Here is a 71,810-nt window from a genome sequence, read left to right on the forward strand (position 1 = left end):
GCAGATAAGACTCATACCTCAAAAATTATAGGTTTCTGCACGGTTATGTTGTCGGTAAAAGGCACTGATTACAGGGATTTTAAACTGTTGATAATGCCAGATCTCTGTGTGAGCATGATCTTGGGTCTGGACTTCCAGTGCCACCACCAAAGTATCACGCTTACCTACGGTGGGTCCCAGCCGCCCCTCACAGTGTGCGGTCTGGCTACCCTGAAGGTCAAGCCGCCCTCTCTGTTCGCCAACCTCGCACCCAACTGTCGACCCATAGCGACCAAGAGTAGGCGGTACAGCTGGGAGGATAGACGGTTCATTGCGTCGGAAGTAGAAAGACTCAAGCGGGAGGGTATCATCGAATGCAGTACCAGCCCGTGGCGCGCCCAGGTAGTAGTAGTTGAGGGTAGCGAAAAGAAGCGGATGGTGATAGATTATAGCCAGACGGTTAATCTATACACCCAGCTAGACACCTACCCTCTGCCCCACATAGCGGATATGGTTAACCAAATTGCGCAATACCGGGTGCTTTCCACCATCGACCTAAAATCGGCATACCACCAGCTCCCCATTAGGCCGGAGGACCGTCCATACACCACCTCCGAGGCGAACGGACGCCTCTACCACTTCCTCAGAGTCCCCTTTGGGGTAACGAATGGGGTCTCGGTCTTCCAGCGGGAGATGGACCGCATGGTCGATGAGAACCAGTTAACAGCCACCTACCCATACCTAGACAACATCACCATCTGCGGCCACGACCAGCAAGACCACGACTCGAACCTCGCGAGATTTCTGAAAACCGCCCTCAGACTCAATCTCACCTACAACGAGGATAAGTGTGTCTTTAGCACCACGCGCCTCTGTATCCTGGGCTGCGTGGTGGAAAATGGGGAAATCGGTCCGGACCCCGACCGATTGCGCCCCCTATGGGAGCTACCCCTACCAAACACTCCCAAGGCCCTGAAAAGGTGCCTGGGGTTCTTCTCCTATTACGCCCAATGGGTCCCCAATTATTCCGACAAGGCCCGTCCCCTCCTGAAATCAACGTCCTTCCCGCTCACGGCCGAGGCCCACGCCGCCTTCAACAGCATTAAACACGACATTGAGAAGGCCGCGCTGCAGGCAGTGGACGAAAACATCCCTTTCCAGGTCGAAAGCGATGCGTCCGACTTCGCTTTAGCAGCCACCCTCAACCAGGATGGGCGGCCTGTAGCCTTTTTCTCAAGAACCCTCCAAGGGCCCGAGATCAGGCACTCCTCGGTAGAGAAGGAGGCCCAGGCCATAGTGGAGGCAGTGCGGCACTGGAGGCACAACCTAGCCGGCAAACGCTTCACCCTGCTTACCGACCAGCGGTCGGTAGCCTTCATGTTTAACAACAAACAGAGGGGGAAGATCAAGAACGACAAAATTCTCAGGTGGCGGATCGAACTCTCCACGTTTGAGTACGACATAATATATAGGCCAGGGGCCCTCAACGAATCCCCCGACGCCCTATCACGAGGGATGTGTGCCAGCATCCAGGGGGACAGGCTACAGGGCCTCCACAATGGCCTCTGCCACCCGGGGGTCACCCGACTATTTCACTTTATAAAATCCCGTAACCTGCCCTATTCCATCGAGGAGGTCCGGTCTATGACCAGGGACTGCCGCACCTGTGCGGAATGCAAGCCCCGTTTTTACAGGCCCGACCGAGCCCACCTGATCAAAGCTACACGGCCATTCGAGCGCCTGAGCTTAGATTTCAAGGGACCACTCCCCTCCACCGACCGCAATGTGTACTTTCTCAACATTGTGGACGAGTACTCCCGCTTCCCATTCGCCTACCCCTGCCCAGACATGACCAGTGCCACGGTCATCAAGTACCTCAGCAACCTGTTTTGCACGTTCGGCATGCCTAACTACATCCACACTGACAGGGGGGCGTCGTTCATGAGCGACGAACTGCGCCAAAACCTGCTGTCGAAGGGGATAGCCATGAGTCGGACCACTAGATATAACCTCCGGGGTAATGGGCAAGTGGAGAGGGAGAACGCGACAGTGTGGAAGGCAGTCACCTTAGCACTAAGGTCTAAAGGCCTCCCCACCTCCCGCTGGCAAGAGGTCCTCCCAGACGTACTCCACTCGATAAGGTCGCTACTGTGTACTGCTACTAACGCCACTCCTCACGAGAAGATGTTTGTTTTTCCCCGCAAATCAACCTCAGGAGTGTCCCTACCCTCGTGGCTCTCCACCCCAGGGACAGTCCTATTACGGAAGCATGTGAGGGGCCACAAAACGGATCCCCTCGTGGAGGCAGTACACCTACTCCACGCAAACCCACAGTACGCGTACGTCAAGCACGCCGACGGGCGAGAGGACACCGTGTCCATAAAGGACCTCGCCTCGGCAGGAAGCGATGACGACCCATCACCACCACCCCCAGAAGAACCGCCACCATCCCCAGAAGTACCTGCAACACCCCCAACACATGGGTATGCCCAGGAGGGCACCACGGACTCCCGGTCAGAACCCGAGGTACTGTTGCGACATTCAGGAAGGACTATCACACCCCCGGATAGGCTAAATCTGTAGAAGGGGTGAATGTGATGAAATATATGCCTTCATCAACCCCTGTGTTTTACCTGCTTTGTATTGTGTGTACCGCCCCCTTTTTCCTATTGTGTGTATTGGCTACGCCCATGTCTTTTGTCATATAAAGGTCTCAAGAGCTGTATGAGTCATTCTATCAGACGAACCCGATGTGGAAAGACCTGCAATGTTCTTAGTGATTAAAAGCCTTCAGTTGAATCCTTTAAACTCCTTGTCTTTGAGTTATTGATGGCACATCATGGGGCTATAAAAGTCCCAGAGACCAGGTAAGGCCTCAGTGCGTCGGCGGGAACTCGGCGGCAGCAGCGGAGCTATAAAAGGCCCCAGAGACCAGGTAAGGCCTCACAGCGTCGGCGGGAATCTCGAGCGGCAGAGCAGAGCTATAAAAGTCCCAGAGACCAGGTAAGGCCTCAGTGCGTTGGCGGGAACTCGGCGGCAGCAGCGGGGCTATAAAAGTCCCAGAGACCAGGTAAGGCCTCACAGCGTTGGCGGGAATCTCGAGCGGCAGAGCGGGACTATAAAAGGCCCCAGAGACCAGGTAAGGCCTCACAGCGTCGGCGGGAATCTCGAGCGGCAGCAGCGGGGCTATAAAAGGCTCCCGAGACCCAGGTAAGGCCTCACAGTGTCGGCGGGAATCTCGAGTGGCAGAGCGGGGCTATAAAAGTCCCAGAGACCAGGTAAGGCCTCACAGCGTCGGCGGGAATCTCGAGCGGCAGAGCGGGGCTATAAAAGTCCCAGAGACCAGGTAAGGCCTCACAGCGTTGGCGGTAATCTTGAGCGGCAGAGCGGGGCTATAAAAGTCCCAGAGACCAGGTAAGGCCTCACAGCATCGGCGGGAATCTCGAGCGGCAGAGCGGGGTATAAAAGTCCCAGAGACCCAGGTAAGGCCTCACAGCGTCGGTGGGAATCTCGAGCGGCAGAGCGGGGTATAAAAGTCCCAGAGACCAGGTAAGGTTCACCAATCTCCAGTCTGGGAACTCGGAGGGAAGGAGAGAGGTAAAAAGTAATCCAAGTGTGATGTCACCAGAAAGCGGGTAAGTGATTGGTTGGTGAGTATTTCTCCCTTTTTAAGCTTAAATCTCTTTGGTTTATAGTTTCTAAGGTGTGATATTCACCATCTAGAATCGGGGCAGAGGGTATTTAAGAATAATATTAATAAATTTAATTAATTACATAGAATGGGAGATCAGGTGATGTGTTGCTGCTGCAATATGTGGGAGCTGGTGGACACCATTGATGCTCACGGTGATCACATTTGCAGTAAGTGTTGGCTGCTCGAGGAACTCCGGCTCCATGTTGAAGAGCTGGAGTCTGAGCTTCAAACCCTGAGACACATCAGGGAGGGGGAGAGTTACCTGGACTCTGTGTATCAGGAGGTATTCACACCAATTAGATTAATTAATTCAGATGTCGTCCGTGGCCAGGGTCAGGATGGTGTGACTAGAAGTGAGGCAGGTACGGGGATCCAGGAGGTAGTGTTGGAGGAGCCGTAGCCCTTGCACTTGTCCAACAGGTTCGAGGCTCTTACTCCCTGTGAGGATGGGAACAGGGACTGCAGGGAGGATGAGCAACCTGGCCACAGCACCGTGGAGCAGGGGGCCATTCAAGTGGGGGGAGTTAAAAGAAATGTTGTAGTGGTAGGGGATAGTATCGTTAGGGGGATAGATAGAGTTCTTTGCAGCCGAGAGCGAGAGTCCCGAAGGCTGTGTTGCCTGCCCGGTGCCAGGGTTAAGGACATCTCCTCTGGGCTGGAGAGAAACTTGGAGTGGGAGGGGGAGGATCCAGTTGTCATGGTCCATGATGGTACCAACGACATAGATAGGACAAGGAAGGAGGTTCTGCTGAGGGAGTTTGAGCAGCTAGGGGCCAAATTAAAAAGCAGAACCACAAGGGTAATAATCTCTGGATTATTACCTGAGCCACGAGCGAATTTGGCTAGGACAAATAAAATTAGAGAGTTAAATGCGTGGCTCAAAGACTGGTGTGGGAGAAATGGGTTTTGCTTCCTGGGACACTGGCACCAGTACTGGAGCAGGAGGGAGCTGTTCCGTTGGGACGGGCTTCACTTGGCCAGTGCTGGGACTAGAGTCCTGGCAGATCATATAACTAGGGCTGTAGAGAGGGCTTTAAACTAACTAGTGGGGGGGAGGTTCCTAGAGAGCAAATAATAAAAATGACAACAGAGAAGGTCATAGACTAAGGTAGCAGTGGGGAAATTAAAAACCAGAGCGTGTCAGGAAGGGGCAGAAGGTATGGAGTAAAAGGTAAAGTAATAAAAAGGGCAAAAGCTGGAACTAAGTGTCACAAAACATATTTGAAAGTTCTCTATCTGAATGCACGTAGCATTCGTAACAAAATAGACGAGTTAATGGCACAAATAACTACATATGGGTATGATCTTGTGGCCATTACAGAAACATGGCTGCAGGGTGACAATGCCTGGGAATTAAACATACCAGGTTATTTAATGATCAGGAAGGAAGGGGAGGTGGGGTGGCTATGTTAATAAAGGAAGGAATCACTGTAATACAGAGAAATGATATTGGGTCAAAAGATCAGGATAATGAAACAGTTTGGGTGGAGGTAAGGAATAATAAGGGGAAAAAAACACTAGTGGGCATAGTCTATAGGCCTCTGAACAGTTGCAATTCTGTTGGACGGAGTATCAATCAGGAAATAGTTGAGGCTTGTAATAAGGGAACATCTATAATTATGGGGGATTTTAACTATCATATTAATTGGACAAGTCAAATTGGGCATGGCTGCCTTGAGGATGACTTCATTGAGTGTATTAGGGATGGGTTTCTTGAGCAGTATGTAACTGAGCCGTCCAGGGGGCAAGCAACCTTAGATCTGGTCCTGTGTAATGAGACAGGATTAATTAAAAATGTCCTAGGAAAGGATCCCCTTGGAATGAGTGACCATAACATGGTTGAATTCCATATTCAATTAAAGGGTGAGAAGGTTGGATCTCAAACAAGCGTGCTAAGCTTGAATAAAGGAGACTATGAAGGTATGAGAGCGGAATTGAGTAGAGTGGATTGGGAAAATAGATTAAAGGGTAAGACGATACATAATCAGTGGTGTACATTTAAGGAGTTATTTTACAACTTCCAAAAAATATATATTCCACTGAGAAGAAAAGGGTGTAAAAGAAAAGACAGCCTTCCGCGGCTAAGTAAAGAAATTAAGGATAGTATCCGACTAAAAACAAGGGCATATAAGGTAGCCAAATCTAGTGAGAGGATAGAGGATTGGGAAAACTTTAAAAGACAGCAAAAAATAACAAAAAGATTGATTAAGAAAGGGAAGATAGATTATGAAAGTAAATTAGCAAAAAATATAAAAACAGCTAGTAAGAGTTTTTATAGTTATATAAAAAGAAAAAGGGTGGCTAAAGTAAATGTTGGTCCCTTAGAGGATGAGACTGGGAAATTAATGGTGGGAAATATGGAGATGGCAAAATCACTGAATGAATATTTTATATCAGTCTTTACAGTAGAAGACACTAAGAATATCCCAACACTGGACAAACAGGGGGCTACAGGGGGGAAGGAGCTAAACACGATCAAAATCACTAAGGAAGTGGTGCTCGGTAAAATAATGGGACTCAAGGTGGATAAATCACCTGGACCAGATGGCTTACAACCTAGGGTCTTGAGGGAAGTGGCGGTAGGGATTGTGAATGCATTGGTAATAATTTTCCAAAACTCCCTGGACTTGGCAAAGGTCCCGGCAGACTGGAAAACTGCTAATGTAACACCCTTATTTAAAAAGGGCAGCAGACAGAAGGCTGGAAACTATAGACCGGTTAGCCTAACATCTGTGGTAGGTAAAATTTTGGAGTCCATTATTAAGGAGACAGTAACAGGACATTTGGATAATCATAATTTAATAGGACAAAGTCAGCATGGTTTTATGAAGGGGAAGTCATGTTTGACAAATTTGCTGGAGTTATTTGAGGAAATAACATATAGGGTGGATAAAGGGGAACCAGTGGATGTAATGTATTTAGACTTCCAAAAGGCATTTGACAAGGTGCCACACAAAAGATTATTGCTTAAGATAAAAAATCACGGGATTGGGGGTAATATTCTGGTAAGGATAGAGAGTTGACTATCTAACAGAAGGCAGAGAGTTGGGATAAATGGTTCATTCTCATACTGGCAATCAGTAACTAGTGGTGTTCCGCAGGGGTCAGTGCTGGGTCCCCAACTCTTTACAATCTATATTAACGATTTGGAGGAGGGGACCGAGTGTAACATATCAAAGTTTGCAGATGATACAAAGATGGGAGGGAAAGTAGTGAGTGAGGAGGACATAAAAAACCTGCAAGGGGACATAGACAGGCTAAGTAGGTGGGCAGAGATTTGGCAGATGGAATACAATACTGGAAAGTGTGAGGTTATGCACTTTGGCAGGAAAAATCGTAGAGCAAGTTATTATCTTAATGGCAAGAAACTGGAAAGTACTGAAGTACAAAGGGATCTGGGGGTCCTGGTGCACGAAACTCAAAAGGTTAGTATGCAGGTGCAGCAAGTGATTAAGAAGGCCAATGGAATGTTGGCTTTCATTGCTAGGGGGATAGAATATAAAAATAGGGAGGTATTGCTTCAGTTGTACAAGGTATTGGTGAGACCGCACCTGGAATACTGCATACAGTTTTGGTGTCCATACTTAAGAAAAGACATACTTGCTCTCGAGTCAGTACAAAGAAGGTTCACTCGGTTAATCCCGGGGATGAGGGGATGGACATATGACGAGAGGTTGAGTAGATTGGGACTCTACTCATTGGAGTTCAGAAGAATGAGAGGCGATCTTATTGAAACATATAAGATTGTGAAGGGGTTGGATCGGGTTGATGCGGGGAGGATGTTCCCAATGATGGGTGAAACTAGAACTAGGGGGCATAGTCTTAGAATAAGGGGCTGCTCTTTCAAAACGGAGATGAGGAGGAACTACTTCACTCAGAGGGTGGTAGGTCCATGGAATATGCTGCCCCAAAAAGCTGTAGAAGCTACATCATTACATAAATTTAAAACAGAAATAGACAGTTTCCTCGAAGTAAAGGGAATTAAGGGTTACGGGGAGCGGGCAGGAATTTGGACACGAGTCTAGGTTCGGATCAGTCATGGCTCTGTGGTTAGTGGAGCGGGCCCAGGGGCCGTGTAGCCTGATCCTGCTCCTATTTCGTGTGTCTAATTCTGTTAGATTCAGGAGATGGTTCTGTGATAGTGGATTGGCGGTTAGGATCAGATCAGCCATGATCTTATTGAATGGCGGAGCAGGCTCGAGGGGCCGATTGGCCTGCTCCTGCTCCTATTTCTTATGTTCTTATGTAGGGGAGGAAAGAACAAAAGGGAGGGTCTGTGATAGGGTGGACGGCAGGAGAGATTAAATGACAAAAAGGGACGATGGTGCAAGGCGAAAGGCGATGGTAATGGGACAGGTAAAGGAACAAGATATGGTTGTGGAGGAGATGTAAATGGGAATGGCAGAATCATCAACAGTTGCCGTCTGCAACAATAGGTGACTAATCCAGTAACAGAACCACTATGGTACAGTACCCGGTTAAAGGTGTGGTAGGTTCCCTTCTCTGAAGGATGTTGGCGATGACAATTGGGTTTCCGTAATAGTCGGGAAGATACAATGCAACATAGAAATATAGAAGATAGGAGCAGGAGTAGGCCATTCGGCCCCTCGAGCCTGCTCCGCCATTCATTGAGATCATGGCTGATCATCCAAATTCAGTACCCTGTCCCTGCCTTCTCCCCATATCCCTTGATCCCTTTAGCCTTAAGAAATATATCTAACTCTTTCTTGAATATATTTAATGAATTGGTCTCAACTGCCTTCTGTGGTAGAGAATTCCACAGGTTCACCACTCTCTGGGTGAAGAAATTCCTCCTCATCTTTGTCCTAAATGGCTCACCCCTTATCCTTAGACTGTGACCCCTGGTTCTGGACTCCCCGACCATCGGGAACATCCTTCCTGCATCTAGTCTGTCTAGTCCTGTTAGAATTTTATAAGTTTCAATGAGATCCCCTCTCATTCTTCTAAACTCCAGCGAGTACAAGCCCAATCGACCCAATCGAAGTGTGTGGTGATGCATTTTGGCAGAAGGAACAGGGAGAGGCAATATACACTTAATGGCACAGTTTTAAACAGGGTGCTGGGACAGAGGGACCTGGGAGTTAATGGGCATAGGTCACATACGAATTAGGAGCAGGAGTCGGCCACTCGGCCCCTCGAGCCTGCTCCGCCATTCAATAAGATCATGGCTGATCTGATTACTCCACATTCCCACCTACCCCCGATAACCTTTCACCCCCTTGCTTACCAAGAATCTATCTACCTCTGCCTTAAAAATATTCAAAGACTCTGCTTCCACGGCCCTCTGAGGAAGAGAGTTCCAAAAACTCACGACCCTCTGTGAGAAAAATTTCTCCTCATCTCGGTCTTAAATGGGCGACCCCTTATTTTTAAACAGTGACCCCTAGTTCTAGATTCTCCCACAAGAGGAAACATCCTCTCCACATCCACCCTGTCCAGACCCCTCAGGATCTTATATGTTTCAATCAAGTCACCTCTTACTCTTCTAAACTCCAGCGGATACAAGCCTAGCCTGTCCAACCTTTCCTCATAAGACAACCCGCCCATTCCAGGTATTAGTCTAGTAAACCTTCTCTGAACTGCTTCCAATGCATTTGCATCCTTCATTAAATAAGGAGACCAATACTGTACACAGTGCTCCAGATGTGGTCTCACCAATGCCCTGTATAACTGAAGCATAACCTCCCTACTTTTGTATTCAATTCCCCTCGCAATAAACAATAACATTCTATTAGCTTATATTAGATTAAATGTTGCCTGAGTGTTTCCATCATTTTCTGTTATTACAAGTTTATCATTGCCTCTTTGCTCTGTGCACTGGGCCCTATTTATAAATCCAAGCTTTACAATACAAGCTTCTTTCAAATGCAAAATTGTTTCCTACAGACAGCCTTGGTCACTCTGCAAAAAAAACTGTTTATCAATTCATCATAACTCCCTTGCTTTTGGAGATGCGTAGAGTGCAAAAGCAAGGAAGTTATATTGAAACTGTGTAAAAGACTGGAGTCAGCTGTGGCTCAGTGGATAGCAGAGTCAGAAGGTTGTGGGTTCAAATCCCCTCCAGGGACTTGAGCACATAAAGCGAGGCTGACACTCCATTGCGGTGCTGAGGGAGCGCTGCACTGTCGGAGGGGGGCAGTGCTGAGGGAGCGCCGCACTGTCGGAGGGGCAGTACTGAGGGAGCGCCACACTGTCGGAGGAGCAGTACTGAGGGAGCGCCGCACTGTTGGGGAAGCAATGCTGTGGGAGTGCCGCATTGTCGGAGGGGCAGTAATGAAGGAGCGCTGCAGTGTCGGAGGTGCTGTCTTATGGATGAGATGTTAAACCGAGGCCCCCGTCTGCCCCCTCAGGTGGACGTAAAAGATCCCATGGTGCTATTTCGAAGAAGTTATCCCCGGTGTTTTGAGCCCAATATTTATCCCTCAATCAACATGACGAAAAAGCAGAATACCTGGTCATTATCACATTGCTGTTTGTGGGAGCTTGCTGTGCGCAAATTGGCTGCCGCGTTTCCCACATTACAACAGTGACTACACTTCAAAAAGTACTTCATTGGCTGCAAAGTGCTTTGGGACGTCCGGTGGTCGTGAAAGGCGGTTAAGAAGGCAAATGGTATGCTGACCTTCATTACAAGAGGATTTGAGTATAGGAGTAAAGAAGTCTTACTCCAATTATATCTTCTTCTTAGGCAGTCCCTCGGAACCGAGGATGACTTGCTTACACATTAAAAATCAGTTCTGAGGTGACTGATGAGTCCAATGCGGGACCTACAGTCTCTGTCACAGGTGGGGCAGACGGTGGTTGAAGGGGCGGGTGGGTGGGGTGCTTGGGCTCCTTGCGTTTGGCTTCCGCTTGCTCCCGGCGAAGAGGCTCAAGGTGTTCGGTGCCTTCTCCTCCACTTTGTGCGGTCTTGGGCCAGGGATTCCCAGGTGTCAGTGGGGATGTTGCACCTTTTCAAGGAGGCTTTGAGGGTGTCCTTGAAGCCTTTCCTCTGCCCACCTGGGGCTCTCTTGCCATGTCGGAGCTCTGAGTAGAGCGCTTGTTTTGGGAGTCTTGTATCGGGCATGCGGACGATGTGACCTGTCCATCGGAGCTGATAGAGCGTGGTCAAAGCTTCGATGCTGGGGCTGTTGGCTTGAGCGAGAACACTGATGTTGGTGTGTCTATCCTGCCAATGGATTTGCAGGATCTTGCGGAGGCAGCGTTGGTGGTACCTCTCCAGTGCACCTCAAATCACTGGAGAGGTACCACCAACGCTGCCTCCAATTATATAGGGCCTTGGTGAGACCACACTTGGAGTACTGTGTACAATTTTGGTCTCCTTACCTAAGGAAGGATATACTTGCCATAGAGGGAGTGCAACAAAGGTTCACGAGATTGATTCCTGGGATAGCGGGTCTGTAGTATGAGAAGAGATTGAGTAAACTAGACCTGTATTCTCTTGAATTCAGAAGAATGAGAGGGGATCTCATTGAAGCATACACAATTATTATAGGGCTTGATAGGGTGGATGCTGGGAGAATGTTTCCCTTGGCTGGGGAGTCTAGAACCAGGGGCCAGAGCCTCAGGATAAAGGGTAGGCCATTCAGGACTGAGATGAGAAGAAATTTCTTCACACAGAGGGTGGTGAATCTTTGGAATTCTCTACCCCAGAGGGCTGTGGAGGCTCAGTCATTGGGTATATTCAAAACAGAAGTCGATAGATTTCTGACTAGTCAGGGCATCAAGGGATATGGCGATAGGGCCGGTGAATGGAGTTGAGGCAGAAGATCAGCCATGATCTCATTGAATGGCGGAGCAGGCTCGAGGGGCCGAATGGTCGACTCCTGCTCCTATTTCTTATATTCTTATAAATACAAGTCTTTCTTTCTTATTGTGTTCAATTCTGGGCACCGCACTTTAGGAAGGATGTGAAGGCCTTAGAGAGGCTGCAGAAAAGATTTACCAGAATGGTTCCAGGAATGAGGGACTTCAGTTATGTGGAGAGACTGGAGAAGCTGGGGTTGTTCTCCTTGGAGCAGAGAAGGTTAAGAGGAGATTTGTTGGAGGTGTTCAAAATCATGAGGGGGGTCTGGACAGAGTAGAGGGAAACTGTTTCCATTGGTGGAAGGCTCGAAAACCAGAGGACACAGATTTAAGGTGATTGTCAGAAGGTCCAAAGGCTCCTCACAGCTTACTGTCCCACCTAGCTTTGTATCATCAGCAAATTTGGATACATTACACTCGGTCCCTTCATCTAGGTCATTAATATAGATTGTAAATAGCTGAGGCCCCAACACTGATCCACGCGGCACCCCACTAGATACCGCCTGCCAACCTGAAAAAGATCTGTTTATCCCTGCTCTCTGTTTTCAGTCCGTTAACCAATCCTCTATCCATGCTACTATATTACCCCCAACCCCATGAGCCCTGATCTTGTGTAATAACCTTTTATGTGGCACCTTATCGAATGCCTTTTGGAAATCCAAATATACTACATCCACTGGTTCCCCTCTATCTACCCTGCTAGTTACATTCTCAAAAAACTCTAATAAATTTGTCAAACACGATTTCCTTTTCATAAAACCATGTTGACTCTGCCTAATCATGTTATGATTTTCTAAGTGACTTGATACCACTTCCTTAACAATGGATTCCAGCATTTTCCCGATGACTGATGTAGCTTTCAAAAGCTCTTATAATAATGTGTCCATGACTACACAAACCACTCTGGGTCCAGGTATATTGTGTATCAGTAAAACAGTCCGTGACTACACAAACCTCTCTGGGTACAGGTATATTGTGCATCAGTAAAACAGTCCGTGACTACACAAACCACTCTGGGTCCAGGTATATTGTGTATCAGTAAAACAGTCCATGACTACACAAACCACTCTGGGTACGGGTATATTGTGTATCAGTAAAACAGGTTTATTAAACATTAAAAATCCAGTACAAAGAAGTAATACTTAACAAGAAGATAGTCACAGTCTGTTCGTTCAAACCCCGGCATTCCTTCCGAGTGAGCGCGGCGCAAGTCTCCTGATGTATCTTGCTGTGCTCCGTTGACCCAAGCCACTTCCTTGGGGTCTTGCTGTGTTCTGTTGACCGAAGCTCCTATCAATCTCTGGTTACATGGTGCGCTGCTTTCGATGTTCAAAACCTGTATCTTTATACCCTTTTCCCTCTCGTTTTGCCGACGTGGCAGTAATGAACCCTCGAACACCTGGTAAAAAGTATTGCTCCCTCATTACCCATCTTATGACCTTGTTTGATCCTTCTGACTTTTTCTCCATGCATTACAAAGTACCCTTATCTCAGATGATCACTTTTCACAGAACACTTCCTAGAATGTTGACAAAACAGTCCGTCCATCCTATAGCTGGACCAATGAAGGATGTCTCCAACTCCAATAAATGGTTCATTCTCAGACTGGCAATCAGTAACTAGTGGTGTTCCGCAGGGGTCAGTGCTGGGTCCCCAACTCTTTACAATCTATATTAACGATTTGGAGGAGGGGACCGAGTGTAACATATCAAAGTTTGCAGATGATACTAAGATGGGAGGGAAAGTAGTGAGTGAGGAGGACATTAAAAACCTGCAAGGGGACATAGACAGGCTAAGTAAGTGGGCAGAGATTTGGCAGATGGAATACAATACTGGAAAGTGTGAGGTTATGCACTTTGGCAGGAAAAATCGTAGAGCAAGTTATTATCTTAATGGCAAGAAACTGGAAAGGACTGAAGTACAAAGGGATCTGTGGGTCCTGGTGCACGAAACTCAAAAGGTTAGTATGCAGGTGCAGCAAGTGATTAAGAAGGCCAATGGAATGTTGGCTTTCATTGCTAGGGGGATAGAATATAAAAATAGGGAGGTATTGCTTCAGTTGTACAAGGTATTGGTGAGACCGCACCTGGAATACTGCGTACAGTTTTGGTGTCCATACTTAAGAAAGGACATACTTGCTCTCGAGTCAGTACAAAGAAGGTTCACTCGGTTAATCCTGGGGATGAGGGGATGGACATATGAGGAGAGGTTGAGTAGATTGGGACTCTACTCATTGGAGTTCAGAAGAATGAGAGGCGATCTTATTGAAACATATAAGACTGTGAAGGGGTTGGATCGGGTGGATGCGGGGAGGATGTTCCCGATGATGGGTGAAACTAGAACTAGGGGGCATAGTCTTAGAATAAGTGGCTGTTCTTTCAAAACTGAGATGAGGAGGAACTACTTCACTCAGGGTGGTAGGTCCATGGAATATGCTGCCCCAAAAAGCTGTAGAAGCTACATCATTACATAAATTTAAAACAGAAATAGACAGTTTCCTAGAAGTAAAGGGAATTAAGGGTTACGGGGAGCGGGCAGGAATTTGGACATGAGTCTAAGTTCGGATCAGTCATGGCCCTGTGGGTAGCGGAGCGAGCCCAGGGGCCGTGTAGCCTGATCCTGCTCCTATTTCGTGTGTCTAATTCTGTTAGATTCAGGAGAGGGTTCTGTTATAGTGGATTGGCGGTTAGGATCAGATCAGCCATGATCTTATTGAATGGCGGAGCAGGATCGAGGGGCCGATTGGCCTACTCCTACTCCTATTTCTTATGTTCTTATCTATCTCTAGTTTTTATCTCTAAGCATAATATTGCTGAATTCCTCGTCTCCATAAACTTAGCACAACATTCCATTACTTCAGTAATTTTAAACAGAGGTTTTTAGTCAGGTTGGCATAATCCCATCCTGCTTTGCTCTCAGCCATTCTCCATTTTATACAGGCTTTTAGGATCTTAACATACAATTTCACATATTATAGTTATATTAGAATGGTTATCGAATCTTAATATTGTTTACTAAATCCTACAGGTACACCCTATCCTACATATCCCTACCTTGAGGGCGAGGCATTTGCCGACCCCTCAAAACTAAAATCTTACATATGGATTATTTTTCTTCCGTTTATGTAACTCTAACATGTTCTGGGCTGTGATCATATTTAAATGTGATTGGGCATTGGACTTTAGGTGTTTCAGGTAGCAGGTGTAGAATAGTAAGCACATCATTACTACAAGTTGGGATATGACCAGTACATGGGAAATTATCCTAATCCAATGAGGAATTTCCATGTTTGTCCCTATGTTGTCTTATTAGTCCTAACAATTTTTGACTCCCTACCTTGTGACATTTGTGTTTAACTGGGTAGATCTTAAACAAACTTCTGATCTTACATAGTTCAAAGTTTTACTACATGGGTTACATATCTCAAATACAAAATCATTACAAGTTGGAGAACAACCAGAGTGTGTGAAATAATATGAGCCTAAGGGCATGCTGATGTATTAAGCCCAATATCCCACCAGTGTGTGTTGTCCCATCTGCTTTCAATTTCAATATCTATTCTCCAGTTGTCTTGCTCCAAAACATAAAAAATGCTTTAGGGAGGAGTTCAGTTGTATCATGAGCTCACTGAAACCCTCAAACAATAGGGGAATGTCGGGTCTGAATTGTGCCACATAACTGTGCAGCTCGTACTTAAAAACGTGTTGGTTGATGGGACAGGTCCTGTTAGACCCGTAAAGCATGGTAGTTGTGGTGGTAGTGACATAGGAGGCGCCACGAAAATCACCTCATACTGGATTCGTACTGGTTTTTCCCACGCTCTGTTACCTACAAAACACGATTATTACAGTCACAGTTAAATTCAGTCTTACAATCATTTCAAGCGACATTACAGTTTCACATCTACTTCCTGATCTTCCAAGTCGAGATCCTTTCTCCCTTCTGTTTTTCAAAATAGCGACCACGGGATCTTTTACACCCACCTGAGAGGGCAGACGGGGCAGCGGTTTAATGTCGCATCTGAAAGGTGGCACCTCTGACAGAGCAGCTCACCCTCAGTACTGCCCTGGAGTGTCAGCCAAGATTACGTGCTCAAGTCTCCAGAGTGGGACTCAAACCCACGACCTTCAGACTCTAGAGGTGAGAGTGTCACCCACTGAGCCGAGGCTGACACCTCTGAAACTCCAGCCTAGTTACTGGGGTTATTATCAGCGTCTTCAAACTGCACCCCCCCGCCCCCGTAATTGCCATTATTAACACAGAACAGTCCTTCATGTGATTGACAGCAGAATGGGACCAGTGCCCTCAGGTGTGAACTCGCTGGTGTCGCAGCAGGTCAGATGAACTGGTGAATCCCTTTTCACACACTGAGCAGGGGAACGGCCTCTCCCCAGTGTGGGTGAACTGGTGTTTCAGCAGGTCAGATGAACTGATGAATCCCTTTTCACACACTGAGCAGGGGAACGGCCTCTCCCCAGTGTGGGCGAACTGGTGTTTCTGAAGATTGGATGACTGCGTAAACCTCTTCCCGCAGTGAGAGCAGCTGAACGGCCTCTCCCCAGTGTGAGTGCGCTGGTGTCGCAGCAGGTAAGATGGACTGGTGAATCCCTTTTCACACACCGAGCAAGGGAACGGCCTCTTCCCGGTGTGGGTGAACTGGTGTTTCCGAAGATTGGATGAGTGCGTAAACCTCTTCCCGCAGTGAGAGCAGCTGAACGGCCTCTCCCCGGTGTGGATGCGTCGATGCTTCTTCAGGCCCTTGGAGCATTTGAAACTCTTGTCGCAGTCGGAACATTTAAACGGCCTCTCGTCAGTGTGAACCAGCTGGTGTTCCCGCAGAGAGGAGGAATCAGTGAATCCTTTCCCGCACTCGGAGCAGGAGAACGGCCTCTCCCCAGTGTGAACCAGCTGGTGTATCAGTAGGGTGGAGGAGAGAGTGAATCCCTTCCCACACACGGAGCAGGTGAATGGCCTCTCCCCGGTGTGAACTCGCTCGTGTATCAACAGGTGGCAAGACTGGTTAAACCTCTTCTCACAGTGAGAACAGGCGAACGGCTTCTCGCCGGTGTGAACTCGCTGGTGCAGTATCAGTTCGCTGGATCTTCTGAAGCGCTTCTCGCAGTCGGAGCACTGAAAAGGCCTCTCCCCGGTGTGAATACGCTCGTGTATCAACAGGTGGCAAGATTCGTTAAACCTCTTCAAACAGTGAGAGCAGGCGAACGGCTTCTCCCCGGTGTGGATGCGTCGATGCTTCTTCAGGCCCTTGGAGCATTTGAAACTCTTGTCGCAGTCGGAACATTTAAACGGCCTCTCGTCAGTGTGAACCAGCTGGTGTTCCCGCAGCGAGGAGGGATGAGTGAATCCTTTCCCGCACTCGGAGCAGGTGAACGGCCATTTCACGGAGTGACTGCGTTGACGAGTCTCCAGCTCGGAGAGGCAACTGAATCCTATCCCGCATTCCCGACATTTGCACGGATTCTCCTCGCTTTGGTTACACTTGTGCCTCCCCAGGCTGCACCTTCGGTTGAATCCACGTCCACACACAAGACACGTGTGCAGTTTGCCCGCATTCTGATTGCTGCTTTCCGCTTCCATATGTCGATGATATTCAGGTCCTGATGAATCGAGTGACTCTGTCAGATCTTCGTGTGAAGTTTGCGTTAAGCTGCCCGTCTGCAATTCCTCCCCTTGCAAGAGACGGTAAAAGAGGTTTATATAAGTAATTAATGTAAATACAGGAGAGAAAATAAAGAAAGACTGGCCTTTACACAGCACCTTTCACGACCAACAGTTTTGCAGCCAATGAAGTACTTTTTGAAGTGTAGTCGCTGTTGTAATGTGGGAAACACTGCAGCCAATTTTCATGATAAATAATGGCCAGGACACCGGGGATAACTTTCCTCACCTTCTTCGAAATAATGGGATGTTTTATGTCCACCTGAACGTCTCTTCCGAAAGACGGCCCTCCGACAGTGCGGCGCACCCTCAGTACTGCCCCTACGACAGTGCGGTGCTCCCTCAGTACTGCCCCTCCGACAGTGGGGCGCGCCCTCAGTACTGCCCCTCCGACAGCGGGGCGCTCCCTCAGTACCGCCGCTCCGACAGTGCGGCGCTCCCTCAGTACTGCCCCTCCAACAGGGCACCGCCCCTCCGACAGTGCGGTGCTCCTTCGGCACTGCCCCGGAGCGTCAGCCTAGGTTTATGTGCTCGAGTCCCTGGAGTGGGGACTTTGAACCCACAACTTTCTGACTGAGAGACGAGAGTACTCCCAACTGAGCCACTGGCTGGCTCTCAAGGTCTTTCACATCCTTGCTAAAGTGCGGTGGCTGGGGGAATTGTCACAGTCCATTTAATCAGAAGAGCACACGAGAGGGGGGAGGGAGTCCCTTTAAATATGGAGGGGGTGGGTGTCCCTATAAATGTGGAGGGGCGGGTGTCCCTATAAATGTGGTGGGGGCGGGTGTCCCTATAAATGTGGTGGGGGCGGGTGTCCCTATAAGTGTGGTGGGGCAGGTGTCCCTTTAAATGTGGAGTGGGTGGGTATCCTTTTAAAGGTGGAGGGGTGGGTGTCCCTTTAAATGTGGAGGGGGTGGGTGTCTCTTTAAATGTGAAGAGGCAGGGCCTCGCATGCTCATTCGGCCCCTTACCACAACACCAGGCTGCCAGTGCGCCTGCGCGGGGCCTCCGGGGAGCAGACGGAAGGCCGGGCCCAGGGAAGGGGCGGAATTAGCGGCCGGGGTAAAGTAAAGTGTTAGGGGAGCGATTTAAATCGAGGGGAGGGGGGGGGGAGCGGAGAGCGAGATTATAAAAGTAAAATACGAGAAAAACCAAACCTGAGAGTCGGGCGGGCGGGACCTCCGCGGCCGCCGAATGGAGCAGATTGAGCTGCGCGGGGTGGCGGAGTGAGCCGGAGCAATGTGGTTCTGACTGACGGGACCGCTGACCAATAGGATGAGGGCTGAGGTGGGAGGACTGAACTGGGTGGCCTGGTCCTCCAACCAATCGCGGCGCAGCAAGGGGGCGGGCCCTGGGTCTCCAGCTCAGGTGCACTGGGGCCGATTGTGACGCGCTGTCCCCAGGTGAGAGCAGTTCAGTCAGCACAGAGCTGGGTCTGGAATCTGGGAGAGGGGCCGCAGGCAGCGGGCCTGGCAAAGGGGCACAAGCTTCACAATACAAGCTGCTTTCAAATGCACAATTGTTTCCTACACACAGCCTGGGTCACTCTGCAAAAAAAACTGTTTAACAATTCATCATAACTCCCCTGCTTTAGGAGAGGCGTAGAGTGCAAAAGCAAGAAAGTTATGATGAAACTGTGTAAAAGACTGGAGTCAGCTGTGGCTCAGTGGATAGCAGAGTCAGAAGGTTGTGGGTTCAAATCCCGCTCCAGGGACTTGAGCACATGAAGCGAGGCTGACACTCCAGTGCGGTGCTGAGGGAGCGCTGCACTGTCGGAGGGGCAGTGCTGAGGGAGCGCCGCACTGTCGGAGTGGCGGTACTGAGGGAGCGCCGCACTGTCGGAGGGTCAGTACTGAGGGAGCGCCGCATTGTCGGAGGGGCAGTGCTGAGGGAGCGCCGCACTGTCGGAGGGGGAATACTGAGGGAGCACCGCACTGTCGGGGCGGGGGGGGGGGGGCAGTACTGAGGGAGCGCCGCACTGTCGGAGGGGGAATACTGAGGGAGCGCCGCGCTGTCGGAGGGGGAATACTGAGGGAGCGCCGCACTGTCGGAGGGGGAATACTGAGGGAGCGCCGCACTGTCGGTGGGGGAATACTGAGGGAGCGCCGCACTGTCGGTGGGGGAATACTGAGGGAGCGCCGCACTGTCGGAGGGGGAATACTGAGGGAGTGCTGCACTGTTGGAGGGGCAGTGCTGAGGGAACGCCGCATTGTCGGAGGGGCAGTACTGAGGGAGTCCCGCACTGTCGGAGGGGCAGTAATGAAGGAGCGCTGCAGTGTCGGAGGTGCCGTCCTACTGATGAGACGTTAAACCGAGGCCCCCGTCTGCCCCCTCAGGTGGATGTAAAAGATCCTGTGGTGCTATTTCGAAGAAGTTATCCCCGGTGTTTTGAGCCCAATATTTATCCCTCAATCACCATGATGAAGAAACAGATTATCTGGTCATTATCACATTGCTGTTTGTGGGAGCTTGCTGTGCACAAATTGGCTGCCGCGTTTCCCACATTACAACAGTGACTACATTTCAAAAGTACTTCATTGGCTGTAAAGCGCTTTGGGACGTCCGGTGGTCGTGAAAGGCAGTTAAGAAGGCAAATGGTATGCTGGCCTTCATTACAAGAGGATTTGAGTACAGGAGTAAAGAAGTCTTACTCCAATTATATCTTCTTCTTCTTAGGCAGTCCCTCGGAACCGAGGATGACTTGCTTACACATTAAAAATTAGTTCTCAGGTGTAAGGGTAAACCGGGAGAGCTTCTTCTCCCCGAGGCGGACCCTCTGATATAAAGGGTCGACTGGATCCATGTTTATCTGTAATTTAAACAGAGGTCTGGTCGTCTTCCAAGCTCTTTCCCCTAGAGGAGAGGGTAGAATGGGGGCCTTTAGTGTTAAATGGTTTCACCTGGGTCCATTGCTTCCATCGCATACCCATCGGTTCCTGTAGACAAACACACATAAGAAATAGGAGCAGGAGTAGGCCAATCGGCCCCTCGAGCCTGCTCCGCCATTCAATAAGATCATGGCTGATCTGATCCTAACCGCCAATCCACTATCACAGAACCATCTCCTGAATCTAACAGAATTAGACACACGAAATAGGAGCAGGATCAGGCTACACAGCCCCTGGGCCTGCTCCACTACCCACAGGGCCATGACCGATCCGAACCTAGACTCATGTCCAAATTCCTGCCCGCTCCCTGTAACCCTTAATTCCCTTTACTTCTAGGAAACTGTCTATTTATGTTTTAAATTTATGTAATGATGTAGCTTCTACAGCTTTTTGGGGCAGCATATTCCATGGACCTACCACCCTCTGAATGAAGTAGTTCCTCCTCATCTCAGTTTTGAAAGAGCAGCCCCTTATTCTAAGACTATGCCCCCTAGTTCTAGTTTCACCCATCATTGGGAACATCCTCCCCGCATCCACCCGATCCAACCCCTTCACAATCTTATATGTTTCAATAAAATCGCCTCTCATTCTTCTGAACTCCAATGAGTAGAGTCCCAATCTACTCAAACTATCCTCATATGTCCATCCCCTCATCCCTGGGATTAACCGAGTGAACCTTCTTTGAACTGACTCGAGAGCAAGTATGTCCTTTCTTAAGTATGGACACCAAAACTGTACGCAGTATTCCAGGTGCGGTCTCACCAATACCTTGTACAACTGAAGCAATACCTCCCTATTTTTATATTCTATCCCCCTAGCAATGAAAGCCAACATTCCATTGGCCTTCTTAATCACTTGCTGCACCTGCATACTAGCCTTTTGAGTTTCGTGCACCAGGACCCCCAGATCCCTTTGTACTTCAGTCCTTTCCAGTTTCTTGCCATTAAGATAATAACTTGCTCTACGATTTTTCCTGCCAAAGTGCATAACCTCACACTTTCCAGTATTGTATTCCATCTGCCAAATCTCTGCCCACCTACTTAGCCTGTCTATGTCCCCTTGCAGGTTTTTTATGTCCTCCTCACTCACTACTTTCCCTCCCATCTTTGTATCATCTGCAAACTTTGATATGTTACACTCGGTCCCCTCCTCCAAATCGTTAATATAGATTGTAAAGAGTTGGGGACCCAGCACTGACCCCTGCGGAACACCACTAGTTACTGATTGCCAGTCTGAGAATGAACCATTTATCCCAACTCTCTGCCTTCTGTTAGATAGCCAATCCTCTATCCATGCCAGAATATTACCCCCAATCCTGTGATTTTTTATCTTAAGCAATAATCTTTTGTGTGGCACCTTGTCAAATGCCTTTTGGAAGTCTAAATACACTACGTCCACTGGTTCCCCTTTATCCACCCTATATGTTACTTCCTCAAAGAACTCCAGCAAATTTGTCAAACATGACTTCCCCTTCATAAAACCATGCTGACTTTGTCCTATTAAATTATGATTATCCAAATGTCCTGTTACTGTCTCCTTAATAATGGACTCTAAAATTTTACCTACCACAGATGTTAGGCTAACCAGTCTATAGTTTCCAGCCTTCTGTCTACTGCCCTTTTTAAATAAGGGTGTTACATTAGCAGTTTTCCAGTCTGCCAGGACCTTTGCCGAGTCCAGGGAGTTTTGGAAAATTATTACCAATGCATCCACAATCCCTACCGCCACTTCTCTCAAGACCCTAGGATGTAAGCCATCAGGTCCAGGTGATTTATCCGCCTTGAGTCCCATTATTTTACTGAGTACCACTTCCTTAGTGATTTTGATCGTGTTTAGCTCCTCCCCCCCTTTAGCCCCCTCTTTGTCCAGTGTTGGGATATTCTTAGTGTCTTCTACTGTAAAGACTGATATAAAATATTCATTCAGTGTTTTTGCCATCTCCATATTTCCCACCATTAATTTCCCGGTCTCATCCTCTAAGGGACCAACATTTACTTTAGCCACCCTTTTTCTTTTTATATAACTATAAAAACTCTTACTATCTGTTTTCATATTTTTTGCTAATTTACTTTCATAATCTATCTTCCCTTTCTTAATCAATCTTTTTGTTATTTTTTGCTGTCTTTTAAAGTTTTCCCAATCGTCTATCCTCCCACTCGATTTGGCTACCTTATATGCCCTTGTTTTTAGTCGAATACTATCCTTAATTTCTTTACTTAGCCACGGATGGCTGTCTTTTCTTTTACACCCTTTTCTTCTCAGTGGAATATATATTTTTTGGAAGTTGTAAAATAACTCCTTAAATGTACACCACTGATCATGTATCGTCTTGCCCTTTAATCTATTTTCCCAATCCACTCTACTCAATTCCGCTCTCATACCTTCATAGCCTCCTTTATTCAAGCTTAGCACGCTTGTCATTAATACAGTACATGGCTCCAGCCAACGGGCCCCATTCCCTTTCTTCCGATAACTTGTGTCATTACTTGTTGACCTATTCTGGGCAACTCGTCTGGTTTAAGTCCAGCATTCTGCCTTTCTAGATCTTTAATCTGTTGTTGGTTCCTTACTTCTTTATTTAGTGCTTGTACCTCCTGATTTAGTTGTACTAAGTATCGCCTTAATCTATCTTGTGCTGGTTCTGGTTCTCCCACCCCTCCAGCCAAATCCTCTGGTAGTCTCATAGCTCGTCCTGTCATTAATTCATAGGGGGTCAGTCCGGTCGTTCGTCCTGGGGTGGCTCGCAGCCTCATTAGTATGCTGGGTAATAATTACGACCATCCCTTCCCTGTTTCTTGGATGGCTTTTGTCAGCATGTTTTTCAGTGTCCTATTCATTCTTTCTACCATCCCCGAGCTCTGCGGGTGATATGGTATGTGATATTTTTGTGTCACATGTAGCAGCTTACAGATTTCTTTCATTATTTTGCCGGTGAAATGAGTGCCGTTGTCTGAGTCAATTTGCAGAGGCACTCCCCAACGGGGTATAACCTCGGTAGCCAATATTAGTGCAGCTGTTTTTGCAGAGCAGTCTCGGGTGGCAAAGACTTCCAACGACCTGGTAAATTGGTCAATTATTACCAGGCAATATTTCTTCCCCCGGTCCTGCGCTAAGGGGCCGGTAAAGTCAATTTGTAAGTTTTCCCAGGGTCCTTGGGGCCTGGGTTGGTTTGCTACTCTAACTCGACATCTCTGTCCTACATTATTCTTGCGCATATTATACAGCGGTGGCAATATTTCGCTACTTCCCGACCTATCTTTGGCCACCACCAGTACTGTGTCAGTAGGTGCAACATGTTACTTCTGCCAGTATGTGTTACACCATGGTATAGCGCCATCAGTTGTTGTCTACAACATTCCGGTGCCACCACCTGGTTACGTGGGCCCCATTTCCAAATTCCATCTTGTAATTGCGCGCCAGCTTGTCTCCATTTCTCCTTTTGCTCTTTACTGGTATTTTCTTGCAGCTCCATTATATTCACTTCCTGTACCCCACTGACCATCATGACCATATTTATTTCGTTTTTGAACGTGTCCTCTGGTTGCATTTCTTCCGCAGCTAGTTTTGCGGCTAGATCTGCATACCTATTCCCTACAGGGTCCTGGTCCTGGGGTTCATAGAAACATAGGAGCAGGAGTAGGCCATTCGGCCCCTCGAGCCTGCTCCGCCATTCAATGAGATCATGGCTGATCATCCAAATTCAGTACCCTGTCCCTGCCTTCTCCCCATATCCCTTGATCCCTTTAGCCTTAAGAAATATATCCAACTCCTTCTTGAATATATTTAATGTATTGGCCTCCACTGCCTTCTGTGGTAGAGAATTCCACAGGTTCATCACTCTCTGGGTCAAGAAATTCCTCCTCATTTCTGTCCTAAATAGCTTACCCCTTAGCCTTAGAATGTGACCCCTGGTTCTGGACTCCCCAACCATCAGGAACATCCTTCCTGCATCTAGTCTCTCCAGTCCTGTCAGAATTTTATAAGTTTCAATATTCAATACTCAAGGTGTGGTCTCACCAAGGCCCTGTACAACTGCAGCAAGACATCTTTGTTCTTGTACTCGAACCCTCTCGCTGTGAAGGCCAACATACCATTTGCCTTCTCAACCGCCTGCTGCACCTGCATGCTTACCTTCAGCGACTGGTGCACAAGGACACTCAGGTCTCGTTGCACTTCCCCCTTCTCCCAAACTATTGCCTTTCAGATAATAATCTGCCTTCTTGTTTTTGCCACCAAACTGGATAACCTCGCATTTATCCACATTATACTGCATCTGCCATGCTTCTGCCCAATCACCCAACCTGTCCAAATCATACTGGAGTTTCTCGGCATTCTCCTCACATCACACACGCCCACCCAGCTTTGTGTCATCTGCAAACTTGGAGCTATTACATCTAGTTCCCTCGTCTAGATCATTTATATATATTGTGAATAGCTGGGGTCCTCGGACCGATCCCTGCAGTACCCCACTAGTCACTGCCTGCCACTCAGAAAAAGACCTGTTTATTCCAACTCTTTGCTTCCTGTCTGCCAACCAGTTCTTTATCCAAGTCAGTACCTTGCCCCCAATCCCATGTGCTTTAACTTTACATGCTAATCTCTTATGCGGGACCTTATCAAAAGCCTTCTGAAAGTCCAGATACACCACATCCACTGGTTCTCCCTTATCTATTCTACCAGTTTCATCCTCAAAAAATTCCAGTAGATTAGTCAAGCACGATTTACCTTTTGTAAATCCATGTTGACTTTGTCCGATCCTGTCACTGTTTTCCAAGTGCTCTGCTATTACATCTTTTATAATGGACTCTAGCATTTTCCCCACTACCGATGTCAGACTTACCGGTCTATAATTTCCCGTTTTCTCTCTACCACCTTTTTTGAATAGTGGGGTAACATTAGCTACCCTCCAATCCATGGGAACTGTTCCAGAGTCTATCGAATTTTGGAAGATGACCAGCAATTATGTCCCTCTAGTGCTACTTGTCTCTCCCAGTCCTCTCTTCACCTTGTTTCTCCTCTCTAATGTTTCATCCTGGTGCCCATCCCCCTGTCTAATTAATTTAAACCCTCCCCCGCAGCACTAGTTAACCGTCCCATGAGGACATTGGTCCCAGCTCTGTTGAGGTGCAACCCGTCCACCTTAGACAGGTCCCTCCTGCCCCAGAACTGGTCCCTCCTGCCCCAGGAATCTGAAGTCCTGCAATATTTCTCTTTCAGGTACAGGAAAGTTTGTGCTATCCGGCACCCACGGGACCGAGCTGCTGCCGTTGCCTCAAAACTTCCGGATAGACCAGCGTCAATGTTATCAGATAGGAGCTTTTCATCTCCGTATCTGACAACAAAGACTGTTGCTTAGCAACAGCTTGTCAGCACTCGGCCCGTGGCTTGGAAGCGTCTCTGAAGCTGTTGCTAAGCTACAAAGACGCTTTCCAGAGCCTGCCTGTGAAAAGAATGCTAGGAGAAGGAAAAAAACCTAACCAAAACGGCTGCTGATTTCTGCCGTTAGATCAAAGCTGCCGGACATTCAACCTCCGGATAGCACAAAGTTTCCTGTACTTATCCAATTCCCTTTTGAAAGCGGTGATTGAATCTGCCTCCACCACCCTTTCAAGCAGTGCATTCCAGATCCTAACCACTCGCTGCGTAAAAAAGTTTTCCCTCATGTCACCTTTGGTTCTTTTGTCAATCACCTTAAATCTGTGTCCTCTGGTTCTCGACCCCTCTGCCAATTGGAAGAGTTTCTCTCTATCTACTCTGTCCAGACCCCTCTTGATTTTGAACACCTCTATCAAATCTCCTCTCAATCTTCTCTGCTCCAAGGAGAACCACCCCAGCTTCTCCAGTCTATCAATGTAACTGAAGTCCCTCATCCCTGGAATCATTCTCTTAGACTGGGAATTATGTAACGAGAAAGGATTAATTAGCAACCTTGTTGTACGAGGCCCTTTGGGTCGGAGCGATCATAATATGATCGAATTCTTCATTAAGATGGAGAATGAAGTAGTTGACTCAGAGATGAGGGTCCTGTATTTAAATAAAGGAAACTACGATGGTGGTCTGAGGCGCGAATTGGGTAGGATTGATTGGGGAATGTCACTGAAAGGGTTGACGGTGGATGGGCAATGGCAAACATTCAAAGACCGAATGGATGAGCTACAGAATTTGTTCATCCCAGTTTGGCATAAAAATAAAAACAAAAAAGGTGACTCAACCGTGGCTAACGAGGGAAATAAGGGATAGCATAAGATCCAAGGAGAGGCCATAGGCCCGGACGAGATGTATCCCAGGCTGCTATGTGAGGCAAAGGGGGAGATTGCAGGGGCTCTGACACAAATTTTCAGAACCTCTCTGGCCACAGGGGATGTGCCAGAATCAAATCAAATCAAATCAACTTTTATTGTCATTGTTAGTGCACAAGTGCAGTACAACGAAATGTAGGCTTGCGGCTCCCGAGAGTGTACATTTGGATTAAGACATTTAAACATTCAACATACATTTGGCTTGTAGTATATTAACATGAACATAACCATAATAAAGGGCATTGGCAGATGTGCAGGCTTTATAGTTTATTTGTGGAGTTCAGCAGGATGACAGCCCTGGGAAAGAAGCTGTTTCTAAAAGGACTGGAGAACAGCTAACGTAGTACCATTATTCAAGAAGGGTAGTAGGGTTAAACCAGGGAATTACAGGCCAGTGAGCCTAACATCAGTGGTAGGGAAATTATTGGAAAAAATTCTGAGGGACAGAATTAGTCTCCACTTGGAGAGGCAAGGATTAATTAGGGATAGCCAGCATGGCTTTGTCAAGGGAAGATCATGTCTGACCAATTTGATTGAATTTTTCGAGGGGGTGACTAGGTGTGTGGATGAGGGTAGTGCAGTGGATGTGGTTTACATGGATTTCAGTAAGGCTTTTGATAAAGTCCTGCATAGGAGACTGGTCAGGAAGGTAAGAGCCCATGGGATCCAGGGTGCCTTGGCACGTTGGATCCAAAACTGGCTTAGTGGCAGAAGGCAGGGTGTGATGGTTGAAGGTTGTTTTTGTGACTGGAAGCCTGTGTCCAGTGGGGTACCGCAGGGATCGGTGCTGGGTCCCTTGCTGTTTGTGGTCTACATTAATGATTTGGATGTGAATGTAAAAGGTATGATCAGTATGTTCGCAGATGCCACGAAAATTGCTGGGGTGGTAAATAGCGAGGAGGGAAGCCTCAGGCTACAGGACGATATAGATGGGCTGGTCAGATGGGCGGAACAGTGGCAAATGGAATTTAACCCTGAAAAGTGTGAGGTGATGCATTTTGGGAGGACTAACAAGGCAAGGGAATACACAATGAATGCTAGGACAGAGGATCAGAGGGACCTTGGTGTGCATGTACATAGATCCCTGAAGGCAGCAGAACAGGTGGATAAGGTGGTTAAAAAGGCATATGGGATACCTGCCTTCATTAGCCGAGGCATAGAATATAAGAGCAGGGAGGTTATGATAGAGCTGTACAAAACGCTGGTAAGGCCACAGCTGGAGTACTGTGTGCAGTTCTGGTCGCCACACTATAGGAAGGATGTGATTGCTTTGGAGAGGGTGCAGAGGAAATTTACCAGGATGTTACCTGGGCTGGAGCACTTCAGCTATGAAGAGAGACTGGACAGGTTGGGGTTGTTTTCCTTAGCAGAGAAGGCTGAGGGGGAACCTGATTGAGGTGTACAAAATTATGAGGGGCATAGATAGGGTAGATAGAAAGGAACTTTTCCCCTTAGTAGAGGGGTCAATAACAAGGGGGCATAGATTCAAGGTAAGGGGCAGGAGGTTTAGAGGGGATTTGAGGAAAAACTTTTTCACCCAGAGGGTGGTTGGAATCTGGAACTCACTGCCTGAAAGGGTGGTAGAGGCAGGAACCCTCAACATTCAAGAAGCATTTGGATGAGCACTTGAAACGCCATAGCATACAAGGATATGGACCAAATGCTGGAAAATGGGATTAGATTAGACAGGGCTTGATGGCCGGCGCGAACGCGATGGGCCAAAGGGCCTCTTTCTGTGCTGTATAACTCTATGACTCTATGACATATAAATTGGCCAGAAAAAGCAGTAATCCAGAGGATTGGGAGCAGTTTAGGATTTAACAAAGGAGGACAAAGGGATTAATTAAGAAAGGGAAAATAGAATATGAGTGTAAGCTTGCAGGGAACATAAAACCTGACTGTAAAAGCGTTTATAGATATGTGAAGAGAAAAAGATTGGTGAAGTCAAGCATAGGTCCCTTGCAGTCAGAATTAGGGGATTTATAATGGGGCACAAAGAAATGGAAGACCAATTAAATACATATTTTGGTTCTGTCTTCACAAAGGAGGACACAAATAACCTCCCAGAAATGTCAGGGAACATAGGGTCTGATGAAAGGGAGGAACTGAAAGAAATCAGTATTTGTAGGGAAATGGTGTAGGGAAATTGATGGGATTGAAGGCCGATAAATCCCCAGGGCCTGATAATCTACATCCTAGGGTACTTAAGGAAGTGGCCCTAGAAATAGTAGATGCATTGCTGATCATCTTCCAACATTCGATGGAAGCTGGAACAGTACCCATGGATCGGAGGGTAGCTAATGTTACCCCACTATTCAAAAAAGGTGGTAGAGAGAAAACGGGGAATTACAGACCAGTAAGCCTGACATCGGTAGTGGGGGAAATGCTAGAGTCCATTATAAAAGATGTAATAGCAGAGCACTTGGAAAACAGTGACAGGATCAGACAAAGTCAACATGGATTTACAAAAGGTAAATCATGCCTGACTAATCTACTGGAATTTTTTGAGGATGTAACTAGTATATAGATAAGGGAGAACCAGTGGATGTGGCGTATTTGGACTTTCAGAAGGCTTTCGATAAGGTCCCACATAAGAGATTAGCGTGTAAAGTTAAGGCACATGGGATTGGGGGCAAGGTATTGACTTGGATAGAGAACTGGTTGGCAGATAGAAAACAAAGAGTTGGAATAAACGGGTCTTTTTCCGAGTGGCAGGCAGTGAGTAGTGGGGTACTGCAGGGATCGGTCCTTGGACCCCAGCTATTCACAATATATATTAATGATCTAGACAAGGGAACTAGATGTAATATCTCCAAACTTGCAGACGACACAAAACTGGGTGGGCGTGTGAGCTGTGAGGAGGATGCCGAGAAACTCCAGGATGATTTGGACAAGTTGGGTGATTGGGCAGAAGCATGGCAGACGCAATATAATGTGGATAAATGTGAGGTTATCCACTTTGGTGTCAAAAACAGGAAGGCAAATTATTATCTGAATGGCAATAGATTAGGAGAAGGGGAAGTGCAACGAGACCTGGGTGTCCTTGTGCACCAGTCGCTGAAGGTAAGCATGCAGGTGCAGCAGGTGGTTAAGAAGGCAAATGGTATGTTGGCCTTCATAGCGAGAGGGTTTGAGTACAGGAGCAAGGATGTCTTGCTGCAGTTGTACAGGGCCTTGGTGAGACCACACTTTGAGTATTGTGTGCAGTTTTGGTCACCTTATCTGAGGAAGGATGTTCTTGCCATGGAAGGAGTTCAGCGAAGATTCACCAGGCTGATACCTGGGATGGCAGGAATGATGTATGAGGAGAGATTGGGTCGATTGGGCTTGTACTCGCTGGAGTTTAGAAGAATGAGATTGGATCTCATTGAAACTTATAAAATTCTGGCAGGACTGGACAGACTAGATGCAGGGAGGTTGTTCCCGATGGTCGGGGAGTCCAGATCCAGGGGTCACAGTCTAAGGATAAGGGGTAGGCCTTTTAGGACAGAAATGAGAAGGCAGGGACAGGGTACTGAACTTGGATGATCAGCACTGATCGCATTGAATGGCGGAGCAGGCTCGAGGGGCCAAATGGCCTACTCCTGCTCCTATCTTCTATGTTTCTATCTCTTATGCGGGACCTTATCGAAAGCCTTTTGAAAGTCCAAATACACCACATCCACTGGTTCTCCCTTATCTATTTTACCAGTTACATCCTCAAAAAATTCCAGTCGATTAGTCGAGCATGATTTACCTTTTGTAAATCCATGTTGACTTTGTCCGATCCGGTCACTGTTTTCCAAGTGCTCTGCTATTACATCTAGCATTTTCCCCACTACTGATGTCAGGCTTACCGGTGTATAATTTCCCGTTTTCTCTCTACCACCTTTTTTGAACAGTGGGGTAACATTAGCTGCCCGCCAATCCATGGGTACTGTTCCAGAGTCTATCAAATTTTGGAAGATGACCAGCAATGCATCTACTATTTCTAGGGCCACTTCCTTAAGTACCCTAGGATGTAGATTATCTTCTATGTTTCTATGTATTCAATCTTTCCTTGTAGCTGAAATTCTCTAGTCCTGGCAACATCACTGGCATCTACCCGGCAATGTGGAAAATTGCCCAAGTATGTCCTGTCTACAAAAAGCAGGACAAATCCGACCCGGCCAATTACCGTCCCATCAGTCTACTCTCAATCATCAGCAAAGTGATGGAAGGTGTCGTCGACAGTGCTATCAAGCCGCACTTACTCAGCAATAACCTGCTAACTGACGCCCAGTTTGGGTTCCGCCAGGGCCACTCAGCTCCTGACCTCATTACAGCCTTGGTCCAAACATTCAAGCATAACCTCCCTGCTCTTACATGATACAGAGAAAGAGAGAGGCACTGACGTATGAGGAGAGATTAGGTCGATTGGGCTTATACTCGCTGGAGTTTAGAAGAATGAGAGGGGATCTCATTGAAACTTATAAAATTCTAACAGGACTAGACAGACTAGATGCAGGAAGGATGTTCCCGATGGCGGGGGAGTCCAGAACCAGGGGTCACAGTCTAAGGATAAGGGGTAAGCCATTTAGGACAGAGATGAGGAGGAATTTCTTCCCCCAAGAGATTGGTGAACCTGTGGAATTCTCTACTACAGAAGGCAGTAGAGGCCAATTCATTAAATATATTCAAGAAGGAGTTAGATATATTTCTTAATGCTAAAGGGATCAAGGGATATGGGGAGAAAGCAGGGACCGATTTGGATGATCAGCCATGATCTCATTGAATGGTGGAGCAGGCTCGAGGGACCGAATGGCCTACTCCTGCTCCTAACTTCTATGTATTTAATCTTTCCTTGTAGCTGAAATTCTCTAGTCCTGGCAACATCCTCGTAAATCGCCCGTCTGGTGCACAGTCGCATCTTTCCTGCAATGGGGATAACCAGAACTGCACGCAGCACTCTAGCCAGTGGCCTAACTGGTGTTTTTGTACAGTTCAAGCAGAACCTCCCTGCTCTTACATGATACAGAGAAAGGCACTGCCCCTTTAAATACCTGGGGGGCACCCATTCCCCTTTAAATGGCCAAGCAATTGTTTTTGTTGAAAAGGGGCCGCAGTCCCCTTTGATTCACCCCCCACCCTCTCACCCACCACAAATACTCACAAGAGAGAGAGGAGGAAGAATGCTGGTCTTTGTCCCTTTAAAAGTGGCTGCCCACCAAAATGTTCACAGCACCAGGGCTCTTTGTTCTGGATCAAAGGCGAAAAGAGAAAAGGTTCACTTATTTTTAAATGAATGCAGTTGATAAATAGCCTTGCAATAAAGGTAATGCAAAGGAATAAACACTCACAAGCTGGGTTTTTTCCACCCCCTCCTCACCTTCCCTTTAACAACTCCTGCAGACAATGAAAGCAGGAAAGCGGCCTGCAGCCCACCGAGGTCCCACCCCCCTCCCTCCCGCGCCGCCATTGGTTGGAGGACCGTCAGCCCGCCCGGTCCTCCCAGCGTTTTCCGCGCTCCTGATTGGCCGGCGCCTCGCGTCAATCACACCCCGCCTCCGATTACGCGCTGACGCCAACACGCAACGCCCAGGGGTCGGTTGGATCGGCGCACGCCACCGTAAGGTAAAAAAAAGACACCCCACACAAATAAGGAAAAAACAAAAATAATAATAATCGCACTTTAGAGGGGAGGAGGTTGGGGAATTAATGAGTGTCTTCAATTTGTTTCGCAAAAAAAAATATTTGAAAAGCTTCCCAACGGTGCGAAGCGGGCTGCGCATGCGCTCCAGCCAGCCTTTGACTCCCCCACGTGGGCCGGGCCCGGACACGCCCACTTGCCTTCCCCTGCACCAATCACAGCGCGGGCAGGCGCTACACGAGGCTGGCAGTGCGGTGCCTCCGGGGAGCAGACGGAAGGCCGGGCCCGGGGAAGAGGCGGAATCAGCGGCCGGGGTAAAGTCAAGTGTTGGGGGATCGATTTAAATCGAGGTGAGAGGGGAGCGGAGAGCGAGATTATAAAGTAAATTACGAGAAAAACTAAACCTGATAGTCGGGCGGGCGGGACCTCAGCCGACGCCGAATGGAGCGGATTGAGCTGCGCGGGGTGCCGGAGTGAGCCTCAGCAATGTGATTCTGACTGACGGGAGCGCTGACCAATAGGAAGAGGGCTGAGCTGGGAGGACTGAACTGGGCGGCCTGGTCCTCCAAGCAATGGCGGCGCCGCTAGGGGGCGGGACCTTCCTCCCAGGCGCTGAGGCTGGTGCCCGATTATGACGTCACCAGAGGAAGAGGCCATTCAGGGATGGAGGCCCGGCACCGGGCCTGTGACTGACGGGACCTCTGACCAATAGGACGAGTGTAAGAAGTCACACAACACCAGGTTATAGTCCAACAGCTTTATTTGAAATCACAAGCTTTTGGAGCGCTGCTCCTTCTTCAGGTGAAGTGGAGAAATGCATAAAGACACAGCTTATATAGTCAGAGAATCATGTCAGATGTTTACAGGTAACCTTTCCAACTGCCATTTATCGCATTCTCCAAGGTGGCCTTCGAGACACACGACAACGCAAAATCGTCGAGCAGAAACTGATAGCCAAGTTCCGCACTCATGAGGACGGCCTCAACCGAGATCTTGGGCTCATGTCACGCTACATGTAACCCCCCACCTGATGCAGGGTCATCCAGACTCGAGTCGACATTGGCTTGTTCTCTCTACACAGATGCGGCCGGACCTGCTGTGATTTCCAGCCAAAAAAAGTGTTTTTTGTCTTTTTTTGTTTTTCATACAGACCCCAGCATCTGCAATATTTGACCCTTTGTGACCCCACCTCATTGTTCTTTGATGTAATGTTTCCCTGACTGACCTGTTTGGACACCATTCACACCTTTGACTGCTGTGATTATCTCTCTGCCGAGGTGCGATAAATGGCAGTTGGAAAGGTTACCTGTAAACATCTGACATGATTCTCTGACTATATAAGCTGTGTCTTTATGCATTTCTCCACTTCACCTGAAGAAGGAGCAGCGCTCCGAAAGCTTGTGATTTCAAATAAAGCTGTTGGACTATAACCTGGTGTTGTGTGACTTCTTACATTTGTCCACCCCAGTCCAACTCCGGCATCTCCACACAATAGGACGAGGGCTGAGCTGGGAGGACTGAACTGGGCGACCTGGTCCTCCAACCATTAGCGGCGCGGCAAGTGGGCGGGGCCTTCTCTCCAGCTCAGGTGCGCTGGGGCCGATTGTGACGCGCTGTCCCCAGGTGAGAGCAGCTCAGTCAGCACAGAGCTGGGGCTGGAATCTGGGAGAGGGGCCGCAGGCAGCGGGCCTGGCAAAGGGCCACAAGCTTCACAATACAAGCTTCTTTCAAAAGCACAATTGTTTACTACAGACAGCCTTGGTCACTCTGCAAAAAAAACTTTAACAATTCATCATAACTCCTCTGCTTTAGGAGAGGCGTAGAGTGCAAAAGCAAGGAAGTTATGATGAAATTGTGTAAAAGACTGGAGTCAGCTGTGGCTCAGTGGATAGCAGAGTCAGAAGGTTGTGGGTTCAAATCCCGCTTCAGGGACTTGAGCACATGAAGCGAGCTGATGGAGCGCCGCACTGTCTGGGGCAGTACTGATGGAGCGCCGCACTGTCTGGGGCAGTACTGAGGGAGCGCCGCACTGTCGGAGGGGCAGTACTGAGGGAGCGCCGCACTGTCGGAGGGGCAGTGCTGAGGGAGCGCCGCACTGTCGGAGGGGCAGTAATGAAGGAGCGCTGCAGTGTCGGAGGTGCCGTCCTACGGATGAGACGTTAAACCGAGGGCCCCGTCTGCCGCTTCAGGTGGATGTAAAAGATCCCGTGGTGCTATTTCGAAGAAGTTGTCCACGGTGTTTTGAGCCCAATATTTATCGGTCAATCAACATGACAAAAAAACAGATTATCTGGTCATTATCACATTGCTGTTTGTGGGAGCTTGCTGTGCGCAAATTGGCTGCTGCGTTTCCCACATTACAACAGTGACTACACTTCAAAAATACTTCATTGGCTGTAAAGCGCTTTGGGACGTCCGGTGGTCGTGAAAGGCAGTTAAGAAGGCAAATGGTATGCTGGCCTTCATTACAAGAGGATTTGAATACAGGAGTAAAGAAGTCTTACTCCAATTATATCTTCTTTATTCTTAGGCAGTCCCTCGGAACCGAGGATGACTTGCTTCCACATTAAAAATGAGTTCTCAGGTGTAAGGGTAAACCGGGAGAGCTTCTTCTCCCCGAGACGGACCCCCTGATATAAAGGGTCGACTGGATCCATGTTTATCTGTAATTTAAACAGAGGTCTGGTCGTCTTCCGAGCTCTTTCCCCTAGAGGAGAGGGTAGAATGGGGGTCTTTAGTGTTAAATGGTTTCACCTGGGTCCATTGCTTCCATCGCATACCCATCGGTTCCTGTAGACAAACACACGTATCACTTGTCATTAATACAGTGCATGGCCCCATCCAACGGGCCCCATTCCCTTCCGATAACTTGCGTCATTACTTGTTGACCTATTCTGGGCAACTCGTCTGGTTTAAGTCCAGCATTCTGCCTTTCTAGATCTTTAATCTGTTGTTGGATCCTTACTACTTTATTTAGTGCTTGTACCTCCTGATTTAGTTGTACTAAGTATCGCCTTAATCTATCTTGTACTGTTCCTGGTTCTCCCACCCCTCCAGCCAAATCCTCTGGTAGTCTCATAGCTTGTCCTGTCATTAATTCATAGGGGGTCAGTCTGGTCGTTCGTCCTGGGGTGGCTCGCAGCCTCATTGGTATGCTGGGTAATAATTCCGACCATCCCATCCCTGTTTCTTGGATGGCTTTTGTCGGCACGTTTTTCAGTGTCCTATTCATTCTTTCTACCATCCCCGAGCTCTGGGGGTGATATGGTATGTAATATTTTTGTGTCACATGTAGCAGCTTACAGATTTCTTTCATTATTTTGCTGGTGAAATGAGTGCCGTTGTCTGAGTCAATTTGCAGAGGCACTCCCCAACAGGGTATAACCTCGGTAGCCAATATTAGGGCAACTGTTTTTGCAGAGCAGTCTCGGGTGGCAAAGGCTTCCACCCACCTGGTAAATTGGTCAATTATTACCAGGCAATATTTCTTCCCCCGGTCCTGCGCTAAGGGGCCGGTAAAGTCAATTTGTAAGTTTTCCCAGGGTCCTTGGGGCCTGGGTTGGTTTGCTACTCTAACTCGACATCTCTGTCCTACATTATTCTTGCGCATATTATACAGCGGTGGCAATATTTCGCTACTTCCCGACCTATCTTTGGCCACCACCAGTACTGTGTCAGTAGGTGCAACATGTTACTTCTGCCAGTATGTGTTACACCATGGTATAGCGCCATCAGTTGTTGTCTACAACATTCCGGTGCCATCACCTGGTTACGTGGGCCCCATTTCCAAATTCCATCTTGTAATTGCGCGCCAGTTGTCTCCATTTCTCCTTTTGCTCTTTACTAGTATTTTCTTGTAGCTCCATTATATTCACTTCCTGTACCCCACTGACTATCATGACCATATTTATTTCGTTTTTGAACGTGTCCTCTGGTTGCATTTCTTCCGCAGCTAGTTTTGCGGCTAGATCTGCATACCTATTCCCTACAGGGGCCTGGTCCCGGGGTTCATAGAAACATAGAAGATAGGAGCAGGAGTGGGCCATTCGGCCCCTCGAGCCTGCTCCGCCATTCAATGAGATCATGGCTGATCATCCAAATTCAGTACCCTGTCCCTGCCTTCTCCCCATATCCCTTGATCCCTTTAGCCTTAAGAAATATATCCAACTCCTTCTTGAATATATTTAATGAATTGGCCTCCACTGCCTTCTGTGGTAGAGAATTCCACAGGTTCACCACTCTCTGGGTGAAGAAATTCCTCCTCATCTCTGTCCTAAATGGCTTACCCCTTATCCTTAGACTGTGACACCTGGTTCTGGACTCCCCGGCCATCGGGAACAGCCTTCCTGCATCTAGTCTGTCTAGTCCTGTTAAAATTTTATAAGTTTCAATGAGATCCACTCTCATTCTTCTAAACTCCAGTGAGTATAAGCCCAATCGACCCAATCTCTCCTCAAATGTCATTCCTGCCATCCCAGGTATCAGTCTGGTGAATCTTCGCTGCACTCCCTCCATGGCAAGAACATCCTTCCTCAGATAAGGCGACCAAAACTGCACACAATACTCAAGATGTGGTCTTATCAAGGCCCTGTACAACTACAGCAAGACATCCTTGTTCTTGTACTCGAACCCTCTCGCTACGAAGGCCAACATACCATTTGCCTTCTTAACCACCTGCTGCACCTGCATGCTTACCTGCAGTGACTGGTGCACAAGGACACCCAGGTCTCGTTGCACTTCCCCTTCTCCCAATCTATTGCCATTCAGATAATAATCTGCCTTCCTGTTTTTGACACCAAAGTGGATAACCTCGCATTTATCCACGTTATATTGCATCTGCCATGCTTCTGCCCAATCACTCAACCTGCCCAAATCATACTGGAGTTTCTCGGCATCCTCCTCACAGCACACACGCCCACCCAGCTTTGTGTCATCTGCAAACTTGGAGATATTACATCTAGTTCCCTCGTCCAGATCATTAATATATATTGTGAATAGCTGGGGTCCAAGGACCGATCCCTGCGGTACCCCACTAGTCACTGCCTGCCACTCGGAAAAAGAGCCGTTTATTCCAACTCTTTGCTTCCTGTCTGCCAACCAGTTCTCTATCCAAGTCAATACCTTGCTCCCAATCCCATGTGCCTTAACTTTACACGCTAATCTCTTATGCGGGACCTTATCGAAAGCCTTTTGAAAGTCCAAATACACCACATCCACTGGTTCTCCCTTATCTATTTTACCAGTTACATCCTCAAAAAATTCCAGTAGATTAGTCAAGCATGATTTACCTTTTGTAAATCCATGTTGACTTTGTCCGATCCTGTCACTTTTTTCCAAGTATTCTGCTATTACATCCTTTATAATGGACTCTAGCATTTTCCGCACTACCGATGTCAGGCTTACCGGTCTATAATTCACCGTTTTCTCTCTTCCACCTTTTATGAACAGTGGGGTAACATTAGCTACCCTCCGATCCATGGGTACTGTTCCAGCTTCCATCGAATTTTGGAAGATGATCAGCAATGCATCTACTATTTCTAGGGCCACTTCCTTAAGTACCCTAGGATGTAGATTATCAGGCCCTGGGGATTTATCGGCCTTCAATCCCATCAATTTCCCCAACACCATTTCCCTACAAATACTGATTTCTTTCAGTTCCTCCCTTTCATCAGACCCTATGTTCCCTGACATCTCTGGGAGGTTATTTGTGTCCTCCTTTGTGAAGACAGAACCAAAGTATGTATTTAAGACCAGGACCAGTGTAAGATAGATTAAGGCGATACTACAACTAAATCAGGAGGTACAAGCACTAAATAAAGAAGTGAGGAACCAACAACAGATTAAAGATCTAGAAAGGCAGAATGCTGGACTTAAACCAGACGAGTTGCCCAGAATAGGTCAACAAGTAATGACGCAAGTTATCGGAAGAAAGGGAATGGGGCCCGTTGGATGGGGCCATGTACTGTATTAATGACAAGTGATACGTGTGTTTGTCTACAGGAACCGATGGGTATGCGATGGATGCAATGGACCCAGGTGAAACCATTTAACATTAAAGACCCCCATTCTACCCTCTCCTCTAGGGGAAAGAGCTCGGAAGACGACCAGACCTCTGTTTAAATTACAGATAAACATGGATCCAGTCGACCCTTTATATCAGAGGGTCCGTCTCGGGGAGAAGAAGCTCTCCCGGTTTACCCTTACACCTGAGAACTCATTTTTAATGTGGAAGCAAGTCATCCTCAGTTCCGAGGGACTGCCTAAGAAGAAAGAAGATATAATTGGAGTAAGACTTCTTTACTCCTGTACTCAAATCCTCTTGTAATGAAGGCCAGCATACCATTTGCCTTCTTAACCGCCTTTCACGACCACCGGACGTCCCAAAGCGCTTTACAGCCAATGAAGTACTTTTGAAGTGTAGTTACTGTTGTAATGTGGGAAACGTGGCAGCCAATTTGCGCACAGCAAGCTCCCACAAACAGCAATGTGATAATGACCAGATAATCTCATTTTCGTCATGTTGATTGAGGGATAAATATTGGGCTCAAAACACCGGGGATAACTTCTTCAAAATAGCACCACGGGATCTTTTACATCCACCTGAGGGGGCAGACGGGGGCCTCGGTTTAACGTCTCATCCGTAGGACGGCACCTCCGACAGTGCGGCGCTCCTTCATTACTGCCCCTCCGACAATGCGGCTCTCCCTCAGTACTGCCCCCCCGACAGTGCGGCGCTCCCTCAGTACTGCCCCTCCGACAGTGCGGCGCTCCCTCAGTACTTCCCCTCCGACAGTGCGGCGCTCCCTCAGTACTGTCCCTCCGACAGTGCGGTGCTCCCTCAGTATTCCCCCTCCGACAGTGCGGCGCTCCCTCAGCACTGCCCCTCCGACAGTGCGGCGCTCCCTCAGTACTGCATCTGCGACAGTGCGGCACTCCCTCAGTATTCCCCCTCCGACAGTGCGGCGCTCCCTCAGCACTGCCCCTCTGTCAGTGCGGCACTCCCTCAGTGCTGCCCCTCCGACAGTGCGGCACTCCCTCAGTGCTGCCCCTCCGACAGTGCGGCGCTCCCTCAGTACTGCCCCTCCGACAGTGCGGCGCTCCCTCAGTAGTGCCCCTCCGACAGTGCGGCGCTCCCTCAGTAGTGCCCCTCCGACAGTGCGGCGCTCCCTCAGTACTGCCCCTCCGACAGTGCGGCGCTCCCTCAGCACCGCACTGGAGTGTCAGCCTCGCTTTATGTGCTCAAGTCCCTGGAGCGGGATTTGAACCCACAACCTTCTGACTCTGCTATCCACTGAGCCACAGCTGACTCCAGTCTTTTACACAGTTTCATCATAACTTCCTTGCTTTTGCACTCTACCCCTCTCCTAAAGCAGGGGAGTTATGATGAATTGTTAAACAGTTTTTTTTGCAGACTGACCCAGGCTGCCTGTAGGAAACAATTGTGCATTTGAAAGGAGCTTGTATTGTGAAGCTTGTGCCCCTTTGCCAGGCCCGCTGCCTGCGGCCCCTCTCCCAGATTCCAGCCCCAGCTCTGTGCTGACTGAGCTGCTCTCACCTGAGGACAGCGCGTCACAATCGGCCTAAGCGCACCTGAGCTGGAGAGGAGGCCCCGCCCCCTTGCTGCGCCGCCATTGGTTGGCGGACCCAGCCCGCCCTCGTCCTATTGGTCAGAGCTCTCCGCCTCCCCCTCACCTTGATTTAAATCGATTCCCCAACACGTTACTTTACCCCGGCCTTCCGTCTGCTCCCCGGAGGACCCACGCAGGCACTCTGGCAACCTCGTGTTGTGGTGAGGGGGCCGAATGAGTGCAAGGCCCCGCCTCTCCACATTTAAAGGGACACCCACCCCCCACATTTAAAGGGACACCCACCCCCTCCACATTTAAAGGGACACCCACCCTCTCCACATTTAAAGGGGCTACCTCCCCCCCCCTCTCACGTCCTCTACTGTGGAGGAGGAATTCCTGGAGTGTTTACGGGATGGTTTCCTGGACCAATATGTCGAGGAACCAACCAGAGATCAGGCCATCTTAGACTGGGTATTATTTAACGAGAAAGGATTAATTAGCAATCTTGTTGTACGAGGCCCCTTGGGTCGGAGTGATCATAATATGATGGAATTCTTCATTAAGATGGAGAATGAAGTTGTTGACTCAGAGACTAAGGTCCTAAATTTAAATAAAGGAAACTACGATGGTCTGAGGAGCGAGTTGGGTAGGATTGATTGGGGAATGTCACTCAAAGGGTTGACGGTGGATAGGCAATGGCAAACATTCAAAGACTGCATGGATGAACTGCAGAATTTGTTCATCCCAGTTTGGCATAAAAATAAAACAAAAAAGGTGACTCAACCGTGGCTAACAAGGGAAATTAGGGACAGTATCCAAGGAGAGGACATATAAATTGGCCAGAAAAAGCAGTAAACCTGAGGATTGGGAGCAGTTTACGATTCAACAAAGGAGGACAAAGGGATTAATTAAGAAGGGGAAAATAGAATATGAGAGTAAGCTATCAGGGAACATAAAAACTGACTGTAAAAGCTTTTATAGATATGTCAAGAGAAAAAGATTGGTGAAGTCAAGCGTAGGTCCCTTGCAGTCAGAATCAGGGGAATTTATAATGGGGAACAAAGAAATGGCAGACCAATTAAGTACATATTTTGGTTCTGTCTTCACAAAGGAGGACACAAATAACCTCCCAGAGATGTCGGGGAACATAGGGTCTGATGAAGGGGAGGAACTGAAAGAAATCAGTATTTGTAGGGAAATGGTGTTAGGGGGATTGAAGGCCGATAAATCCCCAGGGCCTGATAATCTACATCCTAGGGTACTTAAGGAAGTGGCCCTAGAGATAGTAGATGCACTGCTTATCATCTTCCAACATTCGATGGAATCTGGAACAGTACCCATTGATTGGAGGGTAGCTAATGTTACCCCACTAGTCAAAAAGGTGGTAGAGAGAAAATGGGGAATTACAGACATCGGTAGTGGGGAAAATGCTAGAGTCCATTATAAAAGATGTAATAGCAGAGCACTTGGAAAAAAGTGACCGGATCGGACAAAGTCAACATGGATTTACAAAAGGTAAATCGTGCTTGACTAATCTATTGGAATTTTTTGAGGATGTAACTGGTAGAATAGATAAGGGAGAACCAGTGGATGTGGTGTATTTGGACTTTCAAAAGGCTTTCGATAAGGTCCCGCATAAGAGATTAGCATGTAAAGTTAAGGCATATGGGATTGGGGCAAGGTATTGACTTGGATGGAGAACTGGTTGGGAGACAGAAAGCAAAGAGTTGGAATAACCGGGTCTTTTTCCGAGTGGCAGGCAGTGACTAGTGGGGTACCGCAGGGATCGGTCCTTGGACCCCAGCTATTCACAATATATATTAATGATCTAGACAAGGGAACTAGATGTAATATCTCCAAATTTGCAGACGACACAAAGCTGGGTGGGCGTGTGTACTGTGAGGAGGATGCCGAGAAACTCCAGGATGATTTGGACAGGTTGGGTGATTGGGCAGAAGCATGGCAGATGCAATATAACGTGGATAAATGCAAGGTTATCCACTTTGGTGGCAAAAACAGGAAGACAGATTATTATCTGAATGGCAATAGATTGGGAGAAGGTGAAGTGCAACGAGACCTGGGCGTCCTTGTGCACCAGTCGTTGAAGGTAAGCATGCAGGTGCAGCAGGCGGTTAAGAAGGCAAATGGTATGTTGGCCTTCGTAGCGAGCGGGTTTGAGTACAGGAACAAGGATGTCTTGCTGCAGTTGTACAGGGCCTTGGTGAGACCACACCTTGAGTATTGTGTGCAGTTTTGTTCGCCTTATCTGAGGAAGGATGTTCTTGCCATGGAGGGAGTGCAGCGAATATTCACCAGACTGATCCCTGGGATGGCAGGAATGACGTATGAGGAGAGATTGGGTCGATTGGGCTTGTACTCGCTGGAGTTTAGAAGAATGAGAGGGGATCTCATTGAAACTTATAAAATTCTGACAGGCCTGGACAGACTAGATGCAAGAAGGATGTTCCCGATGGTCAGGGAGTTCAGAACCGGGGGTCACAGTCTAAGGATAAGGGGTAGGCCATTTAGGACAGAAATGAGGAGGAATTTCTTGATGCTCAAGAGGGCAGAATTGAAGGAACGCAGATGTCTCGGGGGGGAGGGGGAGGAGGTTGTTTTCTTTGGAACTGAGGAGGCTGAGGGGAGACCTGATTGAGGTGTATAAAATTCTGAGGGGCCGAGATAGGAAGGACCTATTTCCCTTGGCAGAGGGGTCCACAACCAGGGGGCGTAGATTTAAAGAAATTGGTCGGAGCTTTAGAGGGGAGTTGAGGAGAAATGTTTTCACCCAGTGGGTGGTGGGGGTCTGGAACTCACTGCCTGACAGGGTGGTAGAGGCAGAAACTCTCATCACATTTTAAAAAGTACTTGGATATGCACTTGAAGTGCCGTAACCTACAAGGCCACGGACCAAGTGCTGGAAAGTGGGATTAGTGTGGATAGCACTTAATCGGCCGGCACGGACAAGATGGGCCGAATGGCCTCCTTCTGTGCCGTAATTTTTCTGTGATTCTATCGCGGGGGGCGGGTGGTTGTGAGGCTGAAGGGAATAACTAAGATAGGGAGGGGCGAGGCCATGGAGGGATTTGAAAACAAGGATGAGAATTTTGAAATCGAGGCGTTGCTTAACCGGGAGCCAATGTAGGTCAGTGAGCACAGGGGTGATGGGTGAACGGGACTTGGCATTGAGTTACGTCACGGGTAGTTTTGGATCACCTCAAGTTTACATAGGGTAGAATGTGGGAGGCCAGCCAGGAGTGCGTTGGAATAGTCAAGTCTAGAGGTAACAAAGGCCCGGGTGAGGGTTTCAGCAGCGGATGAGCTGAGGCAGGGGTGGAGACGGGCGATGTTACCGAGGTGGAAGTAGGCGGTCTTAGTTATGCTGCAGATATGTGTTCGGAAGCTCATTTCAGGGTCAAATATGACACCGAGGTTGTGAACAGTGTGGTTCAGCCTCAGAGAGATGTTAGGGAGAGGGATGGAGTCAATGGCTAGGGACCGAAAACAATTGCTTTAGTCTTCCCAATATTTAATCCATAACTGGATTAGAAGATCGTGGAGGGGTCGAGAGAAGTGGTGGTGAGGTAGAGCTGGGTGTCGTCAGCGTACATGTGGAAACTGACGCTGTGTTTTCGGATGATGTCGCCAAGGGGCCGCATTTAGATGAGCAGGTAAGAGCCCATGGGATCCAGGGCAATTTGGCACATTGGATCCAAAATTGGCTTCGTGGCAGGAGGCAGAGGGTGATGGTCGAAGGTTGTTTTTGTGACTGGAAGCCTGTGTTCAGTGGTGTACCGCAGGGATTGGTGCTGGGTCCTTTGCTGCTTGTAGTGTACATTAATGATTGCGATATGAATGTACGAGGTATGATCAGTAAGTTCGCAGATGACACAAAAATTGGTGGAGTGGTAAATAGCGAGGAGGGAAGCCTCAGGCTACAGGATGATATAGATGGATTGGTTAGATGGGCAGAACAGTGGCAAATGGAATTTAACCCTGAAAAGTGTGAGGTGATGCATTTTGGGAGGACAAACAAGGCAAGGGAATACACAATGAATGGTCGGACCCCAGGAAGGACAGAGGATCAGAGGGACATAATAATTCTTATATAAGAACATAAGAAGTAGGAGCAGGAGTAGGCCATACGGCCCCTCGAGCCTGCTCCGCCATTCAATAGGATCATGGCTGATCCGAACCTAGACTCAAGTCCACTTCCCTGCCCTCTCCCCGTAACCCCTAATTCCCTTATCAGCTAGGAAACTGTCTATCTCCATTTTAAATTTATTTAATGTCGCAGCTTCCACAGCTCTCTGAGGTAGCAAATTCCATAGATTTACCACCCTCTCAGTGAAGAAGTTTCTCCTCATCTCAGTTTTGAAAGGGCAGCCCCTTATTCTAAGATTATGCCCCCTAGTTCTAGTCTCACCCATCAGTGGAAACATCCTCACCGCATCCACCCGATCAAGCCCCCTCACAATCTTACATGTTTCGATAAGATCGCCTCTCATTCTTCTGAATTCCAATGAGTAGAGGCCCAACCTACTCAACCTTTCCTCATAAGTCAACCCCCTCATCTCCGGAATCAACCGAGTGAACCTTCCCTCGAGAGCAAGTATATCTTTTCTTAAATATGGAAACCAAAACTGTACGCAATATTCCAGGTGTGGCCTCACCAGTACCCTGTATAACTGAAGCAAGACTTCCCTGCTTTTATACTCCATCCCCCTTGCAATAAAAGCCAAGATTCCATTGGCCTTCCTGATCACCTGCTGTACCTGCATACTAACCTTCTGTGTTTCATGCACCAGGACCCCCAGATCCCTTTGCAGTTTCTTTCCATTTAGATAATAACTTGCTCTTTGATTTTTTCTGCCAAAGTGCATAACCTCACACTTTCCAACATTATATTGCATCTGCCAAATTTCTGCCCACTCACTTAGCCTGTCTATGTCCTTTTGCAGGTTTTTTATGTCCTCCTCACTCACTGCTTTCCCTCCCATCTTTGTATCGTCGGCAAACTTGGATATGTTACACTCGGTCCCTTCCTCCAAATTGTTAATACAGATTGTAAAGAGTTGGGGTCCCAGCACTGACCCCTGCGGAACAGCACTAGTCACTGATTGCCAACCCGAGAATGAACCATTTATCCCCACTCTCTGTTTTCTGTTAGATAGCCAATCTTCCACCCATGCCAGTATATCACCCCCAATCCTGTGATTTTTTATCTTGTGCAGTAATCTTTTGTGTGGCACCTTGTCAAATGCCTTTTGGAAGTCCAAATACACCACATCCACTGGGACCTTGGTGTGCATGTACATAGATCCCTGAAGGCAGCAGGACAGGTAGATAAGGTGGTTAAAAATGCATATGGGATACTTGCCTTCATTAGCCAAGGCATAGAATATAAGAGCAGGGAGGTTATGATGGAGCTGTACAAAACGCTAGTTAGGCCACAGCTGGAATACTGTGTGCAGTTCTGGTCGCCACACTATAGGAAGGATGTGATTGCTTTGGAGAGGGTGCAGAGGAGATTCACCAGGATGTTACCTGGGCTGGGGCGCTTCAGCTATGAAGAAAGACTGGACAGGCTCGGGTTGTTTTCCTTGGAGCAGAGAAGGCTGAGGGGGGACCTGATTGAGGTGTACAAAATTATGAGGGGCATAGATAGGGTAGATAGAAAGGAACTTTTCCCCTTAGTAGAGGGGTCAATAACCAGGGTGGGGGGGGGACATAGTTTCAAGGTAGGGGGCAGGAGGTTTAGAGGGGATTTGAGGAAAAACTTTTTCACCCAGAGGGTGGTTGGAATCTGGAACTCACTGCCTGAAAGGGTGGTAGAGGCAGGAACCCTCACAACATTCAAGAAGCATTTGGATGAGCACTTGAAACGCTATAGCATACAAGGCTACGGACCAAGTGCTGGAAAATGGGATTAGATTAGACAGGGCTTGATGGACACGATGGGCCGAAGGGCCTCTTTCTGTGCTGTACAACTCTATGGCCTAGAAATTAATTTGGTTGCGCCAGCCGGTAGCACCTTAGGAGGAGTAGATGTCGGGCGCTAGGCGGCTAGCGGCCGGGCGCAGCGCAATCTGCGCCTCTCCCCAACTTCACTCACGATTTAGCGGCGGCGCAAAGTCTTTGCGCGCGCTCAGCTGCGCGCGCAGATCCTGACGTAATTTCCTCGTGCAACGCCCTTTGTGCGCCCCCAACCGGAAATTCAGTCGCGACGCCCCATTGTGCGCCTGGCGCCCCTAGCAACTGGTAGAGTGGAACGATGCTCAGTCGATGCGGGGCGCGGGGGGCGCAAATTAAAGGGCACTCCTCCTGCACTATAAAAGGCTGCCATTTCGCAGCACTCCTTCTTGAGAGACGGATCTTTGCAGAGAGACCAAGGTAGAGAGCTTTCTGCTTTGGCTCAACACTCGGACAGGTACTTGTGGCTTCAGGCCACAGCTTTCCACTTGTCTTTGTCTTCATTGACATATTGTTTGCTAACATATTATGGGGGCTGCAATGGGTGCAAACACTGGCTTTCTGCATTGCATCCAAAGGGCTCACAGACGCCGTGAGAGAGTGGCAGCCCTGGCTAGACAGAGAGGGGGCAACAGGCGTCGGCAAAGGAGGCCTTACCCACCCAGGGTATACCGCCAGCAGTTCTCCTATCTCAACATGTCTGACGAGCAGTGTGTTCGGAGGCTGCGATTCCGAAGGGAGGTGGTCACAGAGATCTGCCACCTGCTTGGCGGTGATCTGCAGCCACAGCTGAGGAGCAGGACGTCTCTGTCGATGGCAGTGAAGGTGACGGTGGCTCTCAACTTCTATGCCACCGGCTCCTTCCAATCCGCTACTGTGGACATTTCCAACATCTCCCAGTTCGCCGTGCATTGCTGCATCCGCCAGGTGACCAATGCCCTTTTCAAAAGGAGACGTCAGTTCATCTCCTTCTCCATGGCCCTTGCCAAGCAGCAACAGCGTGCAATGGGCTTTGCAGCATTCGCGGGCTTCCCCATGGTGCAGGGCGCCATTGACTGCACGCATGTGGCTTTGCGGGCACTTCTGGAGAATGCCGAGGATTACCGCAACCGGAAGGGCTACCATTCGCTCAACGTCCAGCTGGTGTGTGACCACAGGCAGCTCATCCTAGCTGTCAATGCCCGCTTTCCAGGCAGCAGCCACGATGCCTTCATCCTGCGCCAGACTTCTGTGGCAGACATGTTCCAGGCACAGCCTCACCCACGAGGATGGCTTATCGGGGACAAAGGCTATCCTTTGTGTACCTGGCTGATGACCCCGCTCCGTGCGCCCAGCACCCCTGCTGAAGAGGGATACAACGATAGCCATCAAGCGACCAGGAACATCATAGAGCAAACAATCGGCGTCCTGAAGCAACGGTTCCGCTGTCTGGATCATTCCGGTGGAGCCCTACAGTATTCGCCGGAGCGAGTCTCGCATTTCGTGGTCGTTTGCTGCATGCTGCACAACCTGGCTATCCGCAGGACTTAGCCACCAGAGATTGGAGGACCACCTGAGGAGGAGGAGGAGGAGGACCAGCACAGGAGGGAGGCAGAAAGTGCAAGGGCCGCCCGTCGCCGGCTTATTGAACGTCGGTTCTAGGCCCCCTCTCAGGGAATGGCTTGTGCCAATGTCAGCAGATGAATGTAGCCGCTCCACAAGCCCTCAGCCGAGCAGGGCAACCAGGACTTGACAAAAAAACCATGCACAGTGCAATTTAAGAACATTAATTTATTGCAAACCTCTGCCCTTCCCACATTACAACCTCATGTGGAGAAGCCCCCTCCAAAAACACAAAACTAACAGTCTCGGCCTTACAAAAACAAAGAAAGACACCAGTCTCGGCCTTACAAAAACAAAGAAAGACACCAGTCTCGGCCTTACAAAAACAAAGAAAGACACCAGTCTCGGCCTTACAAAAACAAAGAAAGACACCAGTCTCGGCCTTACAAAAACACAACAAAGACACCAGTCTCGGCCTTACAAAAACACAACTACACCAGTCTCGGCGTTACAAAAAGCACCAGCCATTTGTGCAGACCTTCTACTTTTTGCCCTGCGAGGGCGATGCCTTTTGCATCCTTGCCTGGCCCCTGCCCGCCCTGCAGCTCCTCCTCAATGGGAGCCCAGTGGCTGCAGCAAGGCTGGGGGAAGGCTGCTGAGGGTCAGATGGCGAGACGGCAGATGCCCTTGGGGGTCAGCCTGCACCAGCTCTGGCCCTTGAGGGGCCGGCTGCTGACTGCTGCAACTCTGCTTGGGCGGCAGCAGTCTGTCCAGCGGCTCGTGGCAGCTGCAATGGTGGAGTGGCAGTGTCGGCTGCAGGAATGGTGCCAACCTGACAGATCGCAGGTGCTCGCTGGTCGCCTGATACAGTGGCACTCGCACGGGCCAGCACTGCAGCATGCGCAGCAAACAGCTGAAGAACAGACTGCTGGGCTGCTGCTGCGTGGCGAGTGCCCTGGCGATGCCTGGCTCATCCAGCGAGGGTGGCAGCAGTTAGTGCCCGTGTGGCCCTGGTCTGTGTCCGCATGACAACAGCCAGTGAATGGACGGCACGACTGAGCACTTGGCTCGAAGCCGCCTGTGCTGCCGCGAAGTCCTGTAGACTCCTGGCCTGTGCTGCTCCAAATTGCTGCACACTCCTTGACAAAGACTCAATGGAGTCAGGCATCCTTGCCACTGCAGCCATGAGCTCATTGTGCCTGCGCTCAGCCTGGATGGCCATTTCCTCCAGGAGCCGCACCTCCTCTGCGCTGACCGTCGCAGGACTGGAGGCCGCACTCACCCTCTGGGGAGAAGTCCGCCGAGCTTCGCCTCCCCTCCCGCGTTGCTGCAGGCCGCTGGGCCCCGGAGCTTCACTCTCCTCCGACCCTTCCCCCCGGCTCCCCTCCAGAGAAGACGTGTCCCCTTCATCGCCATGGGCTGGCGCGGCTGAGGGTGGCACTGATGGGCCGGCTTCCTCTTCCTCCTCCTCCAATTCGGAAGCGCTGACGCTGGCAGCTTGAGGGCCCGCCTCCTCACCTGCCGATTCACCATCTGAAAGCAGGAAGGCACAAGAGTAGCTTTAGAGTGAGGACAGGGCGGCAGCGAGGGAGGCATGAGTGCTGCCATTCACTGCATTGGTCGGACAGTGGCAAAGGATGCTGATCTGAGGCGCAAGTGGAACGAGAGAGGTCAAAAAGGTGATGCCCTTACCATTGGTGCCCAGAACAGGGTCGGCATCTCCACTGGCGATGGGGCCAATCAGCCGGCCTGCCATAATGCGCTGCACACGCTGGTCGAGGTCGGAGAGCTCTTTGACGTCAGGACGGCCTCCCCCGGTCTCAGTTCGGTTCCGCCGGTTGTGCGCCACCTTGGCCTGCAAGAGAAAGGACGGCCACTAAGTACAGTGTGAAGCCCTGATCTTGTCTGCACTGCCTCCCATGGTCGAAGAGCTTGTACAGTGTGTAGCCCTGATCTTGTCTGCAATGCCTCCTGATGCGCTATCAATTACTCAAAAGACTGAGGTTAAGTGAGTAACTAACAGGCTTTTATTAACAAGAGAATGAAGGTGTGCCTCGAGTGGTCGACCAGTCCAGAATACAGAGGGGCTGTGGAGCAGTCACCTTTATACCTGGACTCGTGGGAGGAGTCAGCCGAGGCATGTACAGACATGTACACAGTGGAATACAAACACCCACACAGGCAGGTATAACAGTGGTTTACCACATTCACCCCTTGTTTAAAAATGAGTCCGGCGGGGTGAAGTGTATTAAAAGTTTGTGTATTGGAGTCTCTCCGGAGGTCTTGTCTGCCGCTGTGATCGACGTGGCGACGGTGGGGGTCGTGAAGCTTCCGGCGTCGAGTCCCGCGTAGGCTGGGGCACTGGTGTGTAGTCCTCGTGGGTGTCGAGCGGGTCGCGGGGCCCAGGCGTGCCGTCTGCTGGGGTTGGATATTGGATCGTGGGGGGCGGTGGTAGTGGGTTACTGGGGCCCCCGAGGGTGCGAGGTCTCGTATGGAGACTGTGTCCTCCCGCCCGTCCGGGTACGCAATGTAAGCATGGGCCCTGGGGACGTCAGCCATGGCGGTAGCGATGTCTCCGATGTGGACTTCCTTGGGAAGACAAACATTTTCTCATGAGGGGTGGCGTTAGTGGCAGTGCAGAGCAGTGACCGAATAGAGTGGAGCGCATCGGGGAGCACATCCTGCCAGCGGGAGGTCGGAAGGCCCCTAGACTTTAAGGCTAGCAGGGCGGCCTTCCAAACTGTCGCATTCTCTCTTTCCACCTGTCCGTTCCCCCGGGGGTTGTAACTGGTGGTCCTGCTTGTGGCAATACCCCTAGCGAGCAGGTACTGGCGGAGTTCGTCGCTCATAAACGATGAGCCCCGGTCGCTATGGATATAGCTGGGGAAACCGAACAGGGTGAAGAGGTCGTTCAGACATTTAATGACCGTGGCACTGGTCATGTCCGGGCAGGGGATGGCGAACGGGAAACGGGAGTACTCATCAATAATGTTGAGGAAGTACACATTGCGGTCGGAGGAGGGGAGAGGCCCTTTAAAATCAACGCTCAGGCGCTCGAAGGGGCGAGTGGCTTTTATCAGGTGAGCCCTGTCTGGTCTATAAAAGTGCGGTTTGCACTCAGCGCAGACTTGGCAGTTCCTGGTCATGGTCCTGACCTCCTCAATGGAGTAAGGCAGGTTGCGGGCCTTGATGAAGTGGACGAACCTGGTGACCCCCGGGTGGCAGAGGTCATTGTGGAGGGCCCGCAGTCTATCGATCTGCACGCTGGTGCAGGTGCCACGCGATAGCGCATCCGGGGGTTCATTGAGCTTCCCGGGCCGGTACAAGATCTCGTAATTGTAGGTGGAAAGTTCGATTCTCCACCTCAAGAGCTTGTCGTTTTTGATTTTGCCCCTCTGCTTGTTGTTAAACATAAAAGCAACTGAACGCTGGTCAGTGAGCAGGGTAAATCGTTTTCCGGCCAGGTAGTGCCTCCAATGACGCACAGCCTCCACAATAGCCTGGGCCTCCTTCTCAACAGCGGAGTGTCTGGTCTCCGGGCCCTGGAGGGTTCGTGAAAAGAAGGCCACGGGTCTCCCCGCCTGATTAAGGGTAGCGGCCAGGGCAAAGTCGGATGCGTCGCTTTCCACCTGGAAGGGGATGGATTCGTCCACTGCGTGCATGGTGGCTTTGGCAATGTCTTCCTTGATACGGTGGAAGGCTAAGCGGGCCTCTGCCGTCAAGGGAAAAGAGGTGGACTTGATCAGCGGACGGGCCTTGTCCGCATAGTAGGGGACCCACTGGGCGTAATAGGAGAAAAACCCTAGGCACCTCTTCAGGGCCTTGAGGCACTGTGGCAGTGGGAGTTCCATGAGGGGACGCATCCGGTTGGGGTCGGGACCGATGACTCCGTGTTCCACAACACAGCCAAGGATGGCGAGGCGGGTTGTGCGGAATATGCACTTCTCCTTGTTATACGTCAGGTTCAGGAGTTGGGCGGTGCAGAGGAATTTTTCGAGGTTTGCGTCATGGTCCTGCAAGTCATGGCCGCAGATGGTCACATTGTCCAGATATGGGAAAGTGGCCTGCAACGCATTTTGATCGACCATCCGGTCCATCTCCCTTTGGAAGACGGAGACCCCGTTGGTGACGCCAAAGGGGACCCTAAGGAAGTGATAGAGGCGGCCGTTTGCCTCAAAGGCAGTACACTGGCAGTCCTCAGGGCGGATAGGGAGCTGGTGGTACGCTGATTTCAGGTCAATGGTCGAGAAGACGCGGTACTGCGTGATCTGGTTGACCATATCAGCTATGCGGGGGAGTGGGTAAGCGTCCAGCAGGGTGTAGCGATTTATTGTCTGGCTGTAGTTGATGACCAGGCGCTGCTTCTCGCCGGTCTTAACGACCACAACCTGGGCTCGCCAGGGGCTGGTGCTGCCCTCAATAATCCCCTCCTTCAGGAGCCGCTCCACTTCGGTTTTAATGAAAACCCTGTCCCTGGCACTGTATTGCCTGCTCTTTGTGGCGATGGGCTTAGTCGGGGGTGAGGTTAGCAAACATTAGGGGGGGGGTGACTCTGAGTGTGGAGAGGTTGCACCTGGTGCGCGGCGGGCAATTTGGAAGCTGCTGGCTGCGGACTGTGAGTGGGGGGAGGGGTCCACCGTACGCCATCGTAACACTTTTAAGGTGGCACTGAAAATCTAACCCCAGTAGAATGGCAGCGCAGAGGTGGGGCAGGACCAGAAGTTTAAAATTATCGTACACAGTCCCGTCTACTAAGAGTGTCACCACGCAGTAGCCGCCAATGTCCGCCGACTGGGACTCGGAGGCCATAGAAATCCGCTGGTGCGCAGGCAGGACTGGGAGAGAGCAACGCCGCACCGTGTCGGGGTGGATGAAGCTCTCCGTGCTCCCAGAGTCAAAAAGACAGGTTGTTTCGTGACCATTTACCTTAATGTCCATTGTGGACCGGGCCAGTTGGTGCGGTCTCGCTTGGTCCAGCGTAACGGAGGCCAGCGTAGGGGTCGGTGTGTCGCTGCGGGTATCAGATGAGGCGGTGTTGGGGGCCTGCTGCGTCCCGGCTGGCGTCCAAGATGGCGGTGTCCATGATCCCCATGTGGCTGGAGGCGTCCAAAATGGCTGCTGTTCCGGTGGTTCGCACATGGCTGGGGAGGCCCAAGATGGCGGCCCGCACGGCCCACACGCGGCGCTGCTGGGGTTCGGGGTGGCTTTGGCCCTGCAGACGCTGGCGTAGTGTCCCTTCTTCCCGCAGCCCAAGCAGATCGCATTTTTCGCCGGGCAGCGCGCTCTGGGGTGTTTGGCCTGGCCACAGAAGTAGCATTTCTGGCCTTGGGACACTGCTGCGGTAGTTGGGCCGTTGCTGGGATGTGGCTGGGGTGGCACGGCGCTATGAGACGGTCCTACCGTGTCCCAGGCTGTCGTTCCCCGCGGCGTCCACGGTGCAGAGGAGTAGGCATCCATGCCCCGGTAGGCTGCGTCCAATGATAGTGTGAGTTCAGAGGCCTTGTTGAGGTCGAGGTCACTCTGCTCCAACAGTTGCTGTCGGGTGTAATTGGACCTGTGGCCCGCTACAAAAGCGTCCCGGATAAGTTCCTCTGTGTACACGGCGGCCTTTACATCCTTACAACCACAGGCCCGGCCAAGCACCGACAGTGCCTGAAGGTATTCCTCGGTCGATTCCCCAGGTTGTTGTTTACGACTCCCCAGGAGGTGCCTGGCGTACACCTCGTTCACTGGGCGCGTGTACTGGTCCTTGAGGAGCTTGAGAGCAGCCGTGTACGAGGTCGCGTCCTGGATGACCGAGTACACTCGGTGGTTCACTTTGGAGGTCAGGACATCCAGTTTGTCCTCATCCGATTTGACCGCTGCAGCGGAGGCGATCAGGAATCTTTCAAAGCACCTAAGCCAGTGAGCAAACTTGGTGGATGCGTCCGCCTCCCGATGGTCTAAGTCCAGGCATGCTGGTGTGAGGATCTTCTCCATTATAAAAAAATCTTGTTAATAAAATTGATGCGCTATCAATTACTCAAAAGACTGAGGTTAAGCAAGTAACTAACAGGCTTTTATTAACAAGAGAATGAAGGTGTGCCTCGAGTGGTCGACCAGTCCAGAATACAGAGGGACTGTGGAGCAGTCACCTTTATACCTGGACTCGTGGGAGGAGTCAGCCGAGGCATGTACAGACATGTACACAGTGGAATACAAACACCCACACAGGCAGGTATAACAGTGGTTTACCACACCTCCCATGGTCGAAGAGCTTGTACAGTGTGTAAAGTGCTGAATGTGCAAGTGATTTTCATGCCAGTCCCATAGCTGCTGGATGAGGGCCATTAGGGCTTTCAGGTCCCTTTGCCCATAAAGTAAGGTGCACATGCAGGGATGAGGAGGACACTGGAAAGGGTACTCACCCTGACAACCCGAGTGAGGTCGTTGAACTTCTTCCGGCATTGCACAGGAGTCCTGGCAACCACGCTGTTGGAAGACACCCTGTTTGAGACCTCCCTCCAGGCTTTCCGGTAGGCGCTGGGCAGCGGCCTCTTGCCACCTTCTGGGAACAGAACATGGCGCCTGCGCTCCACTCCACCAACCAGCAGCCTCAGGTCACCGTTGCTGAAGCGCTGCGGTCTCTCCCTGGCCTTCTCCATAGCCCTGGGCGTTGTGCAGATGAAGCTGAAGTGGTCAGGCCTAGGTTGAGGGCTGCAGTGTGCAGGGCGTGGCAGGCAAACAAATCCACCCTCCCCCTTTAAGAGCTGACCGGCGCCAGAGTGTCTGCCGTCAATCAACAACTCGCCGCACCGGCGCTGCGCCCGGCCTCGGGGGTATCGCTCAGCACCGCCGGCTTAGCGCCTAAAGATAGTCGTGCATCGCCTGTTTCAGCGCAGCAGCAACCTCTTGGGGCGATGCGACTGAATATCGGCGAAGGTGGCGCGACTTTGTGCCGGGCGCAAACTTTAGCGGCCGCCCGACTTTAGCGCCCCAAAAGTGGCTATACTGAATTTCTAGGCCTATGACTCTAAATAGGAGAAGCCCAATGATAGATCATTGGGGGACACCAGAGGTAATGATGCAGGAGCGGGAAGAGAAGCCTTTGCAGGTGATTCTGTGGCTACGATTAGATAGATAAGAATGGAACCAGGCGAGTGCAATCCCACCCAGCTGGACAACGGTGGAGAGGAGTTGGGAGAAGGATGGAGTGGTCAACCGTGTCAAAGGCTGCAGACAAGTCAGGAAGGACGAGGAGAGATAGTTTACCTTTGTCACAGTCATAAAGGATGTCATTTGATGAGACTTGATTTGACTTCAGGGCCAAGTCAGTGAGATGGATTGGGCTGTTTCTGGCCCGCTGGTTGTTGTGGGCACGGGTGGACACCAGTGGGACCGGCACTACCCTGTTTGTTCTTTGAGGCAAAATAAGCCAAAAAAATTCCTGCTTCCCCACTTACCCTTTCTACACTCCTTTTACAGGGTTTTAGAAGTGGAGCATTTACAGACGGGAAACTCAAACCAAACATCACCTCAAATTCTGACAAGAGTTACGTGATTCCTCAGGACCTGATTCAGTCGCTCCTCCAATCTGCTGGCACACCCGTGAGTTCACACTGGGGAGAGACCTTTTTAAATGTTCTGAAAGAGCTTCAAAATCTACAAATACCTGAAGCGACACCAGTGGCCACACACTGGGGGAAACCCGGGCCCCATGTGTGGGAAGGAATTCACTCAGCCATCCGCTCCGATGATACACCAGCAAGTTCACACTAGGGAGAGACCTTTAACCCGCTCCGTGTGCTGCTGAGACACCAGCTTGTCCACACCGATGAGAGACCGTTGACCTGCTCCGTGTTATTGAAGTGATTCTCTCATTCTGCCACCCTCCTGAGACACCAGCTTGTTCACATTAAATATTCTGACTGTGGGAAGAGATTTAAAAGGTCCCAGGCTCTGAAGAGACACCAGCTGGAGAGAGCAGGAGAGATACTGTTCACCTGCTCGGTGTGTGGGAAGAGATTCACTCGGTCCTCGAACCTGCTGGCACACCAGCGAGTTCACACTGGGGAGAGGCCGTTAAACATTCCGACTGTGGGAAAAGCTTTCAAATGTCCCAGGAGCTGAAGGGACACCAGCTGGAGAGAGCAGGAAAGAGGCCATTCACCTGCTCCGTGTGTGGGAAGAGATTCACTCGGCCCTCCCACCTGTTGAGACACCAGCGAGTTCACACTGGGGAGACACCATTCACCTGCTCCATGTGTCAGGAGGGATTCACTCAGTCATCCAACCTGTTGAGACACCAACGAGTTCACACTGAAGAGAGACCATTTAAATGTTCTGACTGTGAGGTGAGCTTTAAAACCTCTGGGGATCTGAAGGAACACCAGCGAGTTCACTCCGATCAGAGACCATTTACATGTTCTGTCTGTGGGATGAGCTTTAAAAGCTCCAGGAATCTGAGCGGACACCAGCAAGTTCACACTGATGAGAGACCATTTAAATGTTCTGACTGTGGGAAGACATTTAAATGTTCAAAGGGCCTGAAGAGACACCAGCTGGAGAAAGAAGGAAAGAGACCGTTCACCTGCTCCGTGTGTGGCAAAGGATTCACTCGGTCATCCCACCTACAGAGACACCAGCGAGTTCACACTGTTCCATAGCGCAGGGCCCTGTCGACAGCTGGGGTGACGTGAACATGGAATGGATGAATGTTTTATAAATTCTTGAACTGCTGTTTAATCTTTAAGACTGTTGTGCTGATGATTCCCTTCTTTTGACAGTTCATGGTGTTACATAGAATGTACAGCACAGAAACAGGCCATTCGGCCCAACTGGTCCATGCCAGTGTTTATGCCCCACACCCACCCTACTTCAATTAACCCGATCAACATCTCCTCCCATCCCTATCTCCCTTGTGTGGCTTCCTCATAAATCCATCTGTGCTGTTCACCTCAACTACTCCCTGTGGTAACGAGTTCCCCATTCTCACCATTCTCTGGGTAAAGAAGTTTCTCCTGAATTCCCTCCTGGATTCATTATAGCCACATAAATAAGATGAGATTCTGTTAAGCTGACCAGTATGTTGTTGTACTTTCTTTTTCTGATGAATGAAACATTACTGAGCCCCTGTACCCGTGTTATGGGATGAAGTGCCAGACAAGTGAAGGCACAACGTCTGGGTGTAAATCTGATAATAACCTCATGGACCGTATAGGTGTGATAACCAGACGGGCTTGTGGTTTTAGTCTGGTCACAAATGGACTAAATTCCCTGAATTAGCAGGAGTTCAGGAGGCGGTCAACAGACGGGTCCAAACAATCCCATTTCCTGAGCGGTAACCAAGCTTGTGTATAAGAACAAGCCACTTAAACCGTTGTCAGTTGGAACAGACTCGAGAAGATCGCGCGCGAATCCACTGTACTTCCATTCTTCAGATTGAGGGAATTATCACCTGATCTGTGTTATGCAGCGCCCTTAATAAAGTCTGGAGAGACAATTTGTGTTCTTGTGAGCTTGATTATCTGGTATCCGAAACCCTGGGACTCCCGATCATTAGAGTCAACCTCAGTCTGTGGAAAGGGATTCCCTGGTGTATCCCACCCGCTGACACACCAGAGTGTCCACAGTGTGACTGCGGTGGGTCGATTCCACTGTTTCCGATGCCTTTAATCACATCCAGGACTGAACCATGTTAATTCAGGCAACTGGGGCTTGTTAATGTTAAGAGCTCCCAATAACTGGGCTGGATTTAAAGATTATTCCCTGTTCTCTCAGTACCCGTGTGCAGAGAGAAGCTGATGTTATAGAATCATAGAGCACAGTAGGATGCCTTTCGGCCCATCGTGCTGGTGCCGGCCCTCTGAAAGAGCGATGCAATTAGTCCCACTGCCCTGCTCTTTCCCCACAGCCCTGCAAATTTCTGCTTTTAGTATATATCCAATTCCCTTTTGAAAGTTACTATTGAATCTGCTTCCACCTCCCATTCAGGCAGTGCATTCCAGATCATCACAATTCGCTGTGTAAAAAAAGTCTCCTCATTCCCTCTCTCGATTCTTTTGCCAATGATCTGAAATCTGTGTCCTCTCGTTACTGACCCTCCTGCCAGTGACAACAGCTTCTCCTTGTTTGCTCGATCAAAACCCCTCCTAATTTGGAGCACCTCGATCACAGCTCCACTTAACCATCTCTGCTCCAAGTTATATTGCCGTTGTTTTGTGAATTGTTGCTGTGATCGAGGTGCTAGATGTCCGTGCCTGGGGAGTGGGACATTCTATCCTCGTGAGCACCGAGTGTCAGCATCCAGCAATCTCTGGTCAGGGACTGTCTTTTTAAACTGCCTCACCTCAGCTATTTGACTCCCTGATTTCATTATTAAACATTTCAGAGTTTTTGCAGAGTCACCAAGGCTGAACAGATAAATGTGAGGTATTACATGTTGGTCGGAAGAATGGGGAGGTCACTTATCACTGGGAGGGTGCGAGTCTAGGTGGGGTAGAGGAACAAAGGGATCTCGGAGTACAAATACACAAATCACTAAAAGTTGCGACACAGGTTAGCAAGGCCATAAAAAAAGCAAACCAAGCACTAGGGTTTATTTCTAGAAGGTTAGAATTGAAAAGTAGTGAAGTTATGCTAAACCTGTATCGAACCTTGGTTAGACCACACTTAGAGTACTGCGTACAGTTCTGGTCACCATATTATAAAAAGGATATAGAGGCACTGGAGAGGGTGCAGAGAAGATTTACAAGGATGATACCAGAAATGTGAGGGTATACATATCAGGAAAGGATGAACAGGCTGGGTCTCTTTTCTCTTGAAAACAGAAGGCTGAGGGGTGACCTAATAGAGGTCTTTAAAATTATGAAGAATGTTGATAGAGTGGATACAGAGAGAATGTTTCCACTTGTGGGGAAGAGCATAACTAGAGGCCATCAATATAAGATAGTCACCAAGAAATCCAATAGGGAATTCAGAAGAAACTTCTTTACCCAGAGAGTGGTGAGAATGTGGAACTCGCTGCCACAGGGAGTGGTTGAAGCGAATAGTATCGATGCATTTAAGGGGAGGCTAGACAAGCATATGAGGGAGAAGGGAATCGAGGGTTATGCTGATAGATTTAGATGAGGAAAGACGGGAGGAGGCTCGAGTGGAGCATAAACACCGGCATGGACTGGTTGGGCCGAATGGCCTGTTTCTGTGCCGTATATCCGATGTAATCCTATGTCAAGTATCCCAGCTGGCTTAGCTCCAGGCACTTTAGCTCAGTGGGCAGCACTCTCACCTCTGAGTCAGAAGGTCGTGGGTTCAAGTCCCAGTCCAGAGACTTGAGCATAAAAATCTAGGCTGACACTCCAGTACTGAGAGAGTGCTGCGCTGTCAGAGGTGCCGTCTTTCGGATGAGATGTTAAACCGAGGCCCCCGTCTGCTCTTTCAGGTGGATGTAAAAGATCCCATGGCACTACATTGAAGAAGAGCAGGGGAGTTCTCCCCGGTGTCCTGGGGCCAATATTTATCCCTCAATCAACATCACTGAAATAGATTATCTGGTCATTGTCACATTGCTGTTTGTGGGAGCTTGCTGTGCGCCAATTGGCTGCCGTGTTTCCTACATTACAACAGTGACTACACTTCAGAAGTTCTTCATTGGCTGTAAAGCGCTCTGGGACATCCTGAGGTTGTGAAAGGCGCTATATAAATGCAAGTCTTTCTTTCTCAGCAAGAGGGCGAGTGTCAGTGGTTGGAGGGAGGAGCTCAGTGTTGTCACTGGGTGGACACAGACAGATTGAAGCTAAAAGACAGAGAATGCTGAAGTTTGGAATGAAAACACCCAAAGTCAGGAGATGAACCCTTTGCCTAGATAAGGGAGGTGGTTGCTAAGAGACCCACAGACCTAATAACACAGCAAACTGCTCAGGCAGTAGACTTATTGCAACATGTGAGGTCACGAGTGAGTTGGTTCCCAGACAACAGAGCCTTGGGCATTCCTGAGAAAGACAAACTGGTTCTGTAACCGGGAGAACAGGTTGAGGGAGTCACATTACGTGGGACGGCTCGTCTGGGGTGTTAACACAGAGTCAGCTTGGGAATGGGATGATCAATGAATCATAGAATCATAGAAATGTACAGCACAGAAGGAGGCCATTCGGCCCATCTTGTCCGTGCCAGCCAACAAAGAGCTATCCACCCTAATCCCACTTTCCAGCACTTGGTCCGTAGCCTTGTAGGTTACGGCACTTCAAGTGCAAATCCAAGTACTTCTTAAATGTGATGAGGGTCTCTGCCTCTACCACCCTTTCAGGCAGTGAGTTCCAGACCCCCACCACCCTCTGGGTGAAAAACATTTCTCCTCAAATCCCCTCTAAATTCCGACCAATTACTTTAAATCTATGCCCCCTGGTTATTGACCCTTCTGCTAAGGGAAATAGGTCCTTCCTATCCACTCTATCTAGGCCCCTCATAATTTTATACACCTCAGTTAGGTCTCCCCTCCGCCTCCTCCGTTCCAAAGAAAACAACCCCAGCCATCTCTGCTTATAGCTAAAATTCCCCAGCCCAGGCAACATCCTCGTAAATCTCCTCTGCACCCCCTCTAGTGCAATCACATCCTTCCTGTAATGTGGTGACCAAAACTGCACGCAGTGTTCTAGCTGTGACCTAACTAGTGTTTTATACAGTTCAAGCATAACCTCCCTGCTCTTACATTCTATGCCTCGGCTAATAAAGGCAAGTATCCCGTGTGCCTTCTTAACCACCTTATCTACCTGTCCTGCTACCTTCAGGGATCTGTGGACATGCACTCCAAGGTCCCTCTGATCCTCTGCACTTCTCAGTGTCCTACCATTTATAGTGTATTCCCTTGCCTTGTTAGCCCTCTCCAAATGCATTACCTCACACTTCACCGGATTGAATTCCATTTGCCACTGTTCTGCCCACCTGACCAGTCCATTGATATCTTCCTGCAGTCTGCAGCTTTCTTCTTCATTATCAACCACAATCAATGACTAGTGGATAAGAACAGAGAGGCCTAGGTGCAGCCCCAGGCAGCTGAATAGTATCAAGGTGGAGCCTGTTCCCTGCAATAGTTGGAATTCTCGGGACGGCCGGAAGTCCACAGCCGAGCAGGCAGCCTCGAGAGTGGGAACTGCTGGCTCCGGGGTCGAGGAACCAGGTTGTGCTCCTTGTGTGTCATTCAATGTAATCTGAAGACAGTTGTATTGTGAGACTGTAGTGAGTCAATATCTAGTGAAGTATTACACGGTATTTACAGCACAGAAGCAGCCCATTGGGCCCAGCAGATCTCTGCCGGTGTTCATGCTCCACACGAGCCTCCTCCCAGCCTTCTTCATCTCACCCCATCAACATCTCCCTCAGGTGCTTATCCAGCTTCCCCTTGAATGCATCGAAACTATTCGCCTCAACCACTCCCTGTGGCAGCGAGTTCCACATTCTCACCACTCTCTCGGTAAAGAAGTTTCTCCTGAATTCCCTGTTGGGTTTATTAGTGACTGTCTTATATTTATGGCCCCTAGTTCTGGTCTGGCCACAAGTGGAAACATCTTCTCTGTATCTACTCTATCACAGCCTTTGATAAAGTTAAAGGCCTTCATCGGGTCACCCCTCGGTCTTCTCCTTTCTAGAGAAAAGAGCCCCAGCCAGTTCAATCTTTTCAATCGGTATAATCTCTCAGTTCTGGGATCATCTTTCTGCACCTTCTCCAGTGCCTCGATATCCTTTGTATAATATGGACACCAGAACTGTGCCCAGTGCTCCAACTGTGGGCTAACCAAGGCTCAATACAAGGTTCACCGAACCTCTCTGCTTTTCAATTCTGTCCCTCTCGTGCTACTTGTCTCTCCCAGTCCTCTCTTCACCTTGTTTCTCCTCTCTAATGTTTCATCCTGCTGCCCATCCCCCAGTCTAATTAATTTAAACCCTCCACCACAGCACTAGTTAACCTTCCCGCGAGGACATTGGTCCCAGCTCTGTTGAGGTGCAACCCATCCACCTTGGACAGGTCCCTCCTGCCCCAGAACTGGTCCCTCCTGCCCCAGGAATCTGAAGCCCTCCTTCCTGCACCATTTCACCAGCCATGCATTAACATGACTTATCCAACTATTCCTACACTCACTAGGGCGTGGCACTGGGAGTAATCCAGACATTGCTGCCTTTGTGGGCCTGCTCTTTAATTTCCTCCCGGGTTCCTGAAACTCTGCCTGCAGGACCTCAGCCCCTTTCCTTCCTATGTCATTGGTTCCCACATGGACCACGACTCCTGGCTGTTCAACTTCGCCCCTCAAAATGTTCTGCACCCTTTCAGTGACGTCCTTTACCCCGGCACCAGGGAGTCAACATACCAAGCGGGACTCACGTCGAGGGTTGCAGAAACGCCTGTCTATCCCCCCTGACTATCGAATCCCCTGGTTAAAGAAGGGATTAACACAATTGTAAGGAAGGATATTAGCTCTGATGATGTGGAATCTGTATGGGTAGAACTGAGAAATACCAAGGGGTAGAAAACGTTACTGGGAGTGGTATATAGACCTCCAAACAGTAATGCAGAGGTTGGGGATGGTATTAAATGGGAAATTAGAGAAGCGTGCAATAAGGGCACAGCAGTCATCATGGGTGACTTTAATTTACATATAGATTGGGCTAACCAAATTAGTAACAATACTGTGGAGGAGGAATTCCTGGAGTGCATACGGGATGGTTTCCTGGACCAATATGTCGAGGAACCAACCAGAGATCAGGCCATCTTAGCCTGGGTATCATGTAACGAGAAAGGATTAATTAGCAATCTTGTTGTACGAGGCCCCTTGGGTCGGAGTGATCATAATATGATCGAATTCTTCATTAAGATGGAAAATGAAGTAGTTGACTCAGAGACTAGGGTCCTGAATTTAAATAAAGGAAACTACAATTGTCTGAGGCGCGAGTTGGGTAGGATTGATTGGGGAATGTCACTCAAAGGGTTGAAAGTGGATAGGCAATGGCAAACATTCAAAGACCGCATGGATGAACTACAGAATTTGTTCATCCCAGTTTGGCATAAAAATAAAACAAAAAAGGTGACTCCACCGTGCCTAACAAGGGAAATTAGGGATAGCATAAGATCCAAGGAGAGGACATATAAATTGGCCAGCAAAAGCAGTAATTGGGAGCAGTTTAAGATTCAACAAAGGAGGACAAAGGGATTAATTAAGAAGGGGAAAATAGAATATGAGAGTAAGCTTGTAGGGAACATAAAAACAGATTGTAAAAGCTTTTATAGATATGTGAAGAGAAAAAGATTGGTGAAGTCAAGCGTAGGTCCCTTGCAGTCAGAATCAGGGGAATTTATAATGGGGAACAAAGAAATGGAAGACCAATTAAATACGTATTTTGGTTGTGTCTTCACAAAGGAGGACACAAATAACCTCCCAGAGATGTTGGGGAACATAGGGTCTGATGAAGGGGAGGAACTGAAAGAAATCAGTATTTGTAGGGAAATGGTGTTAAGGAAATTGATGGGATTGAAGGCCGATAAATCCCCAGGGCCTGATAATCTACATCCAAGGGTACTTAAGGAAGTGGCCCTAGAAATAGTAGATGCATTGCTGATCATCTTACAACATTTGATGGAATCTGGAACAGTACCCATGGATTGGAGGGTAGCTAATGTTACCCCACTATTCAAAAAAGGTGGTAGAGAGAAAACGGGGAATTGCACACTGGTAAGACTGACATTGGTAGTGGGGAAAATGCTAGAGTCCATTATAAAAGATGTAATAGCAGAGCACTTGGAAAAAAGTGACAGGATCGGACAAAGTCAACATGGGTTTACAAAAGGTAAATCGTGCTTGACTAATCCACTGGAATTTTTTGAGGATGTAACTGGTAAAATAGATAAGGGAGAACCAGTGGATGTGGTGTATTTGGACTTTCAGAAGGCTTTCGATAAGGTCCTGCATAAGAGATTAGCATGTAAAGTTAAGGCACATGGGATTGGGGGCAAGGTATTGACTTGGATAGAGAACTGGTTGGCAGACAGAAAGCAAAGAGTTGGAATAAACGGGTCTTTTTCCGAGTGGCAGGCAGTGTCGAGTGGGGTACCGCAGAGATCGGTCCTTGGACCCCAGCTATTCACAATATATATTAATGATCTAGACAAGGGAACTAGATGTAATATCTCCAAATTTGCAGATGACACAAAGCTGGGTGGGCGTGTGTGCTGTGAGGAGGATGCCGAGAAACTCCAGGATGATTTGGACAGGTTGGGTGATTGGGCAAAAGCATGGCAGATGCATTATAACGTGGATAAATGTGAGGTTATCCACTTTGGTGGCAAAAAGAGGAAGGCAGATTATTATCTGAATGGCAATAGATTGGGAGAAGGGGAAGTGCAACGAGACATAGAAACATAGAAGATAGGAGCAGGAGTAGGCCATTCGGCCCTTCAAGCCTGCTCCGCCATTCAATGAGATCATGGCTGATCATCCAAATTCAGTACCCTGTCCCTGCCTTCTCCCCGTATCCCTTGATCCCTTTAGCCTCAAGAAATATATCCAACTCTTTCTTGAATATATTTAATGAACTGGCCTCCACCGCCCTCTGTGGCAGAGAATTCCACAGGTTCACCACTCTCTGGGTGAAGAAATTCCTCCTCATTTCAGTCCTAAATGGCTTACCCCTTATCCTTAGACTATGACCCCTGGTTCTGGACTCCCCGGCCATCAGAAACATCCTTTCTGCATCTAGTCTGTCCAGACCTGACAGAATTTTATAGGTTTCGATGAGATCCCCTCTCAATCTTCTAAACTCCAGTGAGTATAAGCCCAATTGACACAATCTCTCCCCGTACGTCATTCCTGCCATCCCAGGTATCAGCCTGGTGAATCTTCGCTGCACTCCCTCCATGGCAAGAACGTCCTTCCTCAGGTAAGGTGACCAAAACTGCACACAATACTCAAGGTGCGGTCTCACCAAGGCCCTGTACAACTGTAGCAAGACATCCTTGTTCCTGTACTCGAACCCTCTTGCTACGAAGGCCAACATACCATTTGCCTCCTTAACCGCCTGCTGCACCTGAATGGTTACCTTCAGCGACTGGTGCACAATAACACCCTGGTCTCTTTGCACTTCCCCTTCTCCCAATCTATTGCCATTCAAATAATAATCTGCCTTCCTGTTTTTGCCACCAAAGTGGATAACCTCACATTTATCCACATTATAGTGCATTTGCCATGTTTCTGCCCAATCACCCAACCTGTCCAAATCGTACTGGAGTTTCACGACATCCTCCTCACAGCATACCCCCCCCCACCCAGCTTTGTGTCATCTGCAAATTTGGAGATATTACATCCAATTCCCTCGTCCAGATCATTAATATATATTGTGAACAGCTGGGGTCCTAGGACCGATCCTTGCGGTACCCCACTAGTCACTGCCTGCCACTCGGAAAATGACCCGTTTATTCCAACTCTTTGCTTTCTGTCCGCCAACCAGTTCTCTATCCAAGTCAATACCTTGCCCCCAATCCCATGTGCCTTAATTTTGCACGCTAACCTCTTATGCGGGACCTTATCAAAAGCCTTCTGGAACTCCAAATACACCACATCCACTGGTTCTCCCTTATCTATTTTACCAGTTACATCCTCAAAAAATTCCAGTAGATTAGTCAAGCATGATTTACCTTTTGTAAATCCATGTTGACTTTGTCCGATCCTGTCACTGCTTTCCAAGTGCTCTGCTATTACATGCGTCGGCGGGAATCCTGAGCGGCAGAGCGGGGCTATAAAAGTCCCAGAGACCAGGTAAGGCCTCAGTGCGTCGGCGGGAATCTCGAGCGGCAGAGCGGGGCTATAAAAGTCCCAGAGACCAGGTTAGGCCTCAGTGCGTCGGCGGGAATCTCGAGCGGCAGAGCGGGGCTATAAAAGTCCCAGAGACCAGGTAAGGCCTCAGTGCGTCGGCGGGAATCCTGAGTGGCAGAGCGGGGCTATAAAAGTCCCCAGAGACCAGGTAAGGCCTCAGTGCGTCAGCGGGAATCCTGAGCGGCAGAGCGGGGCTATAAAAGTCCCAGAGACCAGGTAAGGCCTCAGTGCATCGGCGGGAATCTCGAGCGGCAGAGCGGGGCTATAACAGTCCCAGAGACCAGGTAAGGCCTCAGTGCGTCGGCAGGAATCCTGAGCGGCAGAGCGGGGCTATAAAAGTCCCCAGAGACCAGGTAAGGCCTCAGTGCGTCAGCGGGAATCCTGAGCGGCAGAGCGGGGCTATAACAGTCCCAGAGACCAGGTAAGGCCTCAGTGCGTCGGCAGGAATCCTGAGCGGCAGAGCGGGGCTATAAAAGTCCCCAGAGACCAGGTAAGGCCTCAGTGCGTCGGTGGGAACTCAGCGGCAGCAGTGGGGCTATAAAACGCCCCAGAGACCAGGTAGGTTTACCAGTCTCCAGTCTGGTAACTCGGAGGGAAGGAGAGAGGTAAAAAGTAATCCAACTGTGACGTCACCAGAAAGCGGGTAAGTGATTGGTTGGTGAGTATTTCTCCCTTTTTAAGCTTAAATCTCTTTGGTCTATAGGCCTAGAAATTCAGTTAAGGCCCGCCAGCAGGCTAACGGCCAAAGGTTTAGCGTCCCAAGTCGGAACCGGGCGCTATTCCAGGGTGTGCCCGCCTCCGCTTGGGGCGCTGAAAGTGAATTTCAGCGCTCCAGCTGCCGCTGCGCCACCCGATGCGGTGCGGCAGGCTGGGGTACTGCAGGCCTCCTCCTTCTCTTAAGGAGGAGCTGCCTGCAGCCGTGAGATCGCCGCTGGATTCTGCCGGCAAATGAGCCCGGCACCACGGAGAAGTGCCGGGCTCACGGGAATCAGCCACCAATGCCGCGGGGGGGTGGTGGAGGAGGCCGGGGAGGGAGGTGCGGGCAGGCGGCCGCCGAAAAAGCGGCCGGCCTCACCTCCACCTTAAAGCGCCCCAGTAGCGCAGCAGTACGGCCCCGTTTCACGAACGTTGTTTGCGGCCGCTGCAGAAGAGGCGGCCGCAACTAAATATGGGGTTTGGGCCGAAAGCGGGGCGGTACCGGGGCACTGCGCACACCGATGATGTCATCGGTGTCGGCGCAGCGCTACCGGCTACCGCTGCCATTACCGCAGCGCTGAATATCAGTGCAACCTCTTATACTGGCGCAGAAACCCTCTTTAGGCGCCAACTGGGCGCAAAGCTTGCAGCGCCCAACTGAATTTCTAGGCCATAGTTTCTAAGGTGTGATATTCACCATCTAGAAATCGGGGCAGAGGGTATTTAAGAATAATATTAATAAATTTAATTAATTACATGGAATGGGAGATCAGGTGATGTGTTACTGCTGCAATATGTGGGAGCTGGTGGACACCATTGATGCTCACGGTGATCACATTTGCAGTAAGTGTTGGCTGCTCGAGGAACTCCGGCTCTGTGTTGAAGAGCTGGAGTCCGAGCTTCAAACACTGAGACACATCAGGGAGGGGGAGAGTTACCTGGACTCTGTGTATCAGGAGGTAGTCACACCAATTACATTAATTAATTCAGATGTAGTCCGTGGCCAGGGTCAGGATGGTGTGACTAGAAGTGAGGCAGGTACAGGGATCCAGGAGGTAGTGTTGGAGGAGCCACAGCCCTTGCTCTTGTCCAACAGGTTCGAAGTTCTTACTCCCTGTGAGGATGGGAACAGGGACTGCGGGGAGGATGAGCAACCTGGCCACAGCACCGTGGAGCGGGGGGCCATTCAAGTGGGGGGAGTTAAAAGAAATGTTGTAGTGTTAGGGGATAGTATCGTTAGGGGGATAGATAGAGTTCTTTGCAGCCGAGAGCGAGAGTCCCGAAGGCTGTGTTGCCTGCCCGGTGCCAGGGTTAAGGACATCTCCTCTGGACTGGAGAGAAACTTGGAGTGGGAGGGGGAGGATCCAGTTGTCGTGGTCCATGTTGGTACCAACGACATAGATAGGACAAGGAAGGAGGTTCTGCTGAGGGAGTTTGAGCAGCTAGGGGTCAAATTAAAAAGCAGACCCACAAGGGTAATAATCTCTGGATTATTACCTGAGCCACGAGCGAATTTGGCTAGGACAAATAAAATTAGAGAGTTAAATGCGTGGCTCAAAGACTGGTGTGGGAGAAATGGGTTTTGCTTCCTGGGACACTGGCACCAGTACTGGGGCAGGAGGGAGCTGTTCCGTTGGGACGGGCTTCACTTGGCCAGTGCTGGGACTAGAGTCCTGGCGGATCATATAACTAGGGCTGTAGAGAGGGCTTTAAACTAACTAGTTGGGGGGAGGTTATTAGAGAGCAAATAATAAAAATGACAACAGAGAAGGTCATAGACTTAGGTAGCAGTGGGGAAATTAAAAACCAGAGCATGTCAGGAAGGGGCAGAAGGTATGGAGTAAAAGGTAAAGTAATAAAAAGGGCAAAAGCAGGAACTAAGTGTCACAAAACATCTTTGAAAGTTCTCTATCTGAATGCACGTAGCATTCGTAACAAAATAGATGAGTTAATGGCGCAAATAACTACATATGGGTATGATCTTGTGACCATTACAGAAACATGGCTGCAGGGTGACAATGCCTGGGAATTAAACATACCATGTTATTTAACGATCAGGAAGGACAGGCAGGAAGGAAGGGGAGGTGGGGTGGCTATGTTAATAAAGGAAGGAATCACTGTAATACAGAGAAATGATATTGGGTCAAAAGATCAGGATAATGAAACAGTTTGGGTGGAGGTAAGGAATAATAAGGGGAAAAAAACACTAGTGGGCGTAGTCTATAGGCCTCCGAACAGTGGCAACTCTGTTGGACGGAGTATCAATCAGGAAATAGTTGAGGCTTGTAATAAGGGAACATCTATAATTATGGGGGATTTTAACTATCATATTAATTGGACAAATCAAATTGGGCAGGGCTGCCTTGAGGATGAGTTCATTGAGTGCATTAGGGATGGGTTTCTTGAGCAGTATGTAACTGAACCGACCAGGGGGCAAGCAACCTTGGATCTGGTCCTGTGTAACAAGACAAGATTAATTAAAAATGTCCTAGTAAAGGATCCCCTTGGAATGAGTGAACATAACATGGTTGAATTCCATATTCAATTAGAGGGTGAGAAGGTTGGATCTCAAACAAGCGTGCTAAGCTTGAATAAAGGAGACTATGAAGGTATGAGAGCGGAATTGAGTAGAGTGGATTGGGAAAATAGATTAAAGGGTAAGACGATACATGATCAGTGGTGTACATTTAAGGAGTTATTTTACAACTTCCAAAAAATATATATTCCACTGAGAAGAAAAGGGTGTAAAAGAAAAGTCAGCCAGCCGTGGCTAAGTAAAGAAATTAAGGATAGTATTCAACTAAAAACAAGGGCATGTAAGGTAGCCACATCTAGTGGGAGGATAGAGGATTGGGAAAACTTTAAAAGACAACAAAAAATAACAACAAGATTGATTAAGAAAGGGAAGATAGATTATGAAAGTAAATTAGCAAAAAATATAAAAACAGATAGTAAGAGTTTTTATAGTTATATAAAAAGAAAAAGGGTGGCTAAAGTAAATGTTGGTCCATTAGAGGATCAGACTGGGAAATTAATGGTGGGAAATATGGAGATGGCAAAAACACTGAATGAATATTTTATATCAGTTTTTACAGTAGCAGACACTAAGAATATCCCAACACTGGACAAACAGGGGGCTAAAGGGGGGGAGGAGCTAAACACGATCAAAATCACTAAGGAAGTGGTGCTCGGTAAAATAATGGGACTCAAGGCGGATAAATCACCTGGACCTGATGGCTTACATCCTAGGGTCTTGAGGGAAGTGGCAGTAGGGATTGTGGATGCATTGGTAATAATTTTCCAAAACTCCCTGGACTCGGCAAAGGTCCTGGCAGACTGGAAAACTGCTAATGTAACACCCTTATTTAAAAAGGGCAGTAGACAGAAGGCTGGAAACTATAGACCGGTTAGCCTAACGTCTGTGGTAGGTAAAATTTTGGAGTCCATTATTAAGGAGACAGTAACAGGACATTTGGATAATCATAATTTAATAGGACAAAGTCAGCATGGTTTTATGAAGGGGAAGTCATGTTTGACAAATTTGCTGGAGTTCTTTGAGGAAGTAACGTATAGGGTGGATAAAGGGGAACCAGTGGACGTAGTGTATTTAGACTTCCAAAAGGCATTTGACAAGGTGCCACACAAAAGATTATTGCTTAAGATAAAAAATCACGGGATTGGGGGTAATATTCTGGCATGGATAGAGGATTGGCTATCTAACAGAAGGCAGAGAGTTGGGATAAATGGTTCATTCTCAGACTGGCAATCAGTAACTAGTGGTGTTCCGCAGGGGTCAGTGCTGGGTCCCCAACTCTTTACAATCTATATTAACGATTTGGAGGAGGGGACTGAGTGTAACATATCAAAGTTTGCAGATGATACTAAGATGGGAGGGAAAGTAGTGAGTGAGGAGGACATAAAAAACCTGCAAGGGGACATAGACAGGCTAAGTAAGTGGGCCGAGATTTGGCAGATGGAATACAATACTGGAAAGTGTGAGGTTATGCACTTTGGCAGGAAAAATCGTAGAGCAAGTTATTATCTTAATGGCAAGAAACTGGAAAGTACTGAAGTACAAAGGGATCTGGGGGTCCTGGTGCACGAAACTCAAAAGGTTAGTATGCAGGTGCAGCAAGTGATTAAGAAGGCCAATGGAATGTTGGCGTTCATTGCTAGGGGGATAGAATATAAAAATAGGGAGGTATTGCATCAGTTGTACAAGGTATTGGTGAGACTGCACCTGGAATACTGTGTACAGTTTTGGTGTCCATACTTAAGAAAGGACATACTTGCTCTCGAGTCAGTACAAAGAAGGTTCACTCGGTTAATCCCGGGGATGAGGGGATGGACATATGAGGAGAGGTTGAGTAGATTGGGACTCTACTCATTGGAGTTCAGAAGAATGAGAGGCGATCTTATTGAAACATATAAGATTGTGAAGGGGTTGGATCAGGTGGATGCGGGGAGGATGTTCCCGATGATGGGTGAAACTAGAACTAGGGGGCATAGTCTTAGAATAAGGGGCTGCTCTTTCAAAACTGAGATGAGGAGGAATTACTTCACTCAGAGGGTGGTAGGTCCATGGAATATGCTGCCCCAAAAAGCTGTAGAAGCTACATCATTATATAAATTTAAAACAGAAATAGACAGTTTCTTAGAAGTAAAGGGAATTAAGGGTTACGGGGAGTGGGCAGGAATTTGGACATGAGTCTAGGTTCAGATCGGTCATGGCCCTGTGGGTAGCGGAGCGGGCCCAGGGGCCATGTAGCCTGATCCTGCTCCTATTTCGTGTGTCTAATTCTGTTAGATTCAGGAGATGGTTCGGTGATAGTGGATTGGCGGTTAGGATCAGATCAGCCATGATCTTATTGAATGGCGGAGCAGGCTTGAGGGGCCGATTGGCCTACTCCTGCTCCTATTTCTTATGTACTTATGTTCTTATGTTTATAATGGACTCTAGCATTTTCCCCACTACCGATGTCAGGCTTACCGGTCTATAATTCCCCGCTTTTTCTCTGCCACCTTTTTTGAATAGTGGGGTAACATTAGCTACCCTCCAATCCATGGGTACTGTTCCAGAGTCTATTGAGTTCTCGAAGATGACCAGCAATGCATCTACTATTTCTAGGGCCACTTCCTTAAGTACCCTGGGATGTAGATTATCAGGCCCTGGGGATTTATCGACCTTCAGTCCCATCAATTTTCCTAACACCATTTCCCTACAAATACTGATTTCTTTCAGTTCCACCCTTTCATCAGACCCTATGTTCCGCGGTATTTCTGGGAGGTTATTTGTGTCCTCCTTTGTGAAGACAGAACCAAAATCTGTATTTAGTTGGTCTGCCATTTCTTTGCTTCCCATTATAAATTCCCCCGATTCTGACTGCAAGGGACCTACGCTTGACTTCACCAATCTTTTCCTCTTTACATATCTATAAAAGCTTTTACAGTCAGTTTTTATGTTCCCTGCCAGCTTACTCTCATATTCTATTTTCCCTTTCTTAATTAATCCCTTTGTCCTCCTTTGTTGAATCCTAAACTGCTCCCAATCCTCAGGATTATTGCTTTTTCTGGCCAATTTGTATGTCCTCTCCTTGGATCTTATGCTATCCCTAATTTCCCTTGTTAGCCACGGTTGAGTCACCTTTTTTGTTTTATTTTTATGCCAAACTGGGTGTCCTTGTGCACCAGTCGCTGAAGGTAAGCATGCAGGTGCAGCAGGTGGTTAAGAAGGCAAATGGTATGTTGGCCTTCGTAGCAAGAGGGTTTGAGTACAGGTACAAGGATGTCTTGCTGCAGTTGGGCAGGGCCTTGGTGAGACCACACCTTGAGTATTGTGTGCAGTTTTGGTCACCTTATCTGAGGAAGGATGTTCTTGCCATGGAAGGAGTTCAGCGAAGATTCACCAGGCTGATACCTGGGATGGCAGGAATGACGTACGAGGAGAGATTGGGTCGATTGGGCTTATACTCGCTGGAGTTTAGAAGAATGAGGGGGATCTTATTGAAACTTATAAAATTCTAACAGGACTAGACAGACTAGATGCAGGAAGGGTGTTCCCGATGGTCGGGGAGTCCAGAACCAGGGGACACAGTCTAAGGATAAGGGGTAAGCCATTTAGGACAGAAATGAGGAATTTCTTCACCCAGAGAGTGGTGAACCTGTGGAATTCTCTACCACAGAAGGCAGTGGAGGCCAGTTCATTAAATATATTCAAGAAGGAGTT

General features: G+C 48.9%; 1 protein-coding gene and 1 long non-coding RNA gene across 3 annotated transcripts; both read right to left on the bottom strand.

Annotated features, from left to right (window-relative positions):
- Positions 1-12,581: 12,581 nt before the first annotated feature.
- LOC147118241 (uncharacterized) lies at positions 12,582-17,205 on the bottom strand. Its single transcript, XM_085984326.1, has one exon. The coding sequence runs from the start codon at positions 17,093-17,095 to the stop codon at positions 15,806-15,808; it is 1,290 nt and encodes a 429-aa protein (XP_085840452.1). The 5' UTR covers positions 17,096-17,205; the 3' UTR covers positions 12,582-15,805.
- LOC147118242 (uncharacterized) lies at positions 12,582-31,769 on the bottom strand. Of its 2 annotated transcripts, XR_015077894.1 has the most exons (4): positions 31,682-31,769; positions 31,495-31,580; positions 19,828-20,029; positions 12,582-12,899 (listed from the first exon to the last, which is right to left on the bottom strand). It is a non-coding gene; the product is annotated as an uncharacterized LOC147118242 (long non-coding RNA). The 2 variants fall into 2 exon arrangements; XR_015077893.1 differs by lacking the exon at positions 19,828-20,029.
- Positions 31,770-71,810: the final 40,041 nt, after the last annotated feature.

Source organism: Somniosus microcephalus, chromosome 4 (assembly GCF_052327205.1).
Source record: "Somniosus microcephalus isolate GS21.2 chromosome 4, FLI_Smic_1.0, whole genome shotgun sequence".
NCBI classification, from domain to species: Eukaryota; Metazoa; Chordata; class Chondrichthyes; order Squaliformes; family Somniosidae; genus Somniosus; species Somniosus microcephalus.

What these genes read in the sequence shown, in the direction of transcription:
- LOC147118241 (XM_085984326.1), bottom strand. Translation starts at nt 17,095, where the DNA reads ATGGAAGCGGAAAGCAGCAATCAGAATGCGGGCAAACTGCACACGTGT.